Raw genomic sequence first — 72,089 nt, forward strand, 5'->3', positions numbered from 1 at the left:
GTTCGGCCGCCGAACTTGCATGAGTTTTGGAGGCACTTTAGGCTTCCGAAGATGGCCTGGCCAGCCCCTATAAGAAGCCCCATGGCCGAAAATGGGTGAGTTTCTTCCCCATTTCCGGTCAGAGCTCGCCCATTTCCGGCCAGAGGTGAGTCCATGCCCTCCCATGGTCGATTTTGATGATTTTCCTCAAATCTTTCAAGTTTTAACAAGTGGTTGCTTGGTTTTTGAAGTTTTTGAAGCTAGGAACAAGTTTTTGGAGCTTGGAGACCCAAGGAGCTAGATCTCTCCCATCTCCGAGTTGGATCACCTCTCCTCTCGATCTTCAAGAGGTAAGAGTAGATCCTCACCTCTTTTCATGTTTTGATTAAGTTTCATGAAAGTTTGTGGGGTAGAAGTGCATGATTAGGTTAGTTGTTTAGTGTTAAGACTTATGTGCTTTTATGGTTAATGTATGTTGTATATATATGTTTGATGTGTTTTGGTTAGGGTTTAGGCTAGTTTTGAGACCCCTATGAGCTTATGTATGTGTGCATGCATATTGTAGAATAGCTAAATGCATGTTAGAATGGTTTGGGAGGCAAATGTGCATGTGGAGGCTGAGTTCTGCCACTTTGGAAGAACTCAGGTTCGGCAGCCGAAGGGACTTTCGGCCGCCGAACCTGCCTGTGGAGGCAAGCTTTCGGCTGCCGAACCCTGCCCTCGACAGTTGGACTTTCGGCTCTAGAAGGGAGTTTCGGCCGCCGAATGTAATACCCGGCTAGACTCCGGTATCGGAATTCCTACCGTCCGGTGGAATCTCGGATGTCGGAAGCCTCTAGTAGGGTGGGAACATGTTTTCTTAAAATGTTTTAATGTATTTTATGATTTTAAGTAAAAAGGAAATGAGTTTTTGAATGAAAACAACCTTGGAGGAAAACACAGGTTCGGCCGCCGAAACTCAAGTTCGGCCGCCGAACATGCAGGCATTCGGGTGTGCCTTAGGCCCCCGAAGACATAAGTGAAGGGAAGTCCAGGTTCGGCAGCCGAACCTCAAGTTCGGCCGCCGAACATGGCATGCATGCGAAGGCACGTTCGGCCCCCGAACGTGGCCTGGCCAGCCACTATAAAAGGGTCCCTTAGCCGAAAACGGGCGAGCTTTTTCCCCATTTTCAGCCAAGGTGAGCTCTCTACCGTCCCTCACCGATCTTTGATGTTTTTCCTCTAAATCTTTCAAGATTTTCATTTGTTTTAACTTTGTTTTGAAGATTTGAGCTTTTGAGCAAAGTTTTGGGAGCTTGGAGGTTCAAGAACCCAATCGCTCCCACCTTCGAGTTTTGGGTCGTCTATCTCTCGATCTTCAAGAGGTAAGAGCCGATCTTAAGCTCATTGTATGTTTTAAGTAAGTTTTAAGTAGATCTATGGGGGTAGAATGCATGTTTAGGTTATAGTTATGTTTATGGGTATAAATGTATGCTAATGAACAATGTGGCGTGTAAATGTATGCTTGATGTGTTGTAGTTGGGGTTTAAGGTAGTTTGAGACCCCTAGGAGCTTGTATGCATGTTTTGGTTGAGCTAAATGCATGTTGGTATGAGTTTGGAGGCATTTGTGCATGTTTGAACCAAGTTTCTGCCCTTTGGGAGAAACCAGGTTCGGCAGCCGAAGGGACTTTCGGCCGTCGAACCCCCTTGTGGAGGCAGCATTCGGCTGCTGAAGCTTGCCCCCGAAAGAGGACTTTCGCCTCTGTCTGGGAGTTTCGGCCGCCGAAAGTGCCGCCGAACATGCATGAGTTTCGCCTCTGTCTGGGAGTTTCGGCCGCCGAAGGTGCCGCCGAACCTGCCTGACTTTCGGCTTTGGAGGGACTTTCGGCCGCCGAACTTGCCGCCGAAAGTGCCCTGTCCAGCCTTTCTTTGCATGTTTTGCATGGATGTTTTGAGGTGTTTTAGGAGGTTTTTGGGGGATGTTTTTTAGAGTTATGTCATAGTATGTTGGTCCCTCATTTGAGTCCACCTGTGTAGGTTCGGACCCGAGGAACCGAGGACCCCAGCAGTGAGTTCAGCTGCTTCTGAGTCAGTAGAGCTTCAGCCAGAGGTGAGTAGAATAAACCTTTATGTTTTTAAAGAAAATGAATTACACAGTTGAGCATGTTCATGCATCATGAATGCCATGCGATGAATTAGGTTGTTTGCATTAGAATTCACGAATATGTTGCATTGCATTTATGATGTTGATGTGGATTGGTTATTGAATGATCCTTTAGTCCTCATATGGTATGATGATGTTACGGCATGATATGGTATGAAAGTCCAGGTTGTACCCATTCTACGTCCCTGGCACATTGGTATGTTATGATATGTTATGTTAAGAGAAAGACCGGTTGTACCCATTCTACGTCCCGACACTTTGGAATGTAGAGGACTATTGGTGACAATACCATCCGAGACGTGATTTGTTGTGATGTGTTGCATTACATGATGGCATGAGATTTAAATGTTGTTTTCTATCATTCTGCTCACTGGGCTCTAGTAGCTCACCCCTTTTCCCTAATCCCCCAGGATTGCAGGTACGGGCTAGACAGAGAAGTCAAGAAGAGTAAAGTCTTGTAATTGTAATAGTTAGAAAGTGGACATGATAAATTGTAAGATGATGTATAACTGAATAGTTATGTTATGTATAATGATATTGAGGATTAGAAGTTGTGCTTGACCCTATAGATGTTGTAATCCCTTTTTGTTACATGATCTTAATGTATATTGATGACTATGTTAGCCAACTCAACACTTGTTATGCCACCCATTGGGGGCATTGATGAGATCCCATAGAGGGGTCAAGTTTATGATTATGACCATGTTCAGTGCATGCACAGGTTGAGTTTGGTGTATGATAGAATGTATGAAAGAAAAGTTTTAAATTTTTTATGTATGATTGTTGATCATGTATGGGATTAAACAGGTTTACAGGTTACATGTCAGGCTTGCTACGGGTCCCGGCGGCCTTAAGCCGATCTGGATCCTAGCGCCGGAACGGTCCGATTTTCGGGTCGTTACAGAATGGTATCAGAGCCCTAGGTTCATATGGTCGGACCTAGAGTGTCGAGCTCATAGATGTTATAGAAGGTCAAGCACAATAGGAAGATCATGTCCACTAGGATAGGATGTGGAGTCCTGTCTTATATGATGATGTGAAATGCCATGATTATATGCATGTGCATTAATGATATGCTATGATATGTGATACGAGTTCATGTGTGCCCACATGAACCATATGATGCTAATGCTTATGTGATGTGTACTGTTTTTCAGAAAACAGGATGAGAGGAACTCGTCGATCAGCAAGATTGACTGGAGTACCACCTGAGGATGAGGGCACGAGCGCCCGTCCTCCAGCATTGCCTAGGGCAATGTCAAGTAGGTCTAACAGAGAAAGAGCAGTAAGAGACCCTAGAAGGTCTTTGGATCTGGGAAGAAGCAGATCAGTCAGAGGAACAGTTCAGGGAGGAGCGTCAGAGGACATGGGGGATGACATGGATGTAGAGCAGAGGAGGGATGGCAGTTTGGGAGTTAGCATGTCAGAAGAGGGAATGGAAGAATCCCAAGGAGGCACTCAGGCCTCGGGATTTGTTCAGCCACCTTACTACCCACCCTTCTCACAAAACCCTGGGTATTCGATGGGAGGCACATCGGACTACCATAGTTTCACCCCTTATCCCACACAGATGCCATACCCACCTTATTATCCACCATACCCACAATACCCAATGTACCCACCTCCACCTCACTATCCAAATCCAGCAAACCCTACCACAGAAAATGTTGCACCTCTTCCTCCTCCAGCAGAACCAGCAGCCCCAGCTACTCAACCTCCTAGACCTAGCTCAGCCAGTGGGAGCAAGGTCAAGATGACCGACTACATGAAATTGGGTGCTCCTTAGTATGAAAAAGGGGATGACCCATTTGTGCACCTTGAAAGGGTTAAAGTGATCACAAATGAGATTGGGGCTGATGACAGTAGAGCCATTCAAATGGCTGGGTTCACGCTGAAGTGCAAGAAGGCACGAGAGTGGTTCAAGAACTATGTGAACTCGAGGGTAGACAGCATGTCTTGGGAAGAGTTTGCAAATGAGTTTGCAGGATGGGCTTTCCCAGATAGTTTAAGGGAGCTGAAGATGATAGAGTTTGAGCAATTGAGGCAGACTGATGAGATGAGTGTAGAGGAGTACACAGACAGGTTCTAGGAGTTGTTGCTATTTGCAGGGCAAAACCTTGACTCAGACCAGAAAAGGTCAAGGAGGTATATCATGAAACTCCACTCCAGATATTCCTCCTTGATCCAGTCAGCAGATAGGGAGAGCTTCTATGCCATAGTGGATATGGCCCGGAAAATGGAGGCCAGTGCCATCGTTCAGGGGACAGTTAAGCAGTCAGTGGCACAACCTTCTGGTTCTAAGACCCCAGGCTCTTCTTCTTTTAGTGCAGCAGCTTCAGGTAGCAAAAAGTGGAGTAACGCCACTAGGAAGCCCAAGAAGAACAAGTTTTGGAACAAAGTCAAGTCCAGTCTGGGACTAGGGAGTGGCTCGAGCTCTGGTGCGGATAATGCAGTTTGTGCAAAGTGTGGTAGGCTACACAGGGGAGTTTGTCGGGCTGGGACAACAGCCTGCTTCAGATGCGGGCAAGAGGGACACATAGCTCGGGAGTGTCCTAGGGCAGCTTTTGGAGCATAGTCTCAGCAGACAGCTTCTGGCAGTGTGGCTCAGCCAGCAGCTCCAGCCGTGACTCAGGCCAGTGGCAGAGGCAGAGGGAGAGGGGCAGCCTCTTCTTCAGCGGGTTTCAGAGGTGAAGGTCCATCAGCTCCAGCACGGATCTTCACAATGACACAGCAGGAGGCAGATGCATCTAACACCGTGGTGGCAGGTAACTTAGTCATTGGTTGTTCAGATGTGTATGCCTTAATGGACCCTGGTGCATCTCATTCTTTTATTGCTCCGAGAGCCGTCCAGAGGTTGGGGTTGATGATCTCTGAGTTAGAGTGTCCTCTTTGGGTCGGTGGACCCAAGTGTGATCCATCAGTGGCAGAGTCAGTCTACCAGTGCAGTCCAGTCTTTGTTGAGGGAAGATGCTTGTCCGCCGACCTTGTGGTTCTAGACTTGACAGATTTTGACGTCATTCTAGGGATGGACTGGTTATCTACCCATGGTGCTACCTTGGACTGCAGGGACAAGGTAGTCAGGTTCAGAGGTCAGGATGGGTCAGAGGTTGTCTTCAGGGGAGACAGGAGGGGTACACCTAGAGGTCTGATATCAGCTCTTCAGGCTCGTAGGTTGCTTAGGAAGGGATGTCAGGGTTATTTGGCTCATATAGTATTTAAATTAATTTTTAATACTAAACTAATTTAAAATTTAAAATTTTAAAAAAAAATCTTAAAATTTATTATCTTAATTATGGTGAAATATTAAAATTTTTTAAAGAGTTTAGTGGTTTTCTCTCTTCAACTATAAACACCATCAGCAGGAATGCCACTTATTTTCTTAAATAACTCTAGAAAGCTCTCGCTATATATATTTTTTTATGGAAAAATAGAATAACAATTTACCAAGAAGCAATGCCATCATCAATTTCTTGCTAATCACAAATGCATAAATTATTATAAATAATAAAAGTATAATAACGTAACAGTATAGTTCAAATTTAATAATTATATTAATTATTATTTTTTACTATTAGAATAATTTTAAATATTAAAATGTTAAATAGGTTAAAATTAATTAAAAGTATACTATTAAATAAAAAAATATATATATTTGATTATGAAATAGAGTGGAAAAAAGAGCTTGGCATTATTTCCTAAAAATGGCATAAATCCTGACTTTTCTTTAAAAAAAAAACCCAAAGAGAAGTAAAATATGAATTAGAAAAAAAACTTTTAGAACTATTACGACCCAATAGGGCAGAAAATGTATATGATCTCTCATTCTCAAAATTTCAATTTTCATTTTATTGCGTTTAAATAAACTTTAAATATTACCTAATAGAAGATATTTCGTCTTTAATTCATATATTTCGCGTTGATAATAAATATTTAAAAAATATTTATTTTGCATATTTAAATATGTATATATATTAACTAATTAGCATTATATTTAAAAACTACAACTCAAACATATGATTTAATTTTGTAAGAAATAAGTTTATATTTTATACTGATAAATTTAAATAGAAAAAAAAAAGTAGTTGCAAAAAAGAAACCCTCTCGCTCCATGCCAAAATTGAAAAATCCCATCTTGGATATTCGTATTTTTATTTCTACAATTAGTTAAAAAAGGTTTTTTTTTTTTAATTTTTTTTAAAAACTACTTGGAATTTTCAAATGGATTAGAAAGAAAAAGTCTTGAAAAGAAAATTCATAATAGGGTGCCATCATGGTGCGATTGTGTTGTCAAGAGATTTTGCCGTCTCAAAACTTAATTTTTGTTCTTTATTTTGTTTGATTTTCCTTTTTATTTATTTCTGGTATGTTTCCGTTTCATATTTTATTAAATTTAGTGGTATATTTTCCTTTGGTTTTTGGTCAAAGGAGTTCACACCGCCTTTAGTAAACTCTCGCTAGGGTGGATGATCAATAGATAGTTTTAATTTATTTTTCTTGTGTTTTTTTTGTAGATCCATAGTTATGTGATGATTTCTTTTGAAATATAGATAGTCTGTATTAGGTTCGGTGGTTTTCCTTCTAACTTTTTCAAAGAATATATGACTATATAGTGTTAGTATCTCAAAACTGCACTATTATATCTGATAGATTACGTTCTCTTAGATCGCGATTGGCTGAGGTTGTTGCGCTTACGCAATAATTCTCGTGTTTCGAAGTCGCTGTTGTCCATCTCTATCATTCTCGATTTTGACTTCCTGCCATTGCATGCTTGCTCTTGTTGGCTTTATGTTGTTTTTTAATGTCAGACTTTAATTGCTGTTGAACGGTTGTTTCAATATTTTAAGCGATGGAAATGGTGGGTAGTGTAACATGGACTTAGGGTTGTGTTGCTAAGTTTTGTCTTGAGTTGGTTTAGATTTCGCTGTTCTATTTTTTAGACTTTAGACTTGGATTGTACCTGTAGTTGGACTATTTTTAGATTTTTTTGATTGGATCTTCTCGCAAAACTTTGTACATTATATTAATTCGTTGAATCATGATAAATGCAATTTTCATAAAAAAAATAAATATAATTAAATAATTAAAATATTGGATAAGTCAGATTAAATAATTGAAAAATAATCAGTATAACGACAAGTTTATTTTTTAAAAATAGTATAACAATAAGTTTATTCATATTAAGACTAGCAAAAGTAGTATAATTTAATAATGAAATTATTTTTATATTATATTATATTAATAATAGAATAATTAATCTATTACCAATATAAATAAAAAAAATTAAATTTATTTACTTGCGACTTAAATAATTAATAGTGTTAATAACTTATTTTATTACTATGTTAATTGAAGTATTAAATAATTTTTTATTTTATATGGTAAAAGTAGATAAACTTTTTTTATTTATTGTGTATATATATAATTGTAACCGATTATATATTTATTTTTTATTTATATAAATAAATTAATTATAATAAAAATTGATTATAATAAGAGTAACTTATGTAATATGGTCCCATACATGAAATTTTCATACCGATAATATTATTAATGTATTCTGATCATATATTTATTTAATTTTTTAAATTTATGCCGCTGTAATCATAATTTAAATTTAAAATTTTTCAAATTTAAAATAACATGAATATGGATATAAATTATAAACATATATTAACTTATGTCTTGTCTAAAATAATCGTATTTAGTATTTTCATTATTTTAAAATCAATGAAAATTTCACTATAAACTATTTAAATATGTTAAAAATGTAAATATTTTTTTAAAATAAGGAATAAAAAAGTGATCATTTAAATCAAAATCTGCTAGGCAAATCATATGTCTTTTAGTAATTGAATAATTTAAGTTATTCAAGAATTTAAAATGTTATTACACCAATAATATTTAAATATATTTAGTTTAGATATTTTAATTAGTAATTTATTTAAAAATATTTTTTTTATATTAATTTCTAAACTCTAATTTCAATCAAAACCCTTTATGTTGACAAACTTGTCTCATCAAGGGAGGTTGGCATCCTCCCATCTCTCCACGAGGACAGCCGATATTTCCTATGGAGCCAACACGTGTCGTCTAAGATTCGCTTGAAACTGACCGCTCCCTCTTGCTCTCAGACTTAGCCCTCCATAAAGTCCAAAATTACACTTTATACCCAAAGATAAACTAATACCTCTCTCTCCCTTTTCCACTAAAAACATTCTCTCATTAAAATCCGCACACGCGCCAATCATTCCCCCAGATCTGCTCACTTCCATTCATATACACACCGAAAACAAACAACGCTCGGCACTGTGTTGAGCGAGGGAAGGAGGTAGGGCTTCGCTTTTCGTCATGGAGGGGAAGCTGATTGCCAGGCTCGAATCCGCGGTGGCGCGGTTGGAGGCGCTATCTTCATCGGGGTGCAGGGACCGTGGCATTGCGGACTTTGCTGGAGCTGATTTGGCCACGGATCCGTCAAGTATTGCGTTCGACAATCTATTGGCGCAGTTCTTTGGTAAGCTTTCGGCTGCTGCTGAGAAGATTGGAGGTCAGGTTTTGGAGGTCACGAATATTGTGCATCAGGCTTTTTGTGTTCAGAAGGAGCTTCTCTTTAAGGCTAAGCATACTCAGGTAGTGGTTTTTTTCTTTTTCTTTTTTATTTGCGTTTTCGGTTTTGTGATTTTGTTTTTTGTTGTTTTATAGCATTTTTTTCACATTGAAGGAAAATTTCTTCTAATTCCTCATGTAATATCGGGAATATTGAATCTGGATGTGGATTTATCATATACTCGGTCCAGTTATTCAGTAAGGATCTTGTGGAATTAGCTTACTTAGATTACTAGATGATGATGAAAATGCTGTGCATTTTCAGCTTAAAGAATTATTAGATAATAGTTTGTCTTTGCTGGATTTTACACTGTAAGGAGTGTTTAGGCTAATATGGTTACGTCATTGGAGAATTAATGGAAATTGGATGAATTTGATTCAGATCATTGATGGCACTATTTTATGGATCTTATGCTTATATATATGATCCGATGGAGGAAAAAAATCAATGATTAAATTACCAACTTAATGAGGGGGAAATCATTAAAAACTTATCAGTTACTTAGCTCTGTTTAATTCATTTTCCATATTTTTCCTGAATAGTTAGTAGCAAAGCCATGTTATATTTGGTGTGGCAAGATCCTTATTTGAACTCTCATTTCTATAAGTTTCGAATTGACACAGTCTTACACTTGGAATCAATGTTCTCTTGTGGAAGTGATGTTGTAATTACTGAGGGATAATTCTAAAGAGGAACATGGGAAAGTAGAACTAGTGACTATCTTCAGCGATTAGTCATATGCGGGATTTCTACTTTCAACGTTATTTCCATTGTGTAAATTGGATTTTGGTGATGTTTCACTGGTGCAGAAACCTGACAATGCGGGGTTGGCTGAATTTCTCAAGCCATTGAATGAAGTGATCATGCAAGCAAATGCAATGACAGAGGGAAAGAGATCTGATTTCTTTAACCACTTGAAGTCTGCTGCTGACGGCCTGACAGCTATGGTCTGGATTGCTTATACAGGAAAAGATTGTGGTAAGCGAATTGTGTGGTTTTATATTCGGATAGCATGTAATGCTTGATTTGTGGTTCTTGATTTTATTGCTCTTTCTCATTCAAGGTATGATCATGCCTATTGCACATGTCGAAGAGAGTTGGCAAATGGCTGAATTTTATAACAACAAGGTACTTCACAACTCTAATGGAACCCAGCAACTCACTAGGAAACTACCTCTTTGACCTTTATGCTTGGCAACTGAACAGGTGCTTGGCAAGGATGTTAATGTATTAGGTGTTAATTTTGAGTCCTGCATTTTCTTTGACCTTTATGTTTCATTATTTTTGGATGATTGTTATACTAAGTTGTTCATATATGACATCTTTAAGTGTTGTTCATATATGACATCTTTAAGTGTTGTTCATATATGACATCTTTAAGTGGCTATGTTACCCCTGATAGTCACTTATTCATAAGAGGGGGAAATAGTAAACAAGTTATCAAAGAAAAGTTGAAGAATTACACCTTTGTTGAGTGGTATTTTTCATTAATTGTATTATGATACTTCTATTATAACAAACTGTACTTGCTTGATCTATCTGCACATGACAACAATTTGTTTAATTAGGGAGTAAACTAATCGTAAGTCTTAACTGGTTGTTGCTGGCATTCTTCATTGCAACATTCAGATTCTTGTAGAGTACAAAAGCAAAGACCCAAATCATGTTGAGTGGGCCAAAGCCATGAAGGAGTTATATTTGCCAGGTTTGAGGGATTATGTGAAGAATCATTATCCCTTGGGCCCAATATGGGGTGTTTCATGCAAAAAGGCACCAACTTCTGCTACATCTAGAGCTCTTGCTCCAGGTGCTCCTGCTCCTCCACGACCTCCACCGGCTTCTCTCTTCAGTGCTGAATCTTCTCAGCCTTCTTCGTCAAAGCCAAAAGAAGGGATGGCTGCTGTTTTCCAAGAACTCAACTCAAGCAAGTCTGTGACGTCAGGTATTCCTTTTCAGATTAAATAGAAACTTTCTTTTCCCTTAGATTGAATGTTGAGAAATCTGAATTATTATTGTTGTTGTTGTTTCCTAGGTCTTAGAAAGGTCACAGCTGATATGAAGACAAAGAACCGTGCAGATAGGACTGGTGTTGTTGGTGCCAGTGGAAAAGAAAGCCGTACTAGTTCACCTTCTATTTCTAAGACAGGACCTCCAAAACTTGAGCTTCAAATGGGTCGTAAGTGAGTACCCCTAATGTTTATGTTATTCTTTGATTTCCATTTGATCTGTAGGATTTGATCTGTGTATTGCATTTCTTTTTTGTTGCAGGTGGATTGTTGAGAATCAAATTGGAAGAAAGGATTTGGTAATTGGCAACTGTGATTCAAAACAGTCTGTATATGTTTTTGGTTGCAAAGATTCTGTCTTGCAGATTCAAGGTAGCTCTTTTTTCTTATAAGCCTGATCATCTTACTGTTATACGTTTAACATCCAAAGCGTGGATGATCTCTGTTATACACCTATGGATCTCCATTGCATTTTCATTTACAACACCTGATAACCTAAGTTTGATTCTGACAATTTGCAGGGAAAGTCAACAATATAACTATTGACAAATGCACTAAGATGGGAGTTGTATTTACGGTTAGTATGAAACATGTCAAAAGTTGAAAAATGGAAAAACGAGAAGTACTACTCTGTGGTTTAGTTATATCTTCAGGTATGATGATGTCTCACTTTGCATTCTCAACTTGATAAACAGGATGTTGTGGCTGCTTTTGAGATTGTGAATTGCAGTGGTGTTGAGGTGCAGTGCCAGGTATTTTTATTAGATTATTAAGTCCTGTTTACAATCCATAAATATTTTTTAGGACATATTAGATCAAGATTCTAGAATATCAAATCAGTTATTAGTTTATGGAGTATTTTTGTGAGCTAATTCATATCTAGCGAATTTGTGCTTCAATCTAGGGTTCAGCCCCTACCGTTTCTGTGGACAACACATCAGGCTGCCAGTTATATTTAAGCAAAGAGTCTTTGGGAGCATCTGTAACTACTGCCAAGGCAAGTGAGATCAATGTTTTGGTACCAGGGGAAGAGCCTAATGGTGATTGGGTAAGTTTCAGACGTTATCTCTTATTTCTTCCCAAAGATTTGGCATGTTTGGGGGAACAAATACGGCATGCTTGTATATATGAATTATGAAATTTTACATTAATTATGTTCATTCCCGGTTTATAGGTGGAGCATGCTTTGCCAGAACAGTTCATAAATTTATACAAGAATGGTCGCTTCGAGACTACTCCAGTCTCCCACTCTGGAGGTTAATTTAATAGTCCTACTGCCAAAATTGGGTTTCCAGCGTCTTGTTTTTCAATTCTAGGATGGCTGAGGGGGCGGCTTCAACACATTTTTTGTTTTCCATTCCGTTTGCTGACAACATATGGTTGCGATACTATACTATATTCGTGATTTTGGTCATTTGGAAATTTCCGCATTATTTTTTAATGGTGATTGTTCCTAGTGTTGTCTTGTGAGGGTTTTCTGACTGCGATTGTGTTGTATTGAGAACGAAGTTTTTGTATTATTTTTGCTTGGGATCAATAAAGGTTAATTTGAGGATCAATTATTCCACATTCTTGGAGCACATGCTCTTTCTCTTAAAGCTGGGTTAATTATTTATTTCGGTTTGGTTTAATTTTTAATTTTAAAAATTTTAGTTATTTTGATTTAATTTTAATAAAAAAAATAAAAATAATTAAATTAATTAGTAATAATAATATATTATTTTTAATAATATAGAAAGATTATATTATAATTAAAATTTAATTAAACTAATTTAATTAATTAATAATAATAGTATATTAATTTTAATAATATATAGATATTAGAGTATAATTAAAATTAAAATATTTTAATTAAATTTTAAAATATTAAAAATAAAAAATTTTATTAAAATTTTAATAAATTAAATTAAATTAAATTAAATCTATTTAATTTTATTTAATTTTTATTTAAAATTATTTTATTTATTTATTACAATACCAAATGTCACCTCTAATTGAATTATGAAATTTTTATCTTATACGTTTAATTAATTAAAACTCATTTATTAACGTGTTTTTAAAATTTATGTACAAATTTTCTCAAAAAAAAAAAAGTACAAATAGACCAATTCATCTCAAATTTATCATATAAAACACGTGCCCAAAAAAATACTGAAATAGCATTAGTATTTTACGATTTGCGTGCTCTACATTCGAGGAATCTTTTTCACCAATGTAAAGATTTTACAAAGTGACTTATTTAATTCACAAAAAACTTGTTCACCTGCTCCATTAGAATGCCGCCATCTGCCATCTCAGAATAATTTATTATATTAAAATGCTATATTAAATCAATAACTTTTAATAATAATATTAATTTAATGAGTAGTTTTAATTTTTTTTTAATTACTCATTACGATGTCATTAATTTGTTGCATTATGAAGTGGTACACTATCCAATATTTCCTATTTGTTAACTCGCTTTAAATGTAAATTGTTTGACAAATGTTTTTTCTATTTATTTTTAAAATTTTATTTAATGTCATTTAAAAAAAAATTAAATTCTACTAATATAATTCAGTTCATTTTTATTTATAAAAAATTTATTTATTTAGAATCAATTTAATTATAATAAAATTTAATTAAATTTTCTATATTAAATAAATTAATAATAAAACTAAATTAATTTAACTTATTCATTATTTTTACATTGAACATAAATATTTATTCTTATAAATAATAATATTTTTATTACATTGAGTGAAAAATTATTATTAATATTTTTATAATATTTATAATCTGAATTATATATAATTTTTTATAATTAACAAATATAAATTAAAATTATTTTAAAACAAAAATAATATAATAAATTTTTAAATATTAATTATAAATATATTAATTTTTAAATAGCAGTAATTAATTAAAAATATAAATAAATTTAAAATTAAAATAAACAAAAGATAAAAGAAAAAGAAAAAAGTTTTTAAAGACTAATTAAATAATTTTGATGTAAATAGCTTTAGTGAAATAATTTATTATAAAATTTTAACAATTTTAGTAAGATTTACTTTTAATTCAAAATTAATTTTCACAAAAATTCAATCCTCTTAAATTTTTATACTGTTAATTTTACTAAATACAAAAATTTTTAAAAAAATCACTTATTTTAAATTTTTTCAAAATTAGCCATTACAATAAGGTTTTAAAGATTCTCTCAATTAAGTTCCATATACATAAACATTATTCACAATGTTACAAATTATGCTTACAAATCTTTCCTAGCGCTCCTCCCTTCTGTTTATATTTTGGTTTTTTCTCTTCAACACTTCTGCAAGACCTTATTGACAGTAGAGATCATTTGCTCTTTATTATCAAAAGTTTCCATCAATCTTCTTCATTATGAAGTGTGATAAACCACTTGTCATCCTTAGAATTTTTTTCTGAATATGACTGTTATTGTATAGCATTAGATTGGGCTATAAACTTTATCAAACATTCAGCTCTGATACTTCTTGTTAAAGATCTCCCAGTAACCAGAATACATCTTGAGAAATCTATTCTTGATAGATCCTTTTTTTTCTTTTCACCATATCCAGCACATGCAAAGCTTTACAATAAGAATCAGTGGCGGAGCCAGGAGCTTCTCTTTGGTAGGGCACCACCGGCTGCAACTGCAGTGCTGCGGCACCACCGGCTGCGCCGCTGCGGCACCTTCATTCCCCTTCAAAACATTTTCCGATCGCTGGTACGGCACGTGCCCCTTGCCGTACCCTCCCTCCGGCCCTGATAAGAATTGATATAACATTGCCACTTATATGTTGTTTACCACTCCTATCTCTACTTGATGTGAGAATTCTAATTAGCTTGTGGCTTTCATGGAGGAACTGGAAAACTGAGCTTTGATGTCAGAAGACGATGACCATGAGAACCCAATTGTTAGCTTGTGGCTTTCATGGACGAACTGAAAACCTGAGCTTAATTTGCTATCAGAAGACAATGACCATGAGAAGTAATGGTTGAATATTTTAGGTGCAAAGCTGGAGGAATCATTAGGGTGAGTAAAATATTACCTTTTGTTTGGATTGAGAGAAAAAGAAAAAGAAAAATGAAAAGAAATCTAATTTGGGAACATTAAATAGATAATAGAACTGTTTTAAAAAAGAAAAAAAAAAGAGAAAAGAGGAGAATGGAAGAGTAATTCTATTTCATAAATTATTTTAATTGACTCAAATTATCTAATCTTTGGAGAGAAATGTCGGTGTGCAATCAGAAGGTTTGTTTTAGAATAGTATCAAACCAACTAAAAATCTCTTAATAGCTCAAATTAGAACCAAATTTCGTCCAGTTTCAATAATGCATAGAAGAAGAAGGCTGGCCTTAAGTAAAGAGCTCTATCTAGAGTTGAGAAACATCACTGGGACGAAGTAGAGGGAACCATGAGACAGCCAGCGGCAGAGTCACCGATTTGAATTATTAAGAAGGTTTTGAAATTTTACTTTTTCATGACCGATCAACATAATCTGAGCATAATTAAAAGAGATTATATAATTATAAATCGATTAATACTAATTGATTGATAGAAAATTTTTAACAGTTGTTTTAATAAGACTTTATAATCTGTATATACTTATTTCAATAGAGGAAGTACACAGAAATTACTCAATTATTTCTTGTCTTCTTACATGGTATCAAAGTCTCTTGTTCTGAAATTGAATTTTCATATTTATTCCATAATTTTTTTTCTTTGGTTTCCTTAGAAAGGAGACTGTTTTGTTTGAATCACCTCTTCCGGTGAATATCTTGTCTCACCACCATCCTAGAAAGAAGCACAAAAGCATTTTCGGCAGATCTTTAAAGACCGGTGACCCGGCGGCAAATAAGTGGGTCTCACACGTCGTTCATTATCTCTGCTGTAGATTTCACGAGCCAATAAATGGAGGCGCGTGGGACGTCCGTTGGACCTCCCGTTTCATCTACGGTATCGCCTTGACATTTCCGGCCATCCTCCGATTGTAACGCCCCCTATCCGGTTATTTAATTAGCCGAGCCGGAGACATCACATTTTGTGACAGTTCTCTTATTTTTTGTTTAATTTATATCATGTAATTCATGACATTTTTTCTTTTTCTTTTTTTTTTTATCGAAAATCCAACAGAGTTTTCCTTGAAATATGGGCTTAATTCCACCAATGAATAGTAATATCACACTTTTATAAACTTCAACTTTAACCCCCAAACTTCTATCAACATAATTTCCGATCAAACACTTCATAAACCATTTCATTGATCTCAATACAAAAACTTATACTAATAACCAATATTTACACCAAAATTAAAATCTTCAAATATATCTAATTCACAGCCATTTACAACTTCATTTCTAAAACTTTATATACATGTCATATTTTCAAAATCAATTTTATATAAAATTTTCAAAATATACTCCAAAATAGTTAATAATGTAACTATGATTAGGTTAATACAGGTCTTGATCTAATACTCTTTAGAACTACAATCTGTGCGAAGAAAAATAAATTTATACGTGCTAAGCAAATTGCTTAGTGGTACTTAACTTTTTTTAGATAAAACATTTAAATCAAAATTCATTTATCGACAATAAATCAAACAAATAACAATAAATTATATAACAAATAATTTAAAATAATTCTAAATCATATTATTATTTTATATATAAATACATATTTTAATTTTATAGTTTTTTTTTTCACATGTAAAAAGTTTTGTTTTCTCTTAATACTTTTATTTATTTATTATTTTTATTTTCTTTTTGGCCCATATAAATTTAAATGAAACTGTTAAGTCAAGCTATATCTGTAGGGTACAAACTGCTAAATAATTGTATGGCTCAAAAGCCGAGTCTATAATTGTAGCGGTAGAGTATATCAGTCGTACCTGTAAGTATTCCAAAAATCAGTGTAACTGTAGTGCAGTACCGCAAAATTTGTATATGACATGCCACGCCCTTAAATTAACTCACAATTCCCACCAAACTTACTAGGGTTATACTTTAAATAATTGATACATTTAATATGAGGACAAAAATTTCAATATGGTGTAACTTTAAATTATTCAATTTGTATATTTTATCATATTACAATTCTGCTTTTAAATGTTATCATATCATATAAATCTATTAATTTAACTCAACTACATAAATAACAAATTCATAATTTAATCCTTAATTAATTAACTATTATTATATTTTTTTATCATCTAATCTAATATCTCTTTCTATTTATCACGTTACACCATACCTCATTTCTCTTTTTTTTTAATTTTTATTTTTATCCTATAACTTTCTTTTAACTCTAATTTAACTAATTTACAATGTTTAACCCATAAAAAGTAGTATTTCTTATTTAGACAAATCTTAATACTTTTTTTTAACCGAATAAATCTTCATTTTTCAAATTTTTCTTTATTTAGAGACATTTTACTTGTCCATAACTTGAGTTTTGATCAAATTACATATTAATTCCAAAATTTTCTATCTATCAAGTCTATTATTTCTTCAAACTTTGATCACGCAATATAACTAAAATATTATTCACTTATCTAATTCTACTAAGATAGTAAAATTTTCAAATAGAACATAATTAACAAATTCTTGAATTTATTCAAATAAAGTTAAACACAAATCTTAAACCTTCCAAAATCTTGCACAAACTTAAATTTTCTATTCCTCCTTTCCTTTCTCTTTGGAGTTTCCACTCTTCCCTTCCACTTCTTCAAATATAAACATATAAATCATATTTATGCAATATCCCTCATAAATATTCACATAAAAATGATAAGAAACATTGCTACATCAAAATACCTATCATACCTTTACATTTTCCAACACTTGGTTACTATTCACTCTCCCTCAACCTTGAATTTTCCCTTTTATTTCTCTTTTTTTTTTAAGTTCTATTTTGGAAAGATGTTGGGAGAAAATGGGTAATTGATTGGAGGTGAAAATTTAAAGAAATTTGGTGTAGAAAGAAAAAAGATGGAGAAATGGGGTCTTCCTCTTGGTTCACGGCAATGAGAAGAAAATTGAAGAAGATGGGTTTCTTCTAATCTTTTCTTTTCTTTTTCTTTTTTTTTTATTTACAAAATTCATTTGGTTAAGCGGTTAGCATTGAGCCACTTGTCTTTAAATTAAATTTTAATTTATCTTCTTTTTTTTATTTTTTTTATTCTTTTTTCTTTTTATTTATTTATTTATTTATTTTTTGGATGTTACACCGATACTTTTTCTGTCATCGGGCTTGGCTGATTAAAGGATCTTTCTTTCAAGTAGTACAATACCTTTCTGTTCTGTTTTTTGGTATTGTGCTAAGTCTATATTTTTTTTATTTCTATTTCAAGGCAGGTGTTGTGGGAGTATGGAAAAGTATGCCGCTTGAAGACATCTTTGTAAAGTTTAAAGCAGAGTCTTTGTGCATGGTTTGACAAGTTCAGTGAAGTTATTCAAGAATTTAGGTTAAAAAAAAAGCAAGTGTGATCACTCAGTCTTTTATAGAAATTCAGATACATATATTATTCTCCTTATTGTGTATGTTAATGACATTGTCATTACAGGAAATGATAGTGCAGGAATCTCTTCTCTAAAAAATTACTTGCATGCTAGTTTTCATACTAAAGACTTGGATCAACTTAAGTATTTCTTAGGAGTTGAAGTCTTGAGGAGTAAAAAGTGAATTTTTCTATCTCAAAGAAAGTATATCTTTGACTTACTAATAGAAACTGGGAAGATGGGAGTTAAACCCTGTAGCACACTAATATTTTCTAATATATATCTCACAAAGATGACGGAGACTCTTATAATGGTCCAAAGAGGTATAGGAGGTTGGTTGGAAAGCTGAACTACCTTATAGTGATGACTCGGTCAGATATTGCTTTTGCAATAAGTGTTGTAAGTCAGTTCATTTTTGCACCTACAGTGAAACATTTGGCCGCTCTAAAACAAATTCTATGTTATGTAAAGGGGATCACTGGACTCAGTATACTCTACCGTGATCATGGGCATATTGCACTTGAGTGTTTTTCTGATACTGATTGGGCGGGATCTAAAAGTGATAGAAAGTCGACCACAGACTACAATGTGTTTGTTACAGGAAACCTAGTATTCTGGAAAAGTAAGAAGCAAAATGTGGTATTCAGATACAGTGCCGAGTCAGAATATAGGGCTATGGCTCAATTCATTTGTGAAATTCTATAAATAAATTATCTGTTGAAAGAAGTTGGTATGGATATTGTATTACCCGCGAAACTTTGGTGTGTTAATCAAATTGCTCTTCACATTGCTTCCAATCCAGTATACCACGCACGGACTAAATATATCAAAGTTGATTGTCATTTCATTCGTGAGAAAATTCAAGAAAATTTGATTACTTACCAAACTTTAAATGGGTCTCAAATAGAATATCTTTCTAACAAGTTAGGCATGATAAATATCTATACTCCAACTTGAGGGGAGTGTTAGAATTTGAATATAATTTGAACATAATTAAAGAAAATTATATAATTATAGGCTGACTGACACTAATTGATTGACAGAAGATTCTTAGGAGTTGGCTTAACAAGACTTTGTAATCTGTATATAAACACACTCATTTCAATAGAGAAAATATACAGAAATTGTCTAATTATTTCTTGTCTTCTTACCATTACCTTCTTTTATTTTATAAAATATTTTATTAAATTCTACATCGATATAAGGGTCTTAGACACTTCTCCCCTTGATTTAGTTTTTGGGTGAGTTAGGAATGACCTAAATTTAACATGATATCAGAGTCTCCCTTATCGATGTTGGACTTTCTATAGTTGGACCTCTCATAAATATGTCATGTTCCAATGTAGTTTTGAACATGAGAAAATGTGTTGAATCCCACATCAGTTTTGAATAGGGGTAATGTGCTCGTTATAAGGGTTTTAAACACTCCTCCTCTTTAATTATCCTTAAGATGAGTTAAATTTAGTCCAAATTTAACACATTCCTCAACTCCATTTAAACACATTGTTTAATTGTTGTTGAAGCTCTCTTGTTGTGTGCAGCTGTTAAGGCAACATATTTATAATAATGTTAGTTGCATGCCATTATGCTTTTGTAAAAAGGTCAGCGAATAAGGTAACTTGTATTTTGCAATGAGTATTCAGTCGATTGATTCGGTTTAAAATCATATTAAATCGAATAAACCGATAATTAAAATTTTATTATTTTTAAAAATAATGTCGAACCGACTTTACATAAAAATTAATTTGAACCAAATCAATCTAATTCGATTTGGTTTAATTTAATTGATTAGATTTTTTAGACTTTTTATTTTTTACATTTTATTTTTAGTATTTTAAAATTCAATTGGAGTATTTTAACTTTGGTTATATTCTAATCTCCCTAAATTATGAAAAATAATATACTACTGCTTACTAATAGATTCCGTTCAGTTTTATCAATTTTTTTTTATTAAAATTGAACTAAATCAAAATAACTGAAATTTTTAAAAATAAAAACTAAATCAATTGAAAAAAAAATAAAAAATAAAAATAAATTATTTTAATTTAAACCGAATACTCACATCTACCTACGTAGTTAAAACAATTATTTTTGAAACTCTTAAAAGAATGGATCTTCTCCTCCTCCCTATCTTTATGATATACTTCTTGCTAATATCAATAGTTAATAGTAGTTTGAGTATTTTTTATTCAAAGAAAATGGAGAATCTTAAAGCCTTGAAGGGCAAAATTGAAAAGGACATTAATTGAGCTCGAGTATTTGCTAAATGAGAATTGGGAACTTCTTAATGTAAGTGAACGTGAGATAGAGAAAATTAGGGAATAGACGAATGGGGATTGGAGTTTTTGTTTGAGAATTTTATTATTTAGTTTTTTATGTTAATAAAACTTGCTTTATTTTTTTAAAACATACTAAATCATTTTTGCATTTTTAAATCTTTAACTAGTTAATTCTTTCATCTGTTTAATCATTAATATATATAAAATAACTAAAATATCCTTATTTCTAATTAATATATATAATTTTAAAATATAAATATTTAATCATTGTAATTTAAAAAAAAGTCAATGATAAAAAATTTTTGCAATTACACTTTATATTTTTTTATTAATTAAAATTTAACCTTTTAAAATTACTCCAATTATACTCTATCGTTATTTGTGTCGTTAAAAATCAAAAAAATTAACACGTGATTCGCCACATTAATGTCACGTCAATAAATTTTAAAGTAAAATTAATAATAATTTAAAAGTTTAGAGTAGAATTATAATAAAATTAAAAGTATACATTTTTTTAAATTATTTATTTTATTAATTTTGTTTTAAAATTTACTAAAAATATTAGTATAATTTTAAAAAAAGTGATGGGTAGTATTATATTTAAAAGAATAATTTTAAGAAATATCCTAAAAAATTATTTTATTATTTTTAATATTTTCAAATCAAATGATGTTAAATATTATTTTAAATTATTTTTTAATATTTTATAATTAATATATTTAATAAGATTATTTTCTTAATAGTAATTTTAAAAGTAATACTAAATAGTAAGCATATTAAACAAATTTTAAAAAAATTGATTGATAATAATTTTAGTTAAAATAAAATCAAAATAAATTATTATTATTATAAAATTATTGATAAAAATTAAAATAAAATTGAATAATAATAATAATTTTTAAATATATTTAATAGTAAAAAAAATAATTTTAATAATTTTATAAATTTTTAACTATATAAATAATGGTAGTGTATTTGGTCGGATATTAAAAAAATAAAATGTAATTGAAAAAAATACATGTATAGGATAAAATTACAGTTCAAGGATTTTTTAATAATTAATTTTAAATTTTATTAGATTAGCATGGTAATATGACATTGATGCAATAATTTTAATAATTTTTTAACGGTTAAATATAATTAAAATAATTTTAAAATGTTAAATTTTTAATTATAATAAAATTAAAAGTAGATATTTATTTTTTACTATTACCTTTTTAAAAAAAAAACAGTTAACGATATGAAAAAGTGAAAATTATTTAGTTTATTTTTAAAAAATAAAATGATAAAATAATTAATTTCATTAAATTATAAAAATTAAATAGTAATGTTCGCCTTCTTAATTTCTAATCCCCTCCTCCCCAGCCACAAAAAATGTAGGATTTCGTTTGGTCAAAATGGTTTAGTTTTAGAGAAATTAATTTACTGGAAAGTAAATTCTAGGAAAGTTATTTTCTGAAAAATATAATTTGAATGCCGTTTAATTAGTATATTAAATTTACAGAAAATAAATGGGATATGACTATAAAAATAATATAAATATTTCTACTCCAAATATATATATAATATTTAAAATATAAAATTCAATTTAATAAAAAAATTATATATGGATCAAATACTCAAATTTTAAAAATTAAATAACTAACTCACATAATAATCAATATATAATTTTTTATAATAATAACAAAAATAATCATAAAATATAAAAATGTTTATATTTAATTTAATTAATTTCTTTTTTTATTTAAATGAATATATAACTTAAATAAAATTATATAATGAAAATTTTCCCCTTCAATACTGTTTGCTTTTGTTCCTAAACCAAAACGAGTTGAGTCTTAACACGGACTCCGACATCAAAAATAAAGTTATAAATGTGCTAAATGAGTCGCATGGTACAAGTGAGCAAGGAAAATTATAAAGTATTACTGTTGTACCATGTACTAGAATTACATAATACAACAAATAAATAGAGGATCCACATTTGTATAGAATTAATTTATCTTTTTATTTAAAAAAAATACTAGTTATTTACTTTTTTTTTTTTAATTCAGTCATCCATTTATAGATTATATATTTATATATTTATCTAATTATTAATAATTTATTGTAAAAATTACCTATATAGTGCAACGATAATACTGTGTATTTATTCAATACACGAGCCTCACTTTTAATTTAGAAAAAACTAGTATGAGGCCTAAAATTTATAATAATAATACTACATTAATATTTTTATTAAAAATAATTATACATATATTTATATATATTATAAAGTGGAAATAATTATTTAAAATATTCTTGATATAGTTGAAATAAAATTATTTTATAATTAGTTAATTATATAAGAAAGAAAATATGATATGGTTGATATCTGTGTCGGTCATTTCAACGCTCAAATTAATAAATTAAAAAATGAAAGAATTATAAATAATTAACTAAAATTTAATAATAATTATAAAAAAATTATGTTTTTTTGTGTTTGTAGTTCTTAATTTTTATACTATTAATGTGACTAATTCATGATTGTATATATAATAAAAATATGTTAAATCGAGTCTGCTAATAATAAAATAATAATAAAATAATGTGAAGACACGACCTTTTAATAAAATAATGTGAATACTCAGACCTTTTCAAACGAAGTTTGTTTCCAATCCTATCTGCTAACCGTATTTGTTTTTTGGAAAGGGACGGTAGAAGTTTGTTTCCAATCGTTGAATTTAACGTGCATTAAGCTGCTGTTGGCAATTGCAGAGAATTTATGTAACGTGAAGACTCATGAGAAGACCTTGACCCCTTTCATAATTAGCATATGGACTTATGCACCCGGACTCCTCTCATTGCTTGGAAGCTTACCCAAATAATAATAATAATAATAATATATTAATTTTTTATTAAAAACAATTATATATATATATATATGTATATATATTATAAAATGAAAATAGTTATTTAAAATATTTTTGATACCATTAAAATAGAGCTGTCATATGTTTAGTTAATCATATAAAAAAGAGAATATGAGTTTACTAGAGTCTATAGCGATCATTTTGACGTTCAAATCAATAAACTGAAAAATAGAACACATATAAAAAGTTACTTAAAATTTAAGAGTAGTTATATAAAAATTACATATTTTATTTATGTGATCTTTACTTTTTATACCTTAAGAAAATAAAATTAATTATAATATTTTTTGAAAATCCAATTGGTGTTGAGTAATTAATGAAAGATTCTATCGGCTAATTAATCGATAATTCTGTAATTACAGATATAACGAAAATCTGTTAAATCATATCTGCTAATGGTAGAATAATGTGAAGACTCAATCTCTGCAGAAGGCGAGTATTGATAAAGAACAAAATGTTATGGTGTTCGAGTCTTTTTTTCCATAGATAGGACCATGTATTAATTTATCATATCTTTATTAAGTGACTCTATTGTACGATAATACTTAATAATTTATCTTGAATAAATTAATTTTATAAATAAAAATATTGAAAAATATATTATTTTTTTTTTAACTATAAATTTTGATAACCTCCAGATCTTTCCTAGCCCAGGAATAAGGTTGGATCCAAAGGAAGGCCACAGATCCAAAGCCCATAAGATCATATGCTCGAAAGAAGGCTCGACTTCACGAGCCTGGGCCAGCGATCCAGGGCAATCCGGATCAGATACGAGCACAAGACCAATAGGGGAGTAAGCCCAATCACTCACCAACCCTGTTCGCATGCGTGCCAGGGTGAATTAAATGACCGTCTGCGTGGAGAAGGGCCTGACACGTCCGTACGTACGGGTCTGAAGGACACAAACAGGTAGCACTATAGATGGGGGGGGCAGGAAAAAAGGCAAACTCTCTTTTCTTCTTCTTCTTCTTCTTCTTCTGGAGGGCCTCCATATTTTCTTTGAAAACTCGGGCCTATCCATGAAATATTATCTCATAAACCTGACTTGGGCGTCGGAGGGTCTCCACCGGGGGCATTCCCGGTAGACCCCTGACCGTTTTTTCTTATTTTGCAGGTCCTTTCATCAAACAGAACATTGAGAGACCCATTTGATGAATCCATATGATGGACCAAGAAGAAAGTCAGATCTATCATGGAGCAGGAGGAGAAAAGATTTATCAAATGGCGCCGTCTGTGGGAAACGAAAGAGATTTTACTATCTCTAAAGTTTCCAGATCCACCCATTGAGATCCACATAAGGTATGAAAGTTTTGAGCGAATAACCCAGCTGAAAAGAAAGGTTCATTGTGTTAAAAAAATATATTTTAATAGTATTTCAGATAGTTTGTTTTAATATTTATTGAATTTTATTACTACTAACTTTTTCTTTGAGATCTGACGAGGTGAAACTTCAAATCGAAATGTTTGTCTATGAGTATAAAATTTTAATTTTTTCTTAACAAAAAAAAATAAAAAAAATAAAAAAAAATAAAAAATAGATGAGGTCGGACTGGAAAAGTGAGTCGGCAAGGTTGAGATAGACAGCCAATCACTGACGGATCGATGGAAGATCTCGAGATAAATGTCGATGGAATAGCTCGGTCAGGCCCTTCTTGATAATTCAGTAGAAGAACCGACCTAGCCGCCTTTGGCAAGTTGGTGGAAGAGCTCCGGCTAAAGATTGATGGAAGAGCTCCGGCGAGTTCCCTTCAGGAGGTCGGTGAAAGAGGTCAGGCCAGTCACTTTCGGAAGATCGGCAAAAGGAATCAAGCATGACGACCTCGATGGACCAACGGAGCAAGTTAGGTCGACTGGTGCACGAGCTCAACCAGAGCAAGTCCCAATTAATCGAGGTCGGCAACATATACTCCAACTACAGAATCATTCTGCGGGCTTCTTCCTTGAGCCAAGCTCGTCAAATTGGGCACTTTCTCTCTTTTCTTTTGTTGTTGGGTTGGCTGATTAGCTTTCTTCGTCCCTTGATGAGGGGAGCTACCATGCACATCAACTATGGGGAGCTGGACCTCTTTCTCCCTAGGAGACTTGGTGAGTTTACTTCTCTTCCCTGAAACCTTGTCAGAGGGCATTGCAGATGAAGAGCTGGAAATGTTATGGCCTTTGTTGAATTGGACTTGGTAATCTTCCTCGCTATGGACCGAAGAATCAAGCTTGTCCACAGGAGTCCACCGCTCCAAACCTTCTTCATCAGATTGCTTGAAATGTATCCTAATTTCAGCATCTCTGGGCTATGAAAGGCTTTTGGGATGCTGGTGTTGAACCACAGATCCCACACCATCCACCAAAGGATCATGAATAGAAGCTGTATGGTCAGTGATCCGCTGGAAGCCAGGAAAAACAAGCCCAGTAATGAAGTTGATGATTCTCTGGCAAATCCCAGAACGATGAAGGGAACGGACTACTGGAATCCACATCCTGTGTAATGGTGAAACGGGTGGAGGATAAGCGTAAATTATTTAATGCTCAGGGGTCGACGTGGCTCTTAATGGAGCTGGAAGGCTGCAAGCAGAAAATCACAAGTGGGGAGCTCGGACAATAGCAGGTCGGCCAAACATCAAAATTGTAAATTTTTCAAGACGGAGTTTGATGAGAGTGGAGAAAGCCACGCGTCCACATGATCCACTCATAGGTGGTCGACGTGGCTCTTGACGGAGGTAAGTATCCAAATTCCCTACAAATATTACAACGATGCCATTATAAATAATTTGTTAAAAGTAGCTTGCACCCAATCCACTCCTGCTGTAAACAATTAATTATTATTCATCATCACAACCAGATAAACTTCAAAGTTGAGAGCTTCTTATCACAATTTCATTTTACTTATCATTTTACAGTTATTATTGACAGTAAAATTATAAAGTTTACATAATACTTAAAATTAAATTTACAAAATTTTATGTGTTCAAGCATATTGTTTTATAAATTAAAAATTAAAAATTAGAATATTTAAAAGGAATTTACACATGCAAAATATTATTGAATCTCTAAATTGTATGAGCTAATATTGTTAATTAGAGCTAATATTTACATTCATCCGAAATATGAAACTAAGTGACATGTGCGACATATTATTGATGAATATTATTGAATTAACAACGAGCATCCTCGTTATATACGCTCTGTGCAAGCTTTTATTTTGCAGAAAAATCCTGAATCTCGCTCAAAGACCTCAGGCAAGCACAAGACCGAGATCCCCAAGATCTCCCGGATACAAGACCGGGATCCCAAAGATCTCCCGGAGCAAAAACGGCCGGCGAAGATCTCAAAGATCTCCCGGAGCAAAAAACGGCCGGCGAGATCCCCAAGATCTCTTTGTAACGACCCAAAAATCGAACCGCTACCAGCGCTAGGATCCAGATCGGCTTAAGGCCGCCGGGACCCGTAGCAAGCCAAACATTTATCTTATAAACTTGTTTAATCCCATACATGATCAACAATTACATAAAAATTTTAAAACTTTCTCATTTGGTCATTCATTCACTCATTCATTCATCCTTTCATTCATTCTTTTATTCATTCTTTCATTCATTCACCAAGCTTAACCTGTGCATGCACAAACATAACATAAAACCTCTCACTAGAGTCCTCATCATATACTCCAATGGGGTAACATAACATACATTAAGCTTGGTTTACAATAATCATCATTAACATCTAAGATCATGTACTAGAAAGGGATTAACATTCATATTATGGTCAAACACAACTCTAAACTTCCATAAGCATCAATACATTACATTTCTATACTATACTTTTACATTACATCATATTCATGTCCACATCTAGCTATTACAATAACATAACTCTACTCCTGCTGACCTCCTGGTCTACCCTGTACCTGCAAACCTGGGGGTTAAGGGAGAGGAGTGAGCTATAAAGCCCAGTGAGCAGAATAATAACATATTCAATTTATATTTCATGCTTTCATGAAATGCAACACATCACAAACAAATCACATCAAGGATGGACTTGTCACCAATAGTCCTCAACATAGTCCAATCGTGCCAGGGGCATAGAATGGGCCTCACTGGTCTTTCTCTTACCATAGCATAACATATCATAACATTCCAACTGTGCCAGGGGCGTAGAATGGGCCTCACTGGTCTTTCTCTTACTATAGTGCCAGGGGCGTAGAATGGGCCTCACTGGTCTTCCATACCATATCATCATCATATCATATCATACGAGGACTAAAGGATCATTCAACATCCACCCACATCAACATCAAATAATGCAATGCAACATATTCGTGAACTCTAATGCAAACAACCTAGTATATGTCATGGCATACGTGATGCATGTATCATGCTCAAAGTTTATTTATTTGCTTTGAAACGTAATGAGTTATTCCACTCACCTCTGGCTGAAGCTCTAATGACTCTGGAGCAGCTATCTCACTGCTGAGGTCCTCGGTTCCTCGGGTCCGAACCTACACAGGTGGACTCAAATGAGGGACCAAACATCCATGAACATGACTCTAAAATACTCCCCAAAAACCCCCAAAAATACCTTAAAACAATCATAGAAATCATGCAAAGGAGGGCTGAACAGGGCACTTTCGGCGGCAGGTTCGGCGGCCGAAAGGCCCTCCAGAGCCGAAAGTCATGCACCTTCGGCGGCACTTTCGACGGCCGAAGGTTCCCTCCAGAGACGAAACTCATGCATGTTCAGCGGCACCTTCGGCGGCCGAAACTCCCTTCCAGAGGCGAAAGTCCTCTTTCGGGGGCAGGGTTCGACAGCCGATACATGCTACCACAGGAAGGTTCGGCGGCCGAAAGAGCCTTCGGCTGTCGAACCTGAGTTCTTCCCAAAAGGCAAAAACTCAGCTCCAACATGCACAAATGCCTCCCAACTCAAACACACATGCATTTTCCTAGTCTACAACATGCAAACACAAGCCAACAAGCACATAGGGGTCTCAAACTAACTTAAACCCCAAACAAAACACATCAAACATGCATATTCAACATACATTGTTCATAAACACACATTTAACCAAAAACTCATCATAAACCTACACATGCATTTCTACCCCAAGAAACTTCATAAAACTTGCTTAAAACATGTAATGAACTATGGATCTACTCTTACCTCTTGAAGAACGAGAGGAAAGACGATCCCTAGCTCGGAGATGAGGAGAAACCAACTCTTTAGTCTCCAAGCTTCAAAACTTGTTCTTTTGCTCAAATATCTTCAAATCAATATAAAGCTTGTTAAAACGTGAAAGATCGGAGGAAAAACATCAAAAACGAACCATGGGAGAGCAAGAACTCACCGTGGCCGAAAATGGGGAGAAAACTCGCCCGTTTCGGCCATGGAGCTCTTATATAGGGACTGCCAGACCACCTTTCGGCAGCCTAAAGTGCCTCCAAAAATCATGCAAGTTCGGCGGCCGAACCTTTGAAACTTTCGGAAGCCTAAATTGCCCCCCTAAACCATCCAATGTTCGGCGGCCGAACCTGGAAATGCCTCCTTGGTCTTTTTCATTCAAAACTCAATTCCTTTCTTGCTTAAAACCATAAAATACATTAAAGCATTTTATGAAAACATGGTTTTACCCTTCTAGAGTTTTCCGACATCCGAGATTCCACCGGACGGTAGGAATTCCGATACCGGAGTCTAGCCGGGTATTACACTCCCGGAGCAACAAAGACCGGGATCCCCAAAGATCTTCTGGTATCACATGCTCACAGCAAACAGCGGTATACAATGATAACACGCAAAAACAACTTATAAGAACATAGTTCCGACCTCACATAAAAGATTGGGGTACGGGACCATAAATGAAAAGCTAAACTCCGACCTCCCAAAGGAGCTCGAGTCATAAGGTAAAGAGACTTTGATCTCGCACAACAGCCAAAAGCGCCAAAGTGCCATGCTAACCTCAAGAGGGTGCTGGAATAGAAATAAAAGAATTTGAATCCAACCTCTCGAAAGAGCTCGGATTACAGGCTAATAAGACCCCGATCTCGCAAAGTAACCAGTATATAACTGTAACAGCCCGGAAACCGAACTGCTACCGGCACTAGGATCCAGATCGACTTAAGGTCGCCGGGACCCGTAGTAAGCCTGCTATACTGTCTGTGTACCTGTGAAATCCCATACATGATCATACATTTTCTGTTAAAACATTTCAACTTTTCTTTTCTCCATGGCTTAACCTGTGCATGCACTATATCTCGGCTATTGTATCCCCACTCAAGGCGGATATACTCATCATATGAAGCCTGGTTTTCTCATCAAGATGAACAAGAAAAGAAACATACATAAACTGATCATGTGTCTACAACAAGGGAGTACAACACTTCTAAGTCAAACACAAGTCTTTACATTGTACATTAGCTCTTTACATATACATGTCCACACTAGCTATTACAAACTATATACTCTTCCTGTACCCTGCTGACTTCCTCTGACTCGGAACCTGCACAACTGGAGTTAGGGGAGAGGGATGAGCTACTATAGCCCAGTGAGTAGAACAGTAATAAAGAACAGGTGAGAAAACATGCTCTCATGAATGGTATCACATCACACATAATCACACCATCTCAGTATGGACGGATCAACACTCCCTCTATCTGGGTCCAGCCCACAAAGGAGCTTTTAGGACTGCATCTCATCTGGGGTACCGAAGTACCATGTGCCTGGTCCCCTTAGGGCTGTTCCAGGTCTTTGTGCCTGGTCCCCGTAGGGCTGTTCCAGGTCTTTTCTTCGAGGGCTATTGAATCCATACTATGTCCATACAGGCATAGAAACAATGTACAAGGAGCAATGCCAAGTACAAGGATAAATGCAATGCAGCATATTCGTGTCCACTAATGCACTCACCCTATAGCATATTCATGATGCATGAAGCATGATAAAATATTCATTTCTCATATTCAAACATTAAGTTCCGTTCCACTCACCTCGGGTTGACTCTGAACTGACTCTGCAGGTTCTGAAACTGGACTCACTGCTGACCTCCCTGATTCCTCTGGTCCGTACCTACACAGGTGGACTCAAATGAGGGACCAAACTCACTCAAGAACATTTCTAAGAAACTCCCCAAAAACCCTCTACAAACTCCCCAAACAATCACATAAAACATGCAAAAGAAAGCTGGACAGGGCACTTTCGGCGGCAGGTTCGGCGGCCGAAACCCCTCTCCAGAGACGAAACTCATACATGTTCGGCGGCACCTTCGGCAGCCGAAAGTCTCGTCCAGAGACGAAACTCAACCTTCGGCGGCACTTTCGGCGGCCGAACCTTGCCTCCAGAGACGAAAGTCCCAAGTTTCGGGGGCAAGCTTTGGCAGCCGAAACTGCCTCCACAAGGGGTTCGGAGGCCGAACCTTCCTTCGGCGGCCGAACCTGGTTTTGCCCGTTGGGCAGAACCCTGCTCTATTTCATGCAAAACTTACCCAAACCGTACCCAACATGCATCTCAACTACTCCCAACTAGCATATACACATAGAGATGCACAAAGGGGTCTAAAACTAACCTAAAACCCCAAACAAACATAGCACATAACACTCAAACATGCTTGAACACCAAAGATCACCAAAAACCTCACCTAAACCTAAACATGCATACTACCCACACAACCTTCATAAAACCTTCAAAAATCATCAAAGAAGCTCAGGATCTTCACTGACCTCTTAAGGAACTTGAGGATGAAGGATCCTAACGTGGAGATATGGAGAAATCCTCTCTCAAAGCTCCAAGCTTCAAACCTTGGTTATTTTGCTCAAATCTTCCAAACAACAACAAAACTCTTAAAAACTTTGAAGGATTTGGTGAAAAACATGGAAAACATGAAAGTCAACTTGAGAAGGTTTTGGTTCACCTTTGGCTGCAAGTGGAGGAGAAATATCCTCCTTCCACCGACCTTTGGCCCTTAAATAGGTGGCTGGCCAGACCACCTTCGGCAGCCGAACGTGAATCCGAAACCATGCAATGTTCGGCGGCCGAAAGTGACCTTCGGCGGCCGAACCTTTGCATTTCTCCCTTATTGCTTTTCTTTCAAAACTCATTTCCTTTCACACGTAAAAACATGCAAAACTCTTTAAAACACACCTGAAAACATATGTCTTACCCTTCTCGAGGGTTCCGACACCCGAGCTTCCACCAGACGACAGGAATTCCGAGGCCGGACTCGAGCCGGGTATTACAATAACGAAATTAAACTAAGTCGCCCCAACGCCTGTATCGTGTAACAATGCGACCTGCTAAAGGTCGATGCAACGCTCACGGCGCCAAGGCGCCAAAGCGCCAAAGCACCATGCCGATCTCAAGAAAATGAGCCCGGTACTGGTAAATCCAATAGACAGACCGAATTAAGGCGAGGCGAATCCTAAGCAAAATACATACCAAAGTACAGAACCAAACAAAGAATCAGGGGCAATCATAAGAGGCACCGACCTTGAAAATTGACCGCTAGCACTAAACCAGCTCAACTAGCCTAGAGAGAGGTCTAAGCAGCAAAGAGCCCGCAAAACGCTTGAGGGTAGATAGCCTAGAGAACACTCGGGGGCAAAAAACCCAACTAACCGATACATACACGAGAGTCAAATGCTCAGATAAAGAATCAAGGAGACAGGAGCAACGTAAAAAGCCAAATAAACCATTCTGAACGACCGAATGGGGCAGTAGAAAGCCCTGACTCATTAGGATACAAAAGAATCGAGCTCCCTCCATGAAAAGGCCCACAAATGCAGGAACACATAAAAGGATAAACGAAGGCAAAGGACCGTGCTCACAACTCGGATTAATTTGCAATAAACAAACATTTAGCAAGAATAACCCAGGAAGAGGAACACGACAAAAGAACGAGCTCTCTATCCCAGTGGAGCACACAACTCAAACCTCACTAACTGCCAAAAGGTTATCTCAAGAGAGACAAGGCGTCTGAGCTCGTAACAAGAACAAGATTTAAAATCATCTAAAGTGGGGCACTCATACAAATAAGACATTTCTCTAGGTATTATGTATTCGAGCTCACAACAATGACGAGATCGTGAGTCAAAAACAGAAATGCCCTCATGGGAATAAGAAAAACTCGCAAGTCAGAAGCTTAACCAGACTCCGAGCTCTTAGCCCGGGTCAGTTCGACTAGCAAAGTCCCAGTAGAGCCAACCTGGTCCATCAAGTAAGTAAAATTGACAAAGCCAGAAGACAGTCTGAGTAGAAAATAATGATGATGCACAGGCCGAGGTGAAATATCATTCATTATCAAGAACCCATCTCCAGATCGCCATACATTTAAACACCAAAGTAAAGAGAAAAAGAAATAAGGCAAATAAAGGACGTTTTGACAAGAGCTGTTCTCGAGCTGCACGGTCATTAATGGAGCCTAAGTATTTACCCCCTCACCAGTCATGGAATAACTGCTGAGGAGGTAAAGGGGCAATTGATAACCTCCAGATCTTTCCTAGCCCAGGAATAAGGTCGGATCCAAAAGAAAGTCACAGGTCCAAAGCCCATCAGATCATATGCTCGAAAGACGGCTCGACTTCACGAGCCTGGGCCAGCGACCCAGGGCAATCCGGATCAGATACGAGCACAAGCCCAATCACTCACCAACCCTGTTCGCATGTGTGCCAGGGTGAATTAAATGGCCGCCTGCGGGGAGAAGGGCCTGACACGTCCGTACGTACGGGCCTGAAGGACACAAACAGGTAGCACTATAGATGTGGGGGGGGCAGGAAAAAAGGTAAGCTCTCTTTTCTTCTTCTTCTTCTTCTTCTTCTGGAGGGCCTCCATATTTTCTCTGAAAATTCGGGCCTATCCATGAAATATTATCTCATAAATCTGACTTGGGCGTCGGAGGGTCTCCACCGGGGGCATCCCCGGTAGACTCCTGACCGTTTTTCCTTATTTTGCAGGTCTTTTCATCAAACATAATATTGAAAGACCCATTTGATGGACCCATATGATGGACTAAGAAGAAAGTCAGATCTATCATGGAGCAGGAAGAGAAAAGATTTATCAAATTTTTTTATTTTTTTTCCTCTGATTAATTTTATTAGCGCTTTAAATATCAGAAAAATATAAAAATATTTTTTAAAAATATATTTTATTAAAATAATATTTTCTGTAAAATAAACGAGCTTAAATGTTAAAAATATGTTTTTTTTAGAAAAAGTATTTATTATTATTTTCTTTTGGAAAGGGACGGTAGAAGTTTGTTTCCAATCGTTGAATTTAACGTGCATTAAGCTGCTGTTGGCAATTGCAGATAATTTATGTAACGCGAAGACTCACGAGAAGAACTTGACCCCTTTCATAATTAGCATATGGACTTATGCACCGGACTCCTCTCATTGCTTGGAAGCTTACCCAAATAATAATAATAATAATAATATATTAATATTTTTATTAAAAACAATTATACATATATTTATATATATTATAAAGGTAAAATAATTATTTAAGATATTTTTAATACGATCGAAATAGAGCTATCCTATGATTGATTAATCATATAAAAAAAAGGATATGAGTTGATTAGCGTTATGAGTTGATTAGCGTTTATAGCGATTATTTCGACGTTCAAGTCAGTAAACTGAAAAATAGAGTATATATAAAAATTTTTTAAATTTTAATAATAATTATATAAAAATTATATATTTTATTTTTGTGATTTTTATTTTTTATACTGTAAAAAAATAAAATTAATTATAATATTTTTTAAAAATTTAATTGATACTGATTAATTAATGAAAGATCCTATCAACTAATTAATCGGTAATTCTATAATTACAAATATAACGAAAATATGTTAAATCATATCTGGTAGAATGATGTGACAATTAATAAAAAATTAAATGTTATGGTATTCGAGTTTTCTTTTCTATAGATAGGTGCGTGTATTAATTTATCATATTTTACAATAGTTAATAATTTATTTTGAATAAGTTAATTCTATAAATAAAAATATTAAAAAATAAAAAATAAAACGAAATTGTTTTTCAAAATCCATCACGGGAGCTATTCCAAAATAGTATCTAAAACCATGATAATAAGATTCAGATGGATTAAATTAGCCATCCCTACCTTAAAAATATATTAATTTTTATTTGACAATAAATTTTTTTATTTTTTTTCCTCTGATTAATTTTATTAGCGCTTTAAATATCAGAAAATATAAAAAATACTTTTTAAAAATATATTTTATTTAAAATAATATTTTCTGTAAAATAAAAGAGCTTAAATGTTAAAAATATGTTTCTTTTAGAAAAAGTATTTATTATTATTATTTTTTGGAGAGGGACAGTAGAAGTTTGTTTCCAATCGTTGAATTCAAGTACATTAAGCTGCTGTTGGCAATTGCAGAGAATTTATGTAATGCGAAGACTCATGAGAAGACCTTGACCCCTTTCATCTAAAGAGAATAGCTAGAATTGGCATATGGACTTATGCACCCGGACTCCTCTCATTGCTCGGAAGCTTACCTAAATAATTGGAATTTTTTTTGCCACTGGATGTAGTTAGCATTGGTGAAATTTACTCGCACTTTCGCGAGGACCAAACTTTTATCGTTGAAAACGATATCTTATGCTGCTACCTACTCTGTACTGTGAGAGAATTTAAAGACATAGGAAAGATGTGGATATTTAGACATAAACAAAAGTGTTAAACATTAGAAAAACAGCATAACTGTGATTTGCATGAAATTACAATGTAATTAAGAATAAGCACGTGTATATGAAATGATTCCCATAAAATGATAACGTATCTAATACTGGATTTTATTAAAATTAATTAATTAGCCATTTATTTTACTTTAATTGTCATTTTATATTAAAGGCCAATATAGAATCACACAATTCATTGTATAATTTATCCTCCTAATGACTCTGCGGCAACACCTTTAAAATATCCATTTCTTTCTCTTCCCCACCAAAATATTTAGCAAATATTTATTATTTAATTCTTGAGTTTTGTTATAAATAATAATTTAATTTTTATATTTTAAAAATTATATTATTTAATCTATCATATTTTTTTCCTCATACATTTTTATACTTCCTCGATTTTATAATTTTTATTCATATTCTTTTAATTGTTTTAAAAGTATTGTTAACTTTCATTTTTTTTAGATTATTATAATACTGTTTTATTTTATTTTATTTTTAAATAACCTTTTAAAATATTTTTTAATATTTAATAAACTTTAATATATTTAAAATAAATATAATTAAAAATGAATAAAAAATTTATATTTTTTAATATACGTGAAAAATAAAACGAATAAAAATTATAAAAGGAAAATATTATTCTATTCATTTATGATTATTTATTATTTAATACTTAAATATTATAATATTTATAATTATATTTTTCAATTTTAAAATTTATTCTAATTTTATCCTCATATTTATATTTTTATCTCTCCCATTTTTTTTATATATCTTCTTTTGGAGATGAAAAAAAAATTAATAAATGAAATTATAAATAATTATAAAATTAATGATAAAATTGTTAATAATCACAATATATAAAAACTATATAATTACATTCATAAACTTAGTCTGATTGTAAATGTATCAGACTTAGTCTAATAGTAATATATTTAAATAAATTTGAAAGATTTCAAATTTTATTTCTTGAATTTTTAATTTTTATTTTTAAAAAAATAGAAATTATATAATAATTTAATTTTAAAATAAACAGTAAAATATAAGATAAATTGAAAAATTAAGTGATTAAATAATTTAATTTTAAAATAAAAAAATTAAATTATTATTAGTGATAAAATTTAGAAATTAATCTGTAAATTTTTTAAAAAAAAATTATTTGATAAATTACATATAAAAACATGTGAAATTTTTTTTTTTTTAATTAAAGATACACACAGTATGCATAATCAATTACTGTTACAGTACACTTATTTAAAGGTCCTCTCAAGGCTTAACAGTACACTTATTTAAAGGTCCTCTCAAGGCTCTAAGCTATGTCCATTGGATGACAAGCTATTTACACTACCACACTTGTCTCTCTCTCCTCAGCTCATATCCCCTTCCACAGTTCCACTTCCCTGCTTCTTTTTGCCCTTTAAACCTTAATTTCCACCATCCCAACTTCAAAAACCATTTCCTCCATTAATTCAACATACTCATACATGGAGTTTTCAAGCCTTGTCTTTCTCTTTCTCCTCCTCCTCCAAGCTTTCTTCTTCATAGCCTGTAAGTTCCAATTCTATCTTTTTCTTTTTCTTGATGTGAGAATTCTATACTTCCCAAGTCTTTTCTTTGGAAATCTTTCTGTATTTGTCAAGTTTCACTGATTCTAAGCCACCATGTATTCAATGCTTCCGCTGGGAAACGACGACTTTTGCTTCCTTCTTTCGGCAATTTGATTATTTTATTTCTTTTTTTTTTTCTTGCAGGGTCGCAGTCATTTATTGGAATTAACTATGGTTCACTTGCCGATAACCTTCCGCCACCGACGGCCACCGCTAAGCTTCTTCAATCCACGTCAATACAGAAAGTGAGGCTCTACGGTGCCGATCCAGCTGTTCTCAAGGCTCTTGCCAATACTGGGATTGGGATCGTCATCGGTGCTGCAAATGGTGATATCCCTCCTTTGGCTTCCGATCCCAACTCAGCCACTCAATGGATCAACGCGAATATCTTGCCTTACTACCCAGCTAGCAAAATCATTCTCGTCACCATTGGTAACGAGGTCACTCCACATCTTCACCTTCAACTTCTTATAAGATACCTAGAATTTTTCACAATTTTCATTACAATACTGCTAAAAAAATTCGAGCAAAATTGGTTTGACACGAAAAATTCGAGAAATAAAATATGATTTTCCGGTGAACTGACTTAACAGGTACTCTTATCTGGAGACCAAAATCTGATCTCTCAGCTATTACCTGCAATGCAAAATATGGAAAACGCACTTAAAGCCGCCTCACTCGATGGCAAGATCAAAGTGTCCACCGTCCATTCCATGGCCGTCTTGTCTCAGTCTGACCCACCGTCTTCGGGGCTGTTCAACCCGTCTTACCAAGATACGATGAGAGGGTTACTCCAGTTCCAGAGAGACAACGGCTCACCTCTCGCCATCAACCCGTACCCGTTTTTCGCTTACCAGAGTGACCCCAGACCAGAGACCCTGGCTTTTTGCCTGTTTCAACCCAACTCGGGACGAGTCGACTCGGGCAATGGGATTCTGTACATGAACATGTTTGACGCTCAGGTGAGGTCAATAGTCAATTAATTGTTTTAATTCAATTCTTCCAGAATATATATTTTCTCTTTTTTTTTTTTTTTCTTTTTTTTTTAAGAAAGGAGCGGACAGTAATAGGTTTTGATGGGCTGGGCCTGGTCCGCGGCCCAAATGGACAAGAGAACTTTGGGACAGGCTTATAGTTGACATAAATGATTTAAGAAATTTTTACACACTTATTTGTATATATATTTGATTAATAAATAAATTAAAATTATAGTAAATTTTACATAATTGACGGAATATATACAACACGTGTAAAAAATTGCTAAGCTGGATTTTGGTTTGCTTAAGGTATGAGTTCGAATCAGGTGTAGGCAAGAGTGGACGATGCTGACGTGGGACTTTTCTGGGGGATTAGATTCTCTGCGCTCGCGTTTCAACTTTTCCCAAAAGAGCATTTACAGTTTTCTTAGGGGAACAGGCGTTAGGTTAAGTTTCTTCTAGATAGCTACTTTTGATCGGCCGATGACATCTTGCCAATTGTCACTTTACTCTAGCCTTTGCTTCAAACTTTCCAAATTAGACTCGGAAATTAAAATTTATATCTTGATGAGTCCGCTAGTCTCTCATGTAGTGATGACCCCACAAATGCATTATTAATGATAATATAACGGAAAAATTTTTGAAGATAAATTATGGAATTTTTATAGTAATAGGTGTATTTGAGGGCAAATTTTTTTAAGAAATGGAAGATTTTTAGATATTTTAAAATGTCCATCAACTTACCAAATTGGTAAGTTGGAAAAATGTTAATATCTTGTGTTCCATTGAGGTGAGAAGTAGAGGATTGTCTCTTGCTGCGTAGCCCACAGTTATTATTCGGCTGATGGGCTTCCATTGAGTGAAGAAAAATATACCTGGCTTAAAGTTCTGGTTATCTCAATAGTTTTCCCTATATATACTGTGAAAGCTTCACGGGGTTTACTTGAAAATTTTTCTGTGCTGATGTGAAATTAGAAAAAGTAGTTGCTCCACTTGGCTTAAAACTGTTGTGTCAATCATAGTTTTTCAATTCTACCGTTAAGAGTACACGCATCTGCTAAGAAAGGTTATGAAAAGCATTTGAAACTAATCCCTCTCTTGCTTTTTTCATGAAAGGATAGTGATTTGTTAACACTAAATTTCACTTTGATGTGACTTGTTGTGCACCATGACAAGCTGGCCACTTCTATGTTAACCTTTTAAATCAAGTCCTTCCACTATTTGAATCATTATTGAAGCTGAACAATGGATTGCAGAGTGGGGAAAAAGGTTAAGTTCAGGGACCTCAACGATCCCATACTGCTAAGAAACAATCTTGGTAAAAGCTTGTACAAAATTAGTTTGTATCTCTAATCCTTCTTCTCTTCATTTTGTCATATCGTATTCATGTGGACACGATATAGCATGGAACACAATATGAAATATGTATCTGACACATTTATGCAATCGGACTCCCAAATGACAGAGATCTCTAAACATGAAAAGAGCACTCTTTTCTTTCAAGACAAAGATATCTAATTGCGTTTTGATGATTTATTTAGACTAATTATTCTTACTTAATTTTATATTGTTTATTCTATTTTATTTTTTTATAATATAATGTATCCGAATAGTCTAAATTTAAATACATATTTCTGTATTTTCAATTTATAAAATTGATAAATTAGACATAGGGGTATATACCTATTTTTGACACTTTACCTGAGTCCGAGTAACATAGGTATATATTAGCTCACATAGTATTTTAGAGTGCTGCAATTAGTCCAATCCTTAGGATGGATTTCATTTAGTTAAGGATGTCTTGGAAAATGATTTGCAGGTGGATGCTATTCGGTCTGCCTTGAATGCAATGGGATTCAATGATATTGAGATATTGGTTGCTGAGACAGGATGGCCTTACCATGGCGACAGTAACGAGGTTGGACCAAGTATTGAGAATGCAAGAGCCTATAATGGCAATTTGATAGCTCACCTTAGATCATTGGTTGGCACCCCATTAATGCCTGGAAAATCTGTAGATACATAATTTTTTGCACTTTATGATGAGGATTTGAAGCCTGGGCCTGCCTCTGAAAGAGCATTTGGCCTTTTCAAACCTGATCTTTCCATGACATATGATGTTGGTCTCTCAAAGAGCAGCCTGGTAAGAGAATATTTTCATGTCTGCAACCAGAAGCCTCAGTGGAAGTTTTCTTAAAGTTATGTTGTCCTAATAGTCATTCTTTGAAATTTGAGGATTAATTTTTGTTGGTTCATCCTCAGAGTCCATCTCCATCAAACCCCAAAACACCAACAACTCCATCAGTTAAACCAAAAGGAGCAGACTGGTGCATGCCCAAGTCTGGTGTTTCTGATGCTCAATTGCAGGCAAGTCTTGACTATGCATGTGGTCAAGGCATAGATTGCAGCCCAATTCAACCAGGAGGTGCATGTTTTGAGCCAAATACTCTAGCTTGTCATGCTGCTTATGCCATGAACTTATACTACCAGAACTCTGAGAAGAATCCATGGAATTGCGATTTCTCGCAGACTGCCGCACTCACATCACAAAATCCCAGTAATCTTTCTTTAACTTCAGCTCTCTTCTTGGTTTATGCAACTCTTACAATGAAACAGTGGCCATATAACTTTAGGGACTACATATGTGCACATCTTGCTGGTTAGGAATGGATAATTTTGGGAATAACTAATAGCAACTCTGGCTTATTTGAACTCGAGATCTCACACAACTGCAGTACCAAATGAACTAAATCCATTAATACTAATGCAAAAGCTTATTAGCTTTTGATTTTTATGACAGTTTTATAGGGTTAATGACCCCACCAACACCCAAAATAAAATTTGATTATAAAAAAAATTATTTTATTTCAGTTAATTTGGTTATAACCTATCAAATATTTCAATTTTAGTTAGATTCAATTTTCTTTAAATTTTGGTTCGATTAATATTTTAATAATTAAAATAAATTGAATTAACTGCATACTTACTCTACATATTAGCATTTCCTGTTTATTTTTGTTTTTGGCTGCTGGTCTGAATTTTATATTGATTTGTTTTCTTGTAGGTTACAATGGTTGTGTTTACCCTGGAGGGAGTACCTAAAAAGCAAGAGAAAATTCACCAGACAATGAACGAATAAAAGTGAATATCTAAATAAAGAATGGTAAATCTTAATGGGTTCTTATTTATAATTGTAATTGTAAATTCTTCCTTTGATTGGGAAGCATTGGTGTAGAACTCTCTCTCTCTCTCTCTCTCTCTGTAGTCATGTGACCTAATCTTGTTAGGTTGTTCAAAAAGTGGAATCACATTAGAGAAGAATTGAAACTTCAGACAAATTAGGTCACAGGGTTTTGTTTGTGTACTGTGTTTCAAATTTTTAATCATGTGTATTGTGGGTGAGGCTGGCTCAAGGTTTGGCATTTAGCCCTTTTTTTCCCTAATGCACCAAACTGCAAATCTATTGGAAGGATCAAGTTGAGATTTCTTCTCTCTCTGTGTTTTCTTGGAAAAGATTATTAGGCCACATGCCAAATAATGAATTTGATTTGAATGATAATAAAATTTAATGAGTTTTGGAATTAGGAATTGTTCTGTGCGTTGACGACACATATTGTTTTTTTTTTTTTTTTAATTATACGTTTTGAGTTCAACAATAAAAACTCTTACATATTGCAATGCGATTAAAATTAATGCAAATATATAAAATAATGATAGATTATAGATTTATTGATTATTAATTGTAATTATTAACTTTTATGGTAGCATATATTTAATAAATCAATAAGTATATGCATTGTGTGCAAATTTATGATTTAATTTAATAAAATTAAATTAATAATCTAATATTTCAATGTTATGTATTTATACAATAGCTAGCTAGATATCAGATCTGTATGAATTTTATGGTATAGATCTGTATGAATTTTATGGTATGGTAGAGCATTAGGGTTCAGTCTCTTTAAAAATTTTATACTCTTTGGTATGCTTCATTTTATAATAAAAAAATTTAAATAAATTTTTATAAAATTATATAAATATTTATTTTTTTTTAAATTAAAAATAATTAAATTTTTTATTTTAAATAGTTTTTTAAAAAAATAATTAAATTAAATTCACATTAAATTCTTGATTTTAAATTAAGGATGATTGCACTCAAACTTAACTTAAGAGAAATGTATTTAAATAAATTTGAAAGATATCATATTTTACTTTTTTAATTTTCATTTAAGAAAAAAATAATTACACTCACTGTTTAAATAAATGCTAAATTTAAAAAATCTCAATTTTACTCTTTTAATTTTTTATTTTATTTTTTAAAAAAATAATAATAAAGGGTGGTTTGTTAAATATAGGTGTCTACTTTAATGCGTGGGTTGCAACTAGTTTGGATATGGGTTTTCATAGGATAACAATAAGCATGGACTCTCTTAAGTAGAAATATAAATGAATTGACTAAAATTGAATTTTGAAAAGTTTCACTTCTTTTTTTAAGACAATGTTATTTTAACCATTTAAAATTTTTGGGAAGGTATCCACAAGAGAGGAGAGTTGGTACTCTAGAGCTATACCATGGGCCATGTATATTAAAGGGTTTGGCCCTTTTTTTTTTTCCCGAACATCCAAACATTGCAAAAAGAAAAAAGAAAGCTTAAATGGATTAGATTACAGAAGCCTTTGAGCCCAATTACAAATAGACAGCTTATTTACAATCCAACCCAATAGGCTGCTAACATGGGAAGCTCAACTTTGCCATCGAAACAGAATTTGCCCATCCAATACATGTGTACTAACATTTATTATTTAATTTTTAAATAATTTATAAGTAATAAAATATATTTGAATTTGTTGGAATAAAAAATTTAAAAATTGAAAATAATTTTATTTTAAAAAATATGTATAGTAAGTTTTACTTGTTTATAATAGTATATTTTAAAATAAATCAAATCACTCAAATAAACCCAATTAAAATAACAAATCAACTATCAACTAAATAAAATAACCAAATCATCACAAGTAAAGATAAAACTGCTACACATCACTCTACACTGCTACAGCACTGTTCGTGACTGCAATAATAATCGATGTTCGTGACTGTGATAATAATCGAAACAAAACTTGCTTAACAACAATAACCAAAATAAAATTTTAAAGAATAAAGACGACCAAACATAAAAAATAATAAAATAATAAAAATATGCAAAATAAAAAAATTAAATAATATAAATAATTAAAATTATAAAAATATAAGATTAGGTTTCGTTTATTTTCAAAAAATAATTTATATTTTAAAAATATTTTTCATTAAAATATTAAAAAATTTTACGTGAAAAATATTTTAGAATAAATATAATTTATTTTTATTATTTAATTTTAATTAAAAAAATAAAATATATTAGTACATTTATATATGAACATTTTAATAAAATTTAAAAAAAACAAAATTAACTTTTTTAAAAGAAAAAAATATTTTATTAAAATAAATTTTTTATAAATGAATATTTTTATTAACTATTTTTTTTAAAAAATACGCTGGATATCAGAAAGTATGAAAACTTTTTCACCAAAAAATCGAAATTAACCTTACGTCTAAAATTGAGTAAAAATAAATAAATTCTCATGTCCAAAATAAATTAACTAATATTAAGGATTGTGACAGAGGAATCTAGTAGATTCATATTTATTATTATAAAAACGGTCCTACTAATAGCAAAATTTATTTTTAATATATTTTCTTTTCCTCTATTTAATTCATTTTAACTGCATATTTTTTAAGTAATTAATAATAAATTATATTATTTTTAAATAAAATAAATAATTAAAAAACTTATTTTTTCTGTATATTTTAAAAAAAATTACATAATATAATATATTTAAATATGTAATATAATGTAATTTAAAATAAAATTATATATTTATTCATATAATATATATTTTTTCTGTATAGTATTATTATTAGTTTTAGCTATTTTTAATAGTCGGTGTTAGCTAATGGATTTATATAGTGAGATTGGATTTGATGCTATTTTAAGTTATATAAGAATATACATATAAAAATATATATATTATTTTATAATATAATATTATATTATAATTTCTAGTCAATTAAATTAAAATTAAATCTTAATATTTTCTATGCAAATTAATTGAATAAATTTAATTTATATTATTTTCATTATATTTAAGTTAATTTTAATAAATATAATTTATTTTTTATAATTTAATTTTAATTTAAAAAATAAAATATATAATTTTTTAAAAATAAAATTATTATTTTTTAAATAAATTTTTTTAATAAATAAATATTTTTTATTAATTAATATTTTAAAATAAGGTGAATATCAGAAAGAAATTAACCTCACGTCCAAAATTGAGAAAAAGAATAAATGAACTAATATTAATAGGATGGGCGAAATTTTGACAAGACTCCGTCAAGCAGAAGACGAATCGACGTAGTTGACACGTGGGAATGAGTGGGCCCGACGACGTCACTGTCTATCCTCTGACTCTGATGCCGCTGACAAAATGTTTCTCAGAAACCTCTTTACCACCACCACTTCCTCACCTCAACCTCCGTCTCTTCCTCTTCCTCTACCGTTTGCTCCCCCTCTTCTCCCTCTCAATCTCGGAAGCAGCCATTTTTATCTTTTTCATTCTCTCTAATAATCGAGGCCACATCTCTGTTACCCGACCACAATCTCTTATACTATTAGCTGCTTCAGCCTTTTCACATCATGATCATTAGGGCTGACAGCCGAATCCGAGCTTAAGAGTAATGCCTGCTTTTTAGTTCAACTTTGCTTTCCTTTAGAAATGTCTGTTCCGGAGCTAAAGGCCCGCCATGTCGCCGCCACTGAAACGGTGAATAGTCTTAGAGAACGGTTGAAGCAGAAGCGCCTTCTGTTGCTAGACACTGATGGTATTTTCGTCTGTTTGCTTAGATTTAATTGCTTTTTTTTTTTTTTTTGTTATCGTGTAGAATTGGATTTGTGTTCGTTTCCTCCTTTTTTTTGGGGATTTTTTTTTCTCCAACATAGATCTGATTGAAGTTGTGGCAGTTGCGGGATACGCGAGGGCGCGTGGGAAGTCTCCTATAAGCTTCGGGGCCACCGATCTGGTGTGCTGCAGGACGCTTCAAGGACATACTGGCAAGGTGAATCATAAACATTCACATTCCTACTGTTCGAATTTATTCATATTTGTTTGTTTTCTTTGGATTTACTTGCTTCTTGTTATTTAGTGCGATTTTCTTTTTTGGTCTGAGGTAATTTAGTTTTATATAGATTATGCTTGTTGGTGTAACGGTTAATTTGTTATGCTTTTTGTTCCTTTGGAAACGTTTATTGTTAGGGTTAGGAATTAGGAGTTGAAGCTTGTGGGGAAGGTTGATATAGTGAAAGCTTGAGGAGCCACAGTGGAGAACTTTGGGAACGAGTAGTTTTGCCTTTTCGGCACTTTTTTGAAAATTTGGGCATTGAAGTAGGAAATGTAGAATTACTGAGGATCGTTTAAGAGGAAATAGGGTTAATTTAACTCCAGATTCTACTTGAATGCAACTGAAAAAATAGGAGCAGATGACAGAATCTTGTTAAGGATATCTGCAGATGTGATCTGGGTTTTTAGATCCAAAATCAAACTGCTGCATCTTGGCAATGTGCTGGTGTGATTGGCATGCATTTAAAGGAGAGGGTTGGGGCAGAGGGAAAGGAGAAACCAATGCTATTCACATTGTGACTTGTTAGTGGAGACAAGCAACTATTATGGGATGTATGGAGTGGCAGGATAACATTCAGGCTATCAAGTTAGATGCATTTAGTTCCCAGAGACTCATCATTTTTTTTCCTGTAAATAGTATGGGGTCTTGTTTACACATAGACGCCATTTCTATTATCATGGTCATTTGAAAAACCCTAAATAGTGGTCGAGTATCTTCTCAGATTCTAAGATTACTCTTTTAACCTGAATCTAACAGGCTTTAAGATAAGTAATTAGGCCTTTCATGTTATGTTTATTTCCCGTTTGGTGTTTGCTTATTGCTGGTGATAATAATACTCAAACTTCATAAAGAGTAATTTACATTATCTTCCTGAAGTCTCCTCTTCCTTTCTTTATCTTTTCTCTTGTTTATTTCACTTGTTTAGTTTCCTCAAAGTCATCCTCAGTCATTGCCTTAAGGAAATTCAGGTTAACACTTGCTTGATATATTTCAAGGGAAAATCCAGAAAAAATGGCAGTCCATAATGGAATTGTCTAATATGGCAGTCTTAATTGCTGACAGAAAGAGTCAAGTGGTTCTGTCATTTTCTGATAAACTGAAACTGAATCTTAACATTTTGTATATCCCTTGCTCTATTATTGTAGTGGGAAATACTGTTGGTTAATTATCATATTAACATCTTGCAAACTTCCTTGCTTATTCTTTTGTTTTTCATCCTCTCCATACTCTCTCTCTCTCTCTCTCTCTCTCTCTCTCTCTCACCAAACACACACACACCCCCCCTAGACTTCACTACCCTCACATTTTCTTGGCCATAAAGTGTCAACTACAATTGAACATATAAACGATTCAGTATACCCTCACATGTGCATAGAACTGTCAGCTTCTGGATTAGATGAAACATCCTATTTAAATGGCTGAAATGTTCATGTCACTAGATTGTTTCCCATGGATTTGCTGCCTCGCTGAATCTCCAGTCATGTTATTCATTTCTCATGCAGTTGTTTGGCTAGTCTATTATGTTTTAAATGATTCATGAACCACAGTTTATATTTTCTGAAACAAAAGAACTTTAAATTTTCAACATTAAAATGTTATGTGAAAATTTGACATGGTGACTTGTGAAAGTAGGTTTTGTATGTGTTGACATCAAACTTCAAAGCACCAGCCAAAAGTGAAACAATGTTGTCACCTATTATTGTGAAAATTGGTTCTTAATCTTTAAAAATTTTGCAGGTGTATTCATTGGATTGGACTGCTGAAAAGAATCGAATTGTAAGTGCATCTCAGGATGGGCGGTTGATAGTGTGGAATGCCCTAACTAGCCAGAAAACTCATGCCATAAAGTTGCCTTGCGCATGGGTCATGACTTGTGCCTTCTCTCCAACTGGTCAGTCTGTTGCTTGTGGTGGTCTTGATAGTGTTTGCTCTATTTTCAACCTGAATTCACCAATCGACAAGGATGGGAACCTGCCAATATCAAAGATGCTTAGTGGGCACAAGGGTTATATTTCCTCCTGTCAGTATGTACCAGATGAGGATACTCATCTAATTACAAGTTCTGGTGATCAGACTTGTGTTCTTTGGGATATTACAACAGGCCTTAGAACTTCTGTCTTTGGAGGGGAGTTTCAGTCCGGTCACACTGCTGATGTACTAAGGTACGTTAGATGAGTACCAAGTTGACTTTGGGTTTAATGATTTTATTATCGTGTACTTGGACGGATGTAATGTGACAAGAAATTCTTTCTTGTGGCTCCAAATTTTAATAGTTTTCGTTTAGCACAGCTATGTACAAAAATTAATGTTTACTTATGAATGGAGGCTAGGTTGTTTAATATATCCAAGGAATCTTTTAGATCCTACTCCAACGTGTGTGTGTGTGTGTGTGTTTCTTTTTTTCTTTTTTATATATTTAAATGTTGGGATTGATATGTGTTCCTCTTTTTCACAAGTACTTGATGGATAAACATCACACCTATTAACAATTGGATAACACTGTAATGACCTTGGTAACTGTTGAGATTGATGATATTTTCTTTTAACCTATGGGATATAATTATGAGAAAATCATGTGATTGATCAGCAAAATCATTGGCTTGATTCATGTTTATATTAAGGAGTAATTTATGGGAAATATATGTATATATATAGTTTTATTTATTTATTTATCTTGTGTCTTCCATTATAAATATGGACTATTATGTATTATGTAAACACACATTAGTGATGAATGTAGCCGTTTGAGGTGTTACATATGTGGACAGAGGCTCTCCATAGCCGAACGACATAAAACATTCTCTTATTATTTTCTCTTTATCTTTTCTATCATTCTAAATTTTCAACAGTAAGGAAAAAGAATTTTTTTTTTTAATGTATAGCAGCATAAACCTTTTTTATAGTACTCTTTCAAGATTTATTTTTTAAAAGTTAAGCATTCTGCATTTCAGTGTTTCTATCAATGGATCAAACTTGAGAATGTTTGTATCTGGTTCCTGTGATTCGACTGCCCGATTGTGGGACACTCGTGTTGCAAGTCGAGCTGTGCGCACATTTCATGGGCATGAGGGAGATGTCAACGCTGTGAAGTTCTTTCCTGATGGCAACAGATTTGGAACCGGATCTGATGATGGAACTTGCAGGTTGTTTGACATTAGAACTGGGCATCAACTCCAAGTATACCATCAACAGCATAGAGACAATGAGGTTCCACAAGTGACCTCTATTGCATTCTCCGTATCAGGAAGACTTCTCTTTGCTGGATATTCAAATGGTGATTGCTATGTTTGGGATACTTTATTAGCACAGGTATAGACATACTCTAATTGATTGCACTTGCTTGTGTTCTCAAGGTTTGAATTTTCTTCGTTGCACAAGTTAGCTTTTTCTCAATTGGAGGTTATTCTTGCATAGAATTTTCTATCCCAACATAAAGCTGTGCTGTTTTTGTTTTCTATTCATCTGTTCCATTGTTATTGTCATGCATGTAGGAAAAAAATTGTTGTCCTTGAAATTAATTTTAATGAATTTCCCCATAGATATAACATAAATTTATTTATTTTAGTATTTCTCCTCTGTAGAAATTTAGGTTGTTACCTTTTGCAGGTTGAGTTTAGTTACCTCCTCTATCTAATTCTTGAATTGACCCTGGTCTTTCATGCGAATTGGTAGTTCTGTCATAGATCACGAAAAGGGTGACACAAAAAATTAAAAGGTTTGGTCATAATTGCAAATTTGAACAGAGATTTGTTTTCTTTTTTTCTTTTGTTTGGCAATAACTATTTGATAACAGTGACATATAAACTGGGTTCAGTTTCCCACCTTGCATGTGGATTATACATGTCCTATATTGCATGTCAGAAGTATCTGATCTAGTAGATTTAGCATTTATTCTTAAAAGGAAATGGAAAGTGCTCGCATATACCTTTTCAGTTAGAGTCATAACCTATTGATGCTGACCCTTACATTTCAATTTCCCTCTGTCCTTTTCCCACTGATGCATCTGCATGTTTGCATGAATTGTGGCCAATCTTAATTGGCAAGATAGTGAACCTGTTGATTTGAATTAAAATTTTCTTTTTTTTTTATTTTGCAGGTTGTTTTGGACTTGGGATCTTTGCAAAATTCACATGAGGGTCGGATAAGCTGTTTGGGCTTATCAGCAGATGGAAGTGCCTTGTGTACAGGAAGTTATGATACAAATCTAAAGGTTAGTATGGAGGACTCCCACTTGGCTCTTAAAGAAGTTAAAAAAAAATGGAATTGTTGTAGACTCGTAGTCTTTGTGTTGGAATACCTTTCTAAAAGTGTGAACACTCTGTCAAGTCTGTTAAGCACCTTTGGAGTATGTCATTATGCAGATGAAAACATTAAGAGTTTCTTGTGTGAGGCTGGACCCCAATGTTATAAAACGAGCTCTTTACATATTAATTAACTCCTTATTCCTGCGTTTCTTTGTCTGTAAATTATCTCTATGCTGTTGGAAGCATGTAAACATTTTTCTTTTTTTTTTTTCATGTATAAAATACACTATGCTAGCGTGTATATGTGTATATATACATATATATACATGACCTTTTGTCAAGGAAAAGGAAAAGACTTGCTTGTGTATCAACCTAATGCAAAATTCTTGCTATTGCTGTTACTTGACATAGTATTAATAGCTTAATTTTTGTTTATCAGTATGAATGTTTCTTAAATTTTTGGATTCCATGTAGAAATAATACAGTTTTATGTTGCATTATCTCTTGCTGGTTCTAAATTTGTGATCAACCTGCTTTGAAAGCTGCATTTTTTTATTATTGTTATTTTTTTTGGCAATTTTTATGCCAGTATGGTGATATTTATCCAACATGTTTAGTGGTGCAGTTATCTGCTTTATAGTGAATATAACCTTCTGTATACTATAACTTGCCGTCCATTTCTTTTATGGAAGAATGGCTGTAAACTTTCAAACAGAATTAATGTTTCGTTACTTTTGCTCTTGCTCACACAGATTTGGGCTTTTGGAGGCCATAGGAAGGTGATCTGAGAAGAAAGAAGCATCTTTGCAGTTTTCTCTCATGTAAGGTTCGTTGGTTCCTACAACCTGAAGAATGCCTTGTGCTTCATTGGTAAAATTTCATTGTGTTCTCTGTAAGTGATGCGAAGAAATCAGAATCTTGCAATATTGCTTCTAGTGAGATCCCTGATGTGAAAACTGAGTTTTAAAGCAAGAGGGAAATGTTGGTAGAGAACTTAAACAGTTGGGCTTCCTTCCCCTTGGTGGATGTCTCTGCTTATTGTTTTTCCTCCCTTGAATTCTTTGCCCATTTATCTTAACAGGAAATGTCATTATTTTAAGCTGCTGCTGTAAAATCGAGTAAAGAGAGCCCTGCACTACAGCTTAAATCGAATCTTTGAGCCGACGGGTTATAACTTGGATATCCTTTTCAATTTGAGTATAATTAATACTAATTATATAAGCTTCTAGAAGGATGAAATACTAATAGTTCGATTCACAATAGCTTTTGATGCTTAAACAAATGAGGTCAAGCCTCCCAAAATTCACATTCCCATTAAGTAGAGAAGCAAGCTTGTGATGAAAAACCTATATTTAATCTCAATTAACAAAATTTAAAAAGCAAAACAAAATAGAATCCGCTTATAGATCCAATTTGCGTGACACCAGAGTATTATTGCTGGATCAAAAAGACGACAAAAAAAAAAAAGCTCCGAAATAAATGCAAATCACTGCCCGTAGAAAGAAGCCCAGCTCCCAGCCGCACGAGATTTAACTTTCATATAACGAGCAGTTATCTCTGTCTGCTTTCAGCTACCTGCCTCTGTACTGTTCACATTCACAGAAACTGAACGGTCAATAAGTACAAGACTGCGACTATTACTATGTTAACCAATTAGCCGCTTGCTATAATCTCATGGATGGCATCACTGACAGATTCATCTTCAGATCTGACAGCCAGTTTCATTGCTACCTCCCTTGTACCATCTATTCCAAATTGCAATCTCCCAAGAACTCTCACATTGCCAATGAATACACCGGAGAGTAGACAGGTATGTGACCTTGAATTGCTTTGGACAACCTCTGTGCCCTGTACAACCCCAGTCCATGTAGAACATATTGTGAGATCCAGAAACAAAGTAGAAAGAAGGAAAAAGAAAAAAAAAAGATGAGGCGATTGTTTGGAAGGGGTGAGCAGTATCTGGTTCAAACCGAAAAAATCGATCGAACCGAATCGATTTGAAAATTTAATTTGATTTTTTATACATTTCGATTTGGTTCGATTTTTAATTTCAGAAATTTCGATTATTTCGATTCGGTTCGATTTTGATAAAAAAAACTGAAAAAATCAAACCGAACCGATTAGTGATAATAATATGTTTTTTCAATAATATAGAGAAATTAAATCATATTAAAATTAAAATATTTTAATTAAATTTTAAAATATTAAAAATAAAGTGTAAAAAATAAAAAAATTATTAAAAATTGAAACCGATCAAACCGAATCGAACCGAATCAGACCGGTTCGGTTCGATTCGGTTTCTGACCAAAATCGGTTCGGTTCGGTTTTCATAAACACTAAAATTTCGATTTTCGGTTTATTCGGTTCGGTTCGGTTTTAAACCGAACCGACCGAATGCTCACCCCTGTTTGGAACTGTGAAAGACAATTTGAAAGCTTATATAACCTTTTTGCTCTTGCATAATGCAGCCAGTGCCAACAAAACTCAGATTAGAACAATAGAAAACATTATCCCTCCATTTGGAAATTCTCAAGAATTTCGTAAAAATTCAATTCAACTGATTTTTTTTCTAAAAATTATCTTGTTTGTAATGAAAAAAATTCAAATTTTTTTACTTAAAATTTGAATTTAAAATAAATTGAACTCTTGAATGATTTTGTAAAAATTTATTTGAATTCTCTTCATGCAAAATGAATTATGCCAAATAAAGGGTATAGGTTTCAACTCTTTATGATGATCCAATTTCTTGACATGTAGGCCATTTCTTGTGTCCCAAATATATTGAAACATCTCCAGCAACTAACTGATGACTATGAGATTAAATAATAACAAACTAACCTCACAGGGCTGCATGCCAAGAAGGCTGATGACTGTAGCAACAGCTTCAGCCAAGCTCTCCCTTGGGCCAAGGCCATATTCATCCACGCGCTCAAAATCAGGGCCCATGCTTTCCCATGCACTCCTGAAGTTGGAAACTGCAACTTTCTTCATATAATCTGCAGCAAACACTTCCAGGTCCTCAAGTTGGTATTCATCCTCTACGCCACCATCCTCTGCTTCACCAGTAGTTGGATCAACCTGAAAAAAGCATCCACTCAAAGAAATAAACATCTATATCATAATTAATTCTATCATCAACAACCCTTTGAACAGTTTTAACTGGCTATCTTAAATACGCATTATTATAAGACTACGGAAACCCTTTATAAACATTTGCCTAAAAAACCACTTTTAACCAAAAATAAAACTCAAGAGAGAGCAAAAATAATTTAGGAAGAAGGTGAGATTATACCTCGTTAACAATGAATCTCAACATATTTGAAAACTTTCCAACTGCTGGGACTCCCTCAGGCTTCTCAAATGCCACAAAAGTTTGTCCAGGTGAATCATAAGGAAGAGATCGTAAAGCCTTGGATGCAACCTCAGAAAATTCCTCTGCTTCTGAAGCATCCACAATAACAGTAACCTGACCACAAATGTAAACATGATAAAGACTACCCTGAGAGTAGGGACCTGGTAGAAGATGAAATAATTTCTATCTTAAAATCAGTCATTACATTTTCCAGTAATTGGTATGGCATTGTGTTGGTGCAATTGTACTGGAAAATAACATGCCCATCAAAAATGTGCTTCACAGCATTAATAGCATATTCTGTCTCTGCTTCTGTAAGCTCCACAGGTGCCGAAGACTGTTGAAGAAAAAGACAGATACAGCACATAAATAACATCACAGATTCATTAAATTCAAATTACAATGTGCAGTTAATTTGTTAAAGAAAGCTACCTTGAAAAGCTTGCCAAAGTTTGAGAACTCTGGGATGGAGGAAAGGATCCTTTCATAACCATCGACAGCAGATGGAGGGCCAGCTGGAGGTGCACCAAGACCAGTTGGCTTCTTGCCTGGAGCTTTCTTCTCTGCAAGTGGCTGAGACTTTACTTCCTTTGGCACAGAATTAATATCAAAAGGCTTTTCTGAAGGTTCCTGTGCCAACAACCATTAAAATAATGACAACCAAAATACACAACAGGCAGAAAAGGAAGCAACTATTTCTAGTCAAGAGGAATGTTTCCCATTGCTTCATAAATGGAATAATGTTGATAAGACCACAATCTAATTAATGCCTCCACAACTATGCTTTGCTCAATATCACTGCCAAAAATAATGCTCCAAGTGATCTAGATTCTACTACTACACCATTATCTACTACGCTCTAAAGGCTTGATTTTATGATGTCTTCCTATGTCACTTGCAGGCCATAGGATGAAAATTTAGTGGGTTCCTTGATGTATCATCTGCTTAGAGTATTTCCATATAAGCATGGTAAAGACTGATATCAGTTGCCCCTTTGAAGTGGAGGAGAATAGATATATATATAATTAAAGATTATCATTATCTTTATCTCCCAAATTTTTCAACCCTGAAGGATAATACATTTATTAAACTTAATTAGTTAATAATTATAAATGTCTTTTTAAAAACAATCACATTAATAAGTACTGAATTCAAAAGAAAAAACAATAAGCAGTGAATATTGCCATCAGTGATGTGGAAATAGAACCATCGGACAGAAAAAGACTTACATATTTTTTCAAACTTGTCTCCAGGTTAACTAGAGGTATATCTAGTGGACCAAAGAGAAAAGCTTGTACATCTTTATCAGTTTCAACAACTTGACCATCAGCACCAAGAGTATTAAGATAAAGCGTTGCCCTATCACGAACCTGCAAAACAAGTCAGCAATATAATCACTTGATACAATCATAACAAAATGAAAAACAATTTTAAAATGTAATATAATTGTGATGGCAACAATGAAGAGATTATAGATAGCAACACTAAAATATATACATGCTCAAAAACAAATGAACAAAAAAATCAGTATGCAAAAACTTCAGAAATTCCACTAATATATAGAATCGCACCTCATCATCACCATCAAAGAGGCAGCGTCTCAGCAGAACAAAAATGCGTGGCTGGAAAGAAAGCACAATAATTTTAACTAGCAGTCAGTAACAGATAATTCACTAAAGTAGTCGAAGCAGATAACATCTGCAAACATCCAATAATACCTTCAGTGCATCAACTAAAGCACCAAACTTTGCTAATGTGCCGACTGCAGCAGCCCGAACAGTTGCATTCTCGAGGTGCACACGATTGTAGATGTAGCGTATATATTTGCTGGGATCTGAGGTCTTTGGCCCCTCAATCCCCAAGAAATGGAGTATCTAGTAACAACATAAGTAGGATAAATTACATAATAAAGAAAACAAAAAGAGTTCAATCAACTAGAATTGCATAGACGTGTCACCTGTGTTGAAAGATATGTAAATTCACAATCTTCAATGAATTCACACAAATGAAGCAATCCACTTTCCTTTGCTTCAGGGATATCTCTAATGAGGACCACTATGGAATCTACAATTGCCTTTTTATACTCAAATCCACCTTCTTCTCTGAGGATATTGCTTAAAAAGTTCATTCTGAATATAACATAACAAGGAAGAAAATAACGTTAGCTTATGTTGGTAATAATTTTAATGACAACAAAAGCAGTGGCAGGTAAATCATTACTCACAGTGCTCTGTACTTCAAGGGAAACTTCAAACAAAGTGATCTTATGGCTTCTACCACCACAATTTTAAACTCATCAGCAATATCTGACATGAAATTTGTTATTTGCTTCATCAAGCGATCCACACTTGATTCATTTCCTGTCTTAAGCAGTGTTGTGATTGCAAGTGTGGCAATGCTTCTGTTCTGATCAGAAATTAAACTCTCCATATCAATGTTGCAGTTAGTGACAGCCATTGGATGAGTCATGGCCACCTGCAAATTAAAAAAAAAAAATTCAGCACACATTTCTTTGAACCCTTGAAAATTACAAAAGGAAACAATCACTCACTTCCCTCAAACAAGTTTGTTTCCAACAACCAGTGTTCTTTGCACCTAAGCATTTTGACACACAAATTGCACAAGTATAGCCTTTATTTGCTTAAAGAAAAATCAGCCTACCTCGTTCAAAGTACGGACTGCTGCAAATCTCAGCACTGGTTTGGAAGAACTCAAAAAGAGCTGCAGAACAGTGATTGCCGGAGTCAATTCTCGGGTCGTCACTCCACTAAGCTCGGTAATAGCTCTGGCAGCCTCAAAAATTACCATCTCAGCCTTATGACGTAGGCATCCCTCAAGAAAATCATAGAAAGGACGGTCCCCTGACTGTGTGTTGGTAGCTGACTCATGAATAACCTGCACATAATAATAAATTTGTTTTATTTCTGCATAATGAATTAGAACCATGAGAAACAAATGTTTAAGGAGAACAAAATAACCTGACTAGTATAACGTATCAAGAGACATTGGGCCAGTGGAGAGCGAACAGTTCCCCTGGTCAAACTGGTAACCAACTTACTGATGGCTAGTCGATCATTCTGCCGTATCTGCAAGAGTAAATAGCACAAACATCCTTAAAGCATTTGTCTGCTCAAGTCTACTACAAGCTCAAAAACACTTTCTGCCCTGGCAACAATTCCACTAGTACAAAAAGCACACAAGTTACCATGAAATGCACTTTCCCACATCTCAATTGTCATGAAAGCCATCTACCCAAAAACTTGATAATGTCTTCTGACATTGTGATAGAGAGAAATTTTAGGGCTTATTATGAAAGTGGGGGCACTTAAAGATAATTTTCAAAGAGGGGTAAGACTTGGGAAAATTTTTTTTTGTCAAAGTGGGGTGTATCTATCCATTTCACCAGTTTGCCGGTGTCTGAAAAGTGTCAATTTTTTTTAATTGTTGTCAGCCTGCCGCTTATAAAATTGAAAGTAAAGAGCAAGTTCCCTTACTGCGGCACTTGCCCTTTTTTAACCTATATAATATTCCCTCCATTCCATAATTTTTGTCCACCTTTCTTTTTTAGTTATCTCAAAATTATTGTCCACTTTCTTTTTTTAGACTATAATAACATATAAATTGACTATTATAACCTTATTTAATTTTATCTTATTTTCAATAAACCTCTCAAAATATCTCTTAATATTTAATAAAGATTAATGTATTTAAGATGGTACAATTGAAAAGTTAATAAAAAAAGTTATATTTGGTTGGAACCTTACAGCATTACTTTTTTTTTTCTTTTGATAAGGGGACGGGGTATGGGGTGTTAAACCTAGGACCTGTCAAGATTTAACTAATGCACTTAACACCAAGCTATGACCGTGAGTGCACTACAACATTACATTTAGTTAACCTAAAGATGAAAATGCTAGTTAAACATGGAAACACAGCACACCTGATGGAGCAATGCCAATGCATGAAACTGTACAAGGGCAGCTCTAGACTGAACAGCTTCCTGAACTTCATTACTCCACCTCTTCACTATTTCTGGGTTTGTCTGCCAAAAAGACTAACACATCAGAACTTTCTGAAACAATGATTAAAAAATATATCAAAAACCTTGCTGCTAAGCCAATTTGATAATACCTGTAATAAATGGATCCCACTAACCAAGGCTGCACTAGCAACCACTGGATTCTTATCAACAATAGCTTGTTTCAAATATCGCTCAATTTGGGTGAGGAGGGTTCCATCTGTGATCCGGCAAAGCACACGAATGGCATTTGCCCGGTACATATCGGTTTTGCTATTCATGTCCTTCATAAGGGAGCTTGTGACAATGATAACCTTTTGCAGAATGGAATATAGTCACTCAGTATCTACCACAAAAAAAAAAAAAAAAAATGCTACAACATTAGGAGATCTAGTTTAAGTATAAGAAATAACCTCATCTGCTGATGGGGATAATTCCTTTATCATCAAATAGACCATTCTCCTCAAACCTACATCTCTTGACTGAAAAAGCTTTGTCACAGCAAAGAAAACTTCTGTGGCTTCAATCTATAAGAATAACACAGGAAGGCACAATTGAGACAATGTTTCATTATTCTGTAACACTGAATACAAAATAGTGGTTCGTAGGTGATCTTGCTGATCATGAGACAATTAAGATGTATGCTATCTAGAAGAAAAACTTGACCTTAGTGAATGTTTCTCCTTGGTTCAAAAGATAAAGAAGCTTTGTGATGACCTGCAAGAAAATAGCATGCCAAAATCCATTAAAATTCTTGAATTCTCTCCCTTCTCATTTTCTCACTCTCTGCTAGCACAAGCAGGTTCTACATATTGCAATTAGAAAATGAGGCAGTATAAAGCAAAAACCTGAGAGCACTTTCTTGGATCAAGCTGAGGATCATTAAAAACCCTAGCTTCCTGAAGAACAGCTCCCTTCTCAATCCCCATAAAGGGAGAATACTCTGCTGTCAAAACAATAGATGTTGCATAATCATGCATGTCATTGCATCGTTCAACATACTGAACTATAATTGAAAACACACCTTATTGCAGCCCATCAGTTAAAAATCTACGAGAGCTATATTAGTTTTCCACATTAAATAAATCAAAATAGTACGTGTACACAGAGAATCTACATTGAGACTTAGTGCAGTCAGCAAATACAGAGCTCTGTTAGATCCCTGGAAATGATTGCCTAAATTGTTAAACATATGAAAAATTGTTAAACATATGAACTTACCCGATAAAGAATCACACTTTTTAACCAATAAAACAACAATTACAAGGCTATATCAAATAAGAATTAAAAATTACAAGTCTCTAAACTATACACACAGATCAACTTCTTCAAACAAATTTACATTGAAAAAGCCACCCACATTGCGATCTAGGAATTCGAAAAGCATCCACCTGCTTTAGTATTTGCATATAAGAACAGAGATCAGAACAAACTAAAACTACACCAAATCAACTAAAACAAGAGCGTAAGCTCTCAGAAAATTGATCTAGTATGATAGAATATTCAAGCTAACGTCTCTAAAATTGGAGAAACAACACAGATCTTGAAGCTAACAACTGATCTAATGCTGGTAAACCTAAGATTGAAATGAATTAGAGGAAATGAAATGAAAGTAGGAAATAAAGTAAAAAATGAGATGAAATCATAAGTTAAGAAGACAATAACTGATCCAATACCTTCATCGTCGCGGTCGTCGTCTTTCTTTATGAGAGGTTGAGCCATTGCTAAACGAAATCGATCCTCAAGATCTGCAAAGTTTGTTAACGGTATTTATAGGTACCCGCTCTCTTCCTTTCTGTGCGTTAAGTTTCTGTCCCTTCTTTTTATAAAACGCAGCCGTGTAATTCGAAGGCGATTGGGTTTCTATTCGAATTATCGTATCTAATTTTGTAACATTCACTCTAATTTGGTAACATTCAGATTTAAGTTTTAATTTTTACAATCCAGTTTTTCAACCGGAAAAGTAGAGAAAAAACACCTACGGGTTTTATTGACTTTTCACTTTAACATTTATATTTTAATTTATAATATATGGTTTAATTTTATATTTAAGACTTTTAAATCTCATGATTCATATCATAACGTATTTTTTGATAAAAAAATTGAATTATAAATTTTAAAATAAACCATATTTTAAAGTAAAAAAATATAAAATAAATATAAAATTATTTTTATTATTTGTTAAAAAAAATATACTTTATAATAATTTTTTTGTTGTAAATAAATTGTACAGAATTTACATACAAATTTATATTTATCATATCTAGCTAGTAAAAATAAAAATTTCATTTGAAATTTTATCTCACTAATAAAAGTTATTAGTTTTGCAATTTTAAGCATGTTTAATAATAATAATAATAATAATAATAATAATAATAATTCACTCACAATCTAATAAGTGTTTTTAAGTAAATATGAGAAATTTTGATTTTATTCACTAAATTTTTAATTTTTATTTAAAAAAATATTATTATTATTAATTTCTAAAACAAACGTTAAAGAAAAATTCTCTGCAATATAGATTAATTTTATATACTAAAAGATACAAATATATATATATATATATATATAATATGATAAAATATTTAAAATTTATTAGAGTTTATATAAATTTCAAATTGTTAATTTTTCTACTTAAATTCTTATAATTATTTTCATTACAATTCATAATTTTTCAAAAAAAAAAAATTGGACTATAAATGTTTCTAAAAACATTAAAAATTTCATATTTTCCTTGTAATTAAACATAATTGAAAAAAATATTAAAATATGTATAATAATACTAATAAAAGGTAATGTGTTTTAATATATTAAGAAAAAGTAAAATATTCTAATATATTGAGAATTAAAATTTTATAATATATTACATTTGAAAATAAAATAAAAATTATTTAAGTAAATATTAATTTAATTAAATTATTATTAATAATAATTTTTATTATTTTTTATTTTACATATAATTTATATTATATATGAAAGTGAGTGAAGAACAAATAATAAGATAATCTAAAATACTCATATTTACATTTATTATAATTATCTTTATTGTAGTTCTTCGTCTTCCCTGTTTGGGAGTTGAAAAGTCTTCCCTGTTTGGGAGTTTTTGTCTTGTCTTCTATGATAAGTTTTCCTATGATTTGTTGTTTTCTTTAGAATTTCTTCATGGCAACTGACGAGAATGCGGTCTCAGTGGAGATGGCGGGTTTATCTGTTGACGGCGAGGCGGATGATGCTGACAGCCTAGTTTTCGGGGTTGATGATGGTGTAATCGGCCAGGAAGATCAATGAGTTGTATTAGTTGGAACTGTCGTGGGCTTGGCAACCCACAAGCAGTTCAGGTCCTGAAAGAGATGGTTAGAGTTAAGAGGCCAAATTTTCTTTTCTTAATCGAAACTTTATGTTGTTCTGCTCGGGTGAATGAAATAAAAGATTTGTTGGCTTATGATGGTTTCTTCAGTGTGGATTGCTTGGGTCGTAGTGGGGGTCTGGCTTTACTGTGGAGATCGGTTTCTTCTATTACTCTTCTTAGCTCATCGCAACACCATATTGACACTGAAGTTTTTATTGAAGGGGTTGGTAATTGGCGCTTGACAGGCTATTATGGCGAGGCTGATCGGAACTTTCGTCATTTATCTTGGCAACGGCTGCGTATGCTGGCATCTCATCATGAAGCACCCTGGGTGTGTTTAGGCGATTTCAATGATATTCTATCACCTTCTGAGAAGCGAGGTGGTCGTCCTCAACCTTCACGTTTGATTAATGGCTTTCGGGATGCGCTTTGTGATTCTGGTCTTATTGAATTCCCCATGACGGGATATCCTTTTACATGGGAGCATGGAAGAAATAGTGATGGCTGGGTGGAATCTAGGTTGGACCGTGTTTTTACTAATGCTCAGTGGCGTACCAGGTTTTCTAATTCTACTGCTGAAGTGTTGGGTTTCTCTACTTCGGACCATCTGCCTATTCTTCTTGCTGTCAGATGCTTTGTGGATCAACGCCATACTCATCGTTTCCGGTTTGAGAATACGTGGCTCCGTGAGGTAGGGTGTCGGACCTTAATTTCGGATATTTGGCAACTTTCTCCAGATATGGACGTTGAGGGTAAGCTTGTGGCCTGTCGTACTGCTTTGAAATTGTGGGGCATGAATCTTAGACTTCTGCATAAAGCTGAGATGGACGAGAGTCTTGCTATTATGGCCCGTTTACGCGGCTCTCGGCTACAGGTGCATATGGATGAGTTTTTATGAGCCAAATCCCGTTTCTTTCATCTTTTAAATCTCCGTGAGATCTTCTGGAAGCAACGTGCCAAGCAATTTTGGCTTAAAGAGGGTGATGCTAATACTCGTTTTTTCCACAATGCTGCTTCTGCTCGGAAAAGGAAAAATACAATTGTTAAATTGCTGGATGATTCGAACGTATGGCATGATAAGAATTCGGGTCTGGAGGAGGTGATGTCTGGATATTTTATGTCTCTCTTTACTTCTCATGATTGTAATTCTGAACCAGTTTTGCAGTGTGTTCCATTATTAGTGTCACATGATCAGAATGCATCTCTTTTAGCTCCTTACAGTTGTGACGAGGTAAAATCTGCAGCTTTTTCTATGAAAATTGATAAATCTCTTGGGTTAGATGGTTTCAATCCTGGTTTTTTCCAGCATTATTGGGATATTATTGGTGAAGATGTGTCTCGTTTTTGTATTGATTGCTTGCATTCAGGGTCTCTCCCGCCGAAGTTGAATGAGACTGCTTTAGTTTTGATACCTAAGAAGTGTGTCCCTGAGCGAATGAGTGATTTGCGTCCTATTGCCCTCTGTAACGTGGTTTATAAGATCATGACTAAGATGATAGTTAACCGGCTTAAGTCCATCTTGCCGTCTATTGTCTCCGAAAGCCAGAGCGCTTTTATTTCTGGGCGTAGCATTCAGGACAATATAATCTTAGCTTTTGAGGCTATGCATGGATTTAATATGTTTCATCGAAAGAAAGAGTTATCTGGGGCCCTTAAAATGGACATCAGCAAAGCCTATGATAGACTAGAGTGGGATTTCATTCGTGACATGCTCATCCGCATGGGGTTTGCGCAACGATGGGTTACTTTGGTGTTTTCTTGTATCTCTACTGTTCGTTATTGGATTCTGCATGATGGCAGGGAAATCGGCCCTATCTTACCAACGAGGGGACTGAGGCAAGGAGATCCCTTGTCGCCTTATTTATTCATTCTTTGTGCTGAGGGGCTATCCCGCCTTTTACAAGACAGTATAAACCGTGGCAGTCTTCATGGGTTCAGGATATCACGGGGTGGCCCGCAGATCTCCCACCTTTTTTTCGCGGATGACAGCTTGATTTTCTTCAGAGCAAATGTTCAAGAGGCGTTGGAGCTCAAGCGTATTCTTCGTATCTATGAGAACGCATCTGGACAATTGGTTAACTTTCAAAAATCATCTCTTTCTTTCAGCAAGTATACTCCTGTGGCTCTTCGGGTTTCTATCTGTTCAGTGCTCCAGATTGAGGAGAAGCCGAATTTGGGTAATTATTTGGGACTCCCTTCTCATGTTGGTAGTAACAAGAGGGAAGTGTTCAGTTTTGTTAAGGATCGTTTGTGGAAGCGGCTGAATTCATGGAAGCATCGTGCGCTGTCCCAAGCAGGTAAGGAGGTCCTCTTGAAAACAGTCCTCCAAGCTATGCCAAACTATGTTATGAGTTTGTTTTTACTGCCTCGGACTTTATGTGCTGATTTGCAGCGTATGATGACTCGGTATTGGTGGAGTAAGGGTGCTGATCAAAATCGCGGTATTCACTGGTTGGGTTGGCATAGAATGGCGAAGCACAGACTTGACGGCGGGTTAGGTTTTAAATCGCTCCATGATTTTAACTTAGCCATGCTTGGTAAGCAGGGTTGGAACATTATTAACAGGCCTCATTCTTTAGTGGCCCGCGTTCTTAAGGCTCGTTATTTTCCAACAACATCTTTTTTGGAAGCATCTTTGGGCCACAATCCTAGCTTTTTGTGGCGTAGTATATTGGCGACTCAGAGTTTGGTTAAAGCTGGTGCTTATTGGAGAATTGGGAATGGCAGGTCAGTTTCTATTTGGACTCACCCTTGGTTGAAAGAGGCGCCCGACTTATTGGTTTCTACACCCCCTCCTCCGAACTGTACTCTTTCTGTTGTTGCAGATCTTATGATCGGCTATAGATGGAATGAGAATTTAATAGCTCAGTTGTTCAATGATAGAGACAGGAGTTGTATTTTGAACATCCCTCTAAGTCTTTCTTCGCATCCAGATGCGTGGTGCTGGAAGTTTGCGTCCAAGGGTCACTATTCTGTTAAGAGTGCTTACAGATTTCTGGTTGCTGGGTTTCGACATAGGGAAGGTAGTGAGATATGGAGTCGTTTTTGGAAGACGAAGGTGCCTCCTAAAGTGCTTAATTTCTGCTGGCGTGCTTTAGTTAATGTAGTTCCTTGCCTCTCTTTGCTTCAGTCTAGGAGAGTTCCGGTTGATTCGATGTGTCCGTTGTGTCATGAGGCTCCTGAGACTATCCTACATATTCTTGTTCAGTGTCCTTTTGCCCGCAGTTGCTGGTTGAGTTCGCCTTTGGGTTGGCCTGCATTCTCCGCTGCCTCTCTTAGGGAGTGGTTCTCTTTAGCCTTCCTTACTGCTTCTGCGGAGAATGCTTCCCTTATTCTAATGATATGTTGGGCTTTGTGGCATAACAGAAATAATGTTGTTTGGAAAGCTCAAGGTCGAACTGCGAGTGGTGTGTTCTTCATGGCACTGAATTTTTTGCAGCAATGGAGGGGGGCCTGTTCTGATTCTACCAGCTGCACCAATGTTGTATCGGCTTTGACTGTTTGGTCTCCTCCACCGCAGGGTTGGATTAAGGTTAATATTGATGCCTCTTTAAACTCGCAACGAAGTTCGCTAGGCTTTGGCTGTGTAGTCCGAGATGCTAATGGTAGATTTATAGCGGCTAAAGCAGGCTATTTTTGCAGTCAGATGGAGGTTAAGTGTGCTGAGGCAGTGGCTTTTCGAGAGGCATTGAGCTGGATTAAAGAGTGTGGATGGGATCGAGTTCTTTTCGAATCGGATGCTCAGGTTCTTATTGTGTCCATTAACAATGCTTCATTAGATGATTTATCACCTTTTGGTCTTTTGGTTCAAGATTGTAAATTGCTTCTATCCAGTTATGAAGAAGCAAGATGTGCTTTTATTCACAGGTCTGCGAATGATGTCGCTCATGTTCTAGCAACATCGGCTCATTCTGAGTCAGGTCAAGGAGTTTGGGTTCATGTCCCTCCTCCTCATATAGTTTCCTTGATCGCTTTGAGTTAATAATATTTCTTTCATTTTCAAAAAAAAAAAAAAATCTTTATTGTGATTTATTAAAAAATAATAAATAAATTTATTAATATTTAATTTTTAAATTTAAATCTAATTATAAAATATGATAAGGCTTATTAATTGTAATTTTTGTAATATTATTAAATCAATTTATCTTAAAGATCAGATTAATTTTATCATTGTCTTTGTATAAATCAATTTTCTTTATACTACTCTTATATATATATATATATATTTTTTTTTTCTGGATTTATCAATTCATTTATGGGTAGATAATATAAAGAATGATTGAGTTAATTTTTTTTTCATATATAGTGTTATAATATTATAATTATAACATATTATCGTAAATTAAATTATAAAATATATATTATAATTATTACAAGTGAGGATCTTAAAATTGACACACTCAATTGGAAAAATATGAAAATATATTGTCAGTATTGTCCTCCGTCAGGATATAATAAGATAGTATTTTCAAACAAGAATAAACCTGCTGCAGACAAGCCACCAAAGGCATAGACAGGAAAAAGAAGTCTTCAATTGGAAAAATATGAAAATATATTGTCAATATTGAAGAAGCATCATTCTTTCTTCTTTCAAATTAGTAATTCTTTTCTTCCTACGCAATAATTTTTTTTCTGCACACTTCAATTTCATTACCATTCCACAGTCATTATCATTTTTAAAAGCAACAATAGTTTTCTAGTGTATCAACCTTATAAAAAAAACATCATAAATAATTTTTTTACTTAAAGCATGTTTAACCTCATCATCTATCCATATGAAAAACTTGAAATTATCAATCTGCAAGAAAAAAATAATTATTCATGCATTTCATTTTTATAACTAAAACCCTTGCTCAATTTATCCGAAATCAAATACATTCTTAATATAAAAATTACCCCCAAGTAATATACACCTATTAATCAAATCATAAATTAAACTAACAATATGCATGTCATCATAACCTTTCTCAAAAGAAAATCGTAAAACTTTCTTCTTAGATTTTTTATTGTATAAGAAACTAGCAAATTGGCATGCAAATGGTAAATTGGACAAATAACCCGATTGTCTCGATTTATGCTTGATGATACACTTCGATTTGATGCCATCTGCTTTTCTGAGAGGATTAAGTGCTATCATGAGTATTGGAGCTGGCCGAAGATGTTGCTGTTGAGAATATTGAAATTGTTGTGATTTAGGAATTTTAAAATAGAAGATGGGAGATGTGTTTTAGGGGTTTGACTAAAATAAAGTACTTAACTAAGGTTAAGTTTGGGTTCGTAATTTTTTTTGTATGTGATTAGTTTATAATTAGAAATAATAATAATATATGTGGTATGTCAGCTACACTATTAAATTTAGAAATTTATATATTAGTTAAAATTGTGCGAAAATATAAAAATTGGGCCAATTAAACTAAAATTAAAAAAATTAAATTAAAATACAAATACGTGCAAATATTGAATCTTTTTTAGTCAATTGGCCAAAATATTAACATAAACTCAACATTTCTTAATTCAAAAGTATTAATGTTTAGTATTTTTAAGCATAAATTTGCACTTTTTTTTAACAAATATAAGCCTATATATAATCTAATTACAAATTAAAGGATCCAATAGGAGTTCCAATTAACAAATGCATACTAATTATAGTGTTAAAAAGAGAGTCCTATAACCCTTTACCTCAAATTACCTAAAAAAAAAAAATCAAAGTGTAAATTAAAATCCTAAGTTCTCTTACTAAAAAAAATTCAACAAGCTGTATTTTTATATTATTTATAATATTAACCTATAATCTAAAATTATAGCTCTCTCTGTTTTTGTGTAGAGTGAAAAAGTTTACTTTCATTTTTTATTTTTATTTTTGGAGAATTTTGTTTCTTTTACCTCGAATTTAGAGCTCTCTTGTTGCCCCTTCTGGGTCAAAGGAGACCTCTTTTTATCTGGTCAAGAGTTACACCCTCCCCCTATCGAGTGGAGATGTAAATATTATTTTTAACTTTATAGTTTTAAATCAGATTTAATCTATGAGGGTTTGGTTCTTTGGGTCTGAGCTTGCATCTTTTATAATATTTTCTCGTTTTCTTTTTCTTTTGCAGGTTGGTCAAGTTTTCTTTAGAGTAGGTGTAATACCCGGCTAATTTCCAACGTCGGAATTCCCACTTTTCGACGGAAATCTCCATTAGAATTCAGAATCTCGAAATCGAAATATTTAGAAGGGTAAAATGGAGTTTTCATAAAGTCAAATTTTTAGTTTTGGCAAGGCTTAAAAGTTCGGCCGCCGAAGGTGGCTTCTCCAACCACCTATAAAGGGCCTTCAGCCCGAAAATCGAGAGAAACTCTTCTCTATTTTCGGGCAAAGGTAATTTCATGCACTTCTTTGGTTCTTCTTGCCATTTTACTTCAATTTCTGGAGAACTCATAAGTTTTTAACTACGGTTTTGAAGATCCGAGTTGCATTTCAAGTTTTAAACTTTGGAGATCTCCGGAGATCGATTTCCCTCTTTCTCCAAATTTAGTTGCTGTCACCATAGTTGTCTCCAAGAGGTAAGCCTAAACCCTTACTTTTCTTTTGTTTTTGAAAAGTTTTCAGCTTATGTTTTAAGGGTTTAATGGTTTTGGTTGCATGTTTATCCTTGTTGTTCGTTGTTGGGTTTGGGTTTAAATGTACTTAATGCATGCTTCCTCTTGTGCTTATGTTGTTGCATGTTGGGTTAGAGGCAGTCTTTGAGGTCTCTTAGGTATGTTAAATAGGTTTGGTTGCTGTGAGGTCCTTGCATGTGAGTTTTGTGGTGTTGTGGGAGGTTGAATGCTAGGGCAGAATCGAGTTCTACCTAAACTAGAGAACTCAGGTTCGGCTGCCGAACCTGCAGGTAGAAGCAGTCTTTTGGCCGCCTAAACTACCCTCGAAAGTTACTGACTTTCGGATCTGTGAAGGGATTTAGACCGCCAAACCTGCCCCTGAAAGTTACTGACTTTCAGATTTGTGAGGGACCTTCGGCCGTCGAATCTGCCGCTGAAAGTCCCCTGCCCAGCCTTTCCCTACTTGTTTTATATGCATGTTTTGGTATGTTTTAGGGGGTTCTTGGGGAGTTATTTAGAGTCTTGCAAAGGTTATGTTTGGTCCCTCATTTGAGTCCATCTGTGTAAGATCGGAACTGGGAGACCTTAGAGGCCTATAGTGAGATAACTGCGTCAGTCTTAGGCGAGCGTCAGTCAAAGGTGAGTAGAACTGAACTGATATATTATTTTAAAGGAATCAAACTTTTTAAGCATATTCATACATCATGAATGCTATGTTTATGTATTAGGTTGTTTGCATTAGAATTCAAGAATATGATACATTGCATATTTTACTGTTATTGTTGATAGATGTTGGATGACCCACTAGCCCTCGAGTATGACATTTTATGACGGATATGGAAAGATCAGGGCTTCCTCATTCTACGCCCCCGGCACTAAGTAAGGGAAAGACCAAGGTTGCCCATTCTGCGCCCCTGACATTATGGATATATTATGATATGTTTAAGAGAAAGTCGTGAGGAGCACCCATCGTGGGTCAGGCACTATTGAAATTTGTAGAGGGTTATTGGTGACAAATCCATCTTTATATGAATTGTTTGTGTTGTGACGCATTTCATTTGATCATATATTTATTGAACTGTTTTTATGTTCTGCTCACTAGGTTCTTGTAGCTTATCCCTTTCCCCTAACTCCAGGTTTGCAGGATTAGAGTTAGCTCGGGGAAGTTAGCTGAGTTGATGGTATAACCTTTTGTAATAACATAGATGTGGTCATATATTGCTTTGTGGTTTTAGAATTGTGTTTTGCCCTAATTTTTGGACCTTGTAATTCCTGTTTACATAATTCTTATGTAAAAATTTTAAGTATGAGTTTATGTTTGAACTAAGCTTGAAACATGTGATGTTTATCTTACTGGAGCATTTGGTGAGCGCTCTAGTATGGGTTTTATATTTTCAGTTTTGACACATGCACATGTCGAGTCTTGGTTCATGAAATATTTATGTTTATGTTTCTTGTAATCATGTATGAGATTTTAATAGATGTAACAGGATGTATAGTAGGCTTGCTACGGGTTCTGACGACCTTAAGTCGATCTGATCCCTAGTGCCGGTAGCGATCCAAATCGTTACAGTAGGAGATGAGCTTCAACTCTTTGCTGCATATCTCCTCCAAGCTTTGGCTTGGAGTGTTTTGGCATTTTAATGCTAGATGGAGCCAAGCCTTTGTCGAAAGCGACGAGAGTTTGATTTTTTAGTGGCATGGTACCCTTGGAGATGCTAACAGTGCTCTCCTTGATGACACCTTGTCTCCTAATGGCTTGATATGCAATGGAGTTTTGTTTTGCCGCATGTGTGCTACCCCTTGGCTCCTATTTCAGACCATTTCCCATGGTATTTCTCCTCTTTGGCTCACTGCTTTTAACTAACCCACGTTTTGAGATTCTTATTTAGAGGCTCAGTAGTAAGCTTGCTGTTGCTTGAGCTTCTATTGTTTTATTTTTTATTTTTTTTTCTCAAGATGAAAAACCATGGATCCAATGATGGGCAAGTGTTGCCGCTAGTTTCGCCGGAAGTGTGGTTGATTAATTTTAGAAGGCAGTTTTGGCGCTGGGGTTTAAGAGTTTTTAATTTCTAATTTTGTGGTTTTCTATTTGGGCTAATGGATTTTTTTTAGCCTGTTGGGCAAGCAAAGAGGATTTATTTATAAGATCCATGGGCATGTATCTAGTTTAACTAGCTCTTGGCCTTTCTTATTCATCTCGGGTTTAACTAGATTTTAATTTGAGTTTACTCATCTTTGTATTCTATTCTTGCCTTAGCCTAGACTTTACAATGAAATACTTTATATCTTGCAAAAAAATAATAATAACTCATAATACCATGTGTTTCTGATCTGACGGAATATTATCCGATTATTAATAAATCAAGATCAATTATGTAAAAAACGATTTGTCGTTAACCAGCCACAAGATATCATCATCAAGCTTCCTTGACAAAATATACCAAATTCTTAATTCCAAGGGGCACTCAAGTCTCAAAAAAAGAATGGGTTAGTTCATGTTTACATGGAGGCTAATTTAGCTATAAATTCTCCTGCTAAATAATTTGTTCTTTTGGACTGCATTTTGCAGCTTGCATGTGTTTATCCTGGTGGACAGATCTACCATGAGGCAGTGGGGCAATTATTTGCATATAATTAGATTATTCTAATAATCATTAAATTCATTAATCTTATTTTGTAATTCACTAAATTTTTTATTTAATATTTTAATTTTATTCATTGTACTTAGATTATATTCAATCATTATTTTAATTTTAATAGAATTAGAAAAAAAAACAGTTTTTATTTTATATATATTTGAAAACCAAATATTATACTTAGTGTTTTTTCCTCATTTCTTTCAAAAAAATTTCTATGTAAAAGTTCAAAATGTTAATTAAATTATGTAAAAAATTGAAATTATTAATTATTTTTCATTTAACAACTATTGTTAATATGTAAAATTACTAATAAAATATATAATATGGATGTGGAGCAATTTTTCAATAAAAAATCTCCCGTAATTATATTAAATCTTTAATCTAAACACCTTCATATTCTCTGATATTAAATGATAATTTTTTAGAAAATTTCTTGTATGTGTAATAAAATATAATTAATTATAAAAATTTCTATAATGTTTATCAATTATTTATAATATGTAATCAATTTAATGGCATTATGTTTTGACAAGCAAATTAACAAAATGATATGTAAATCGTTTTAGCCGCGCGATATATTTATTTATTTTTTATATTAATTTTATTCACTTATAGTAAATTAATTAAAATAACTATTATTTTATAATTATTTAAAAAATCTAAACCGTTTATTTATGCCATGTGGGTAAAAGGTAATTAAAATAAATTAAAATTAATAAGTTATTGGGAAACATAGAATTAATTGTCTTCTCAAGTTACATTTTATAGAATTGAGCTAAATAAATTATATAAAAATTATTTTGTAATTTCTAAGTCGTAATTTTAGCATATTTTTATATTTTTGATTTTACATTTAAATTTCTTTTAAAGGAGTTTCACAAGTGATGAGAGTTGTATTTTTAGTAAAAAAACTAAATTTAAATAAATTTTTATAAAATCATTAATCATCTCAATTTTTTAAAAATAATTTTTATAAATTAAAAAAAAATTAAATTCCATTATTATAAAATTAATAAAAAAATTAATTAAATTAAATTTTAACAAAATTTTTTTATTTCAAAGTAGAGATTATAGATGACGAGCTCTTGTAAGCTAATTTTAATTGTCATATAAATATATTCGTTACAGATTACGATATCAATCAAAATGTTTACTGTTATAAAATTTTTAAATTTAAATATCAATCAAAATTAGACATATATCCTTAGCCATTACCGCCATTGCTGACAGCACAATTCTAATCATTTTGTCGTCGTCACCTTAAGCATCATAGCCAATGCTAGCTGCTCAACGGTTTGATTTGGAATCAAAACCAAGTTCTCAAAACCCATTGTTGTTATGGCATTTTTAATTTACAATTTGATTTTTTTCCTGTATTTTTTAATTTACAATGGGTTTTTATCCTGTATTTTTAATTTACAATTTTTTTTTTAAAAAAAAGCAAGTTCTCAAAACCCATTGTTGTTATTGCATTTTTTGTTGTCTTTTGACATCTCACAGTTGTTGGCATCTGCAACCACTTGATATATAAAATTTAAGCAAACGGTTATTTAGCAAAACATTTAACATGATTTTTTTTTCTGGAAAAAAAAAAACTCCTATTGCATTTATTATTATGCGTTATCAATATTTATTATTTATTTCCTCAATTTATTTATATTTATATAATATTAATTTATTATATAAAAATTAATTTTATTATAATTAAAATCAAATATTTATATGTATGAAATCAATTTTAAAATTTTATTTGATTTAAATAGTTTATTTTTGTAAAGTTTGAATTCAAATAATTTAATTTTTATAAGATAAACTTTTTTAAGAAATAACTTAATTAGATTAATTTTTTATTAAAAAAATACCTTCAACTTTATAAGAAATAAAAAAAATAACAAACAATTTAATTAGATTATTTTCTCTATTAAAAAATATTTTCGAATTTCTTTTTAATTGAATTACTTAAACTAAAAAAATTTAAATATTTTTACATAATTAATTTAACATTAAATATTATAATTATCGAATTTTTAGTAATATTAAAATAAAACACATTATTAAAATTTTAATATTTACATAAAAGGCTGTAAATACAGAGCCTTCTCAGTTTCTCTTAGATGGGATGGCTATAAAAAAAAAAAAAAGAAATAAAAATAGTGATAACAGACAAATTACAGGTCAGTCCCACCCAGCTCTCCATGGACCGTGACCAGAAACTAGAAAGCTCGGACTTCTCCTTCTGATATAAGTTGAAATTTCCTTCCAAGGAATTAAACCGGTAGCAGTATAATCCACGTACTTCTCTATAAGGCGAAAAGTTCACTTTCCTCTTCCCTCTCCGAAGCAGGGACCGAACAAAAAAAACCCTAGCAGATCGATCAAGTCTTCATCCGTTGCTTCAACTAGTCATGCCTTCCCGTCGGAGAACCCTCTTGAAGGTCATCATCCTCGGCGACAGCGGGTCAGTTGCCTATTCGTTTGTAATTATTCTGTATTGCACTATAGGTACTAGTAATAGGGTTTTGCTTGGCCGATTAGGCGGATCTTTCGAGATCGTACGAGTTTTTCGAGGTGAATTTGATCTGATTGCCGAATTCTTTATTTTCACTTGTTCAAGTAGATGCTCGATTTTTGTGACTATTTTTTTAAAATATGAATCTGAAGTTTTAACCTTTTTTTAAGGCTAGTATCTGTTTTGATTAGGTGATTTTAGGGTGAATTGAGTTCTGTTTATGCGTATTTTACATACTTGAACTGTCTTAATTGTTGCTAATCAATATTTCTGCATTGTTTTTGGTGAATTTTAAGTTAATAAATTGCATTTGTTTGTGATTTGCAGGGTGGGAAAGACCTCTTTGATGAATCAGTATCCTTTTGACTTTCAGCTCTTGGTTATATGATTAGTGATTTATAATTGTCTCAATAAAGGGAAAAAAATGCATTACTGTATACTGGATCAGCTGTTGCCTCTTGGCTTTTGATGTTATTTTTCTTGACTTTGT

The 72,089-nt window shown here is 33.6% G+C and overlaps 4 protein-coding genes and 1 pseudogene across 5 annotated transcripts in view; 4 read left to right on the top strand and 1 right to left on the bottom strand.

Moving 5' to 3' along the window:
* The first annotated feature begins 8,324 nt into the window (after positions 1-8,324).
* Positions 8,325-12,293, top strand: LOC110600923 (cyclase-associated protein 1). The gene is made up of 10 exons (XM_021737855.2): positions 8,325-8,751; positions 9,538-9,706; positions 9,792-9,856; positions 10,358-10,670; positions 10,761-10,908; positions 10,997-11,106; positions 11,256-11,311; positions 11,430-11,486; positions 11,639-11,782; positions 11,909-12,293. The coding sequence occupies exons 1-10, from the start codon at positions 8,473-8,475 to the stop codon at positions 11,993-11,995; spliced, it is 1,428 nt and encodes a 475-aa protein (XP_021593547.1). The 5' UTR covers positions 8,325-8,472; the 3' UTR covers positions 11,996-12,293.
* A 24,121-nt stretch (positions 12,294-36,414) lies between these two features.
* On the top strand, positions 36,415-41,182 carry LOC110601970 (annotated as a pseudogene).
* A 3,040-nt stretch (positions 41,183-44,222) lies between these two features.
* LOC110601971 (guanine nucleotide-binding protein subunit beta-2) lies at positions 44,223-50,330 on the top strand. The gene is made up of 6 exons (XM_021739392.2): positions 44,223-44,609; positions 44,749-44,843; positions 46,644-47,068; positions 47,858-48,215; positions 49,003-49,116; positions 49,903-50,330. The coding sequence occupies exons 1-6, from the start codon at positions 44,504-44,506 to the stop codon at positions 49,936-49,938; spliced, it is 1,134 nt and encodes a 377-aa protein (XP_021595084.1). The 5' UTR covers positions 44,223-44,503; the 3' UTR covers positions 49,939-50,330.
* A 57-nt stretch (positions 50,331-50,387) lies between these two features.
* Positions 50,388-58,350, bottom strand: LOC110601969 (coatomer subunit gamma). 2 transcript variants are annotated; one of them, XM_021739387.2, is made up of 18 exons: positions 58,197-58,350; positions 57,369-57,466; positions 57,187-57,237; positions 56,934-57,047; positions 56,634-56,834; positions 56,443-56,544; positions 55,481-55,588; positions 55,164-55,397; positions 54,727-54,977; positions 54,460-54,631; positions 54,221-54,376; positions 54,074-54,124; positions 53,732-53,872; positions 52,935-53,132; positions 52,708-52,839; positions 52,443-52,616; positions 51,989-52,228; positions 50,388-50,998 (listed from the first exon to the last, which is right to left on the bottom strand). In XM_021739387.2, exons 1-18 carry the CDS (start codon positions 58,240-58,242, stop codon positions 50,804-50,806), a joined length of 2,664 nt encoding a protein of 887 aa, XP_021595079.1. In that variant the 5' UTR covers positions 58,243-58,350; the 3' UTR covers positions 50,388-50,803. The 2 variants fall into 2 exon arrangements, with proteins under 2 accessions (XP_021595079.1, XP_021595080.1); XM_021739388.2 differs by having other exon boundaries at positions 57,369-57,463; positions 58,197-58,344.
* Positions 58,351-71,258: 12,908 nt separating this feature from the next.
* The window catches only part of LOC110602630 (ras-related protein Rab7), a 3,405-nt gene continuing 2,574 nt past the window's right edge, over positions 71,259-72,089 (top strand). Inside the window, exons 1-2 of the mRNA XM_021740197.2 lie at positions 71,259-71,548; positions 71,927-71,953. Of these exons, the coding sequence (XP_021595889.1) occupies positions 71,496-71,548; positions 71,927-71,953 (80 nt within the window). The 5' untranslated portion in view covers positions 71,259-71,495. The remainder of the gene's footprint in view (positions 71,549-71,926; positions 71,954-72,089) is intronic.

Source organism: Manihot esculenta, chromosome 15 (genome assembly GCF_001659605.2).
Source record: "Manihot esculenta cultivar AM560-2 chromosome 15, M.esculenta_v8, whole genome shotgun sequence".
Lineage (NCBI taxonomy): Eukaryota > Viridiplantae > Streptophyta > Magnoliopsida > Malpighiales > Euphorbiaceae > Manihot > Manihot esculenta.

Excerpts from the sequence above, each read along its gene's own strand:
- LOC110600923 (XM_021737855.2), top strand. The coding sequence starts at position 8,473 with ATGGAGGGGAAGCTGATTGCCAGGCTCGAATCCGCGGTGGCGCGGTTG. Across the intron at positions 9,707-9,791 it reads TTATACAGGAAAAGATTGTG|GTATGATCATGCCTATTGCA; the intron begins GTAAGCGAATTG and ends TTCTCATTCAAG. Across the intron at positions 11,107-11,255 it reads TTCTGTCTTGCAGATTCAAG|GGAAAGTCAACAATATAACT; the intron begins GTAGCTCTTTTT and ends GACAATTTGCAG.
- LOC110601969 (XM_021739387.2), bottom strand. The coding sequence starts at position 58,242 with ATGGCTCAACCTCTCATAAAGAAAGACGACGACCGCGACGATGAAG. Across the intron at positions 57,048-57,186 it reads AAGGAGAAACATTCACTAAG|ATTGAAGCCACAGAAGTTTT; the intron begins GTCAAGTTTTTC and ends TTATTCTTATAG. Across the intron at positions 56,545-56,633 it reads GTGGGATCCATTTATTACAG|ACAAACCCAGAAATAGTGAA; the intron begins GTATTATCAAAT and ends TCTTTTTGGCAG.
- LOC110601971 (XM_021739392.2), top strand. The coding sequence starts at position 44,504 with ATGTCTGTTCCGGAGCTAAAGGCCCGCCATGTCGCCGCCACTGAAACG. Across the intron at positions 47,069-47,857 it reads CACACTGCTGATGTACTAAG|TGTTTCTATCAATGGATCAA; the intron begins GTACGTTAGATG and ends TCTGCATTTCAG. Across the intron at positions 48,216-49,002 it reads GGGATACTTTATTAGCACAG|GTTGTTTTGGACTTGGGATC; the intron begins GTATAGACATAC and ends TTTATTTTGCAG.